Consider the following 72,089-nt stretch of genomic DNA (forward strand, 5'->3'; position numbering starts at 1 on the left):
AAACCAAACGAAACGAAACGGAGCGATTGTAATTGCTATCGATGTATAAACAAATTTCGGCCGTTCTTGTTGTTGCTGAATTTATACGTTTTCTTATTTGTTTATGATATTTACGCTGAGTGCCTTTTCACAGGTGACGATGCAACGCAGGCGCTTATCTCCATTTTTTCCGACTGATATAAAATAACAAATATTGAAATTCCTAGAAATGCAGCGACGATTTCCCGTAGAAAATCAAGAATCGATACGAATACACATTACATGCACTAGAACACGTCAAAAGTCAAAGTCGAAGTGCATTTCTATACTGGTTACAAGCGGAAATGCCAGCGGAAAGTCGCAGTTCAGCTTGGCACTTGAGTCAGCCATTTTATTCGAGGCTCCCCAAGATTTTTGCATTCTCCTCTTTTTTTGTGCCGCCCTTAGCCCCCAACCCCCAGGTCTCCAATCCTCAGTCGTTGGCAGGCCAATCAATCAAGTTTTTTTTGTCCCATCGCCTTTTGCATGCACCGCCAAGATTCAAGATGGAGTTCAGGCAGATGGAGTTCTCCATCCACGGGATCCCGCCATCCATCGCAGAAAACATAAATATGCAAGCCTCTCGCGGTGCCAGAAAAAACGATCCTAACTTCCAGAGGTGCACGCACACACACCAGTGGTCAAATTTACATTGCAGGTGCTGCACAGCCTGGAATTAAAAACCCGTGTTAAATACCCTTTAAAAATATTGTTAAGAAGCAGAAAGTCACACTAAAAGGGGAAACAATATTAGCCAAACGCTTGCCCACTTAGTTCAAACGGAATTCATGTCCGATTGCTTAAAGCCAACTAACTAAATATTAATAAGTTAATAGAGTTAATAAGTTACAGGGGTGCGATATTAAATTAATCATCGTTTAACTATGATTTTGTATACATGTGTTTCATGACTAGATTATTTCTTTATAAATATTTTGGGTTTCTTAACGAACCAAAGGTTCTTTTTAAGTGATATTGGTTTTGTCAAGCGATTAAATTCTAATTTCCAATGCAGTTTAATGACATTCACTGTGTAGCTAATGTGCCCTTGTATCTGGTAACTGGCAACTCTTGTTGCCAAAGTCACAATGACAAACTGCTCTCTGGGCGCAGTCAGCCAGCGGTCCAAGTCCATCCTTGGGTCCGCTGCTCCCATGCTCATCCAGCGACAAGAAGTGGAGACGGAGATGCATCCACATCCACATCCAGCGAGCGATGGACAGCAGTTGGTTCCTGTATCTGGTATCTGCATTCTGCTCGGCTTGCCACTTTTTGCCCGACTGGGGACTGGTCGCATCTTAATTTATGCGTTTCGAGCGTTCGATATGCAATTTTACCTCTGCTTCTGCGATGGCTTCTAATGGCGCGTATCTGGTGGTTTGTCGTCGTTCGGATTCCAGTTTGGTCCTTGGTCGCTTGTTTGCCGCTCACTGACTGTTGTTTATCTTGTAATGTGTGTTGAACTTAATGAAAGACAAATAATTACATAAATTGCATTTAAAATGCAATAATTATCATATTATGCGCAGGCTGATAAGCGACGACAACATGGGAACATGAAAATTAATTAATATTGATTCTCAGATAATGGTTTACTTTATACTAACTTCCTTCGCTGCAATAAATATGGTTTCTTTGCATAACTTTTTTGCCATTTTCCCATGGAATAAATTTCGCATAAAAATAACTATGACTGACCATAAAAAATGGGCAAAATGATTTGCATTTTGTGCCAATATTCCCAAGGGGGTGGACAATTCCTTGACAAATTTCGTCATCATCGAGAAACTTTCACGCAAAATGCATACGGAATGCGACCGATCGGGGATGACAATGTCCATCAAGCTAACGCGATTTGGATTCGGATTGAAAGTAACCCTGGCAGGGCGCCCTATCAAAGCAGGGCATAAAAAAGGGTGGTGCAAGCTGGTACCAAAAAAAATAGAATAAAACAAAATCCACGACAATCATTGAATCCGTATTACAGTCATTATCGATGCGTTCTTGTGGTCGTCGTGCGGTTGCTTTCTCCTTTGGCCGGCGTTGGGTTTCATTTTTTATCTGCTTTTTATCAGAGGGTGGAGTCGCATCATTTACCAACTAATTTCAGTTTAGTTGCGCAAACGAGCGCGACGCGTGTCCTGCGGCAATTTTCAGCCTGCTAGGCGTGCTCCTTTTCCCCGGCCCCCTCGATTTTTAACCATATCCCTGGCAGTCCGGTGAGAACTGTCGTCCTCGCCGGCATTTCATCCATCGTTTAGCGTATTAATTGTCACAAAGTATCGCATGGCCAGGACCTGCTGGTGAAAATATAAAAATACTGGCTAAGGGTCGCCAGGGGTGTGGTTTTCTTCCGTTCTCTACCTTTGATTGCACCGTTTATCGCATTCCAATTTATTTGTATTCGAATCGTATTTGCTTCGCTCATCATATTGAATTTCAATTTCAGATCTCCCACTCCTCCAGCGGAGAGGAGAACTCGTTTATTCCATTTGCTTTTTAGTTAATTTGCTAAGTAAATATGTGGGTACGAATGCATAGGTTGTGTAACTCGTCGTAGGTGCTATGTGTCATCATATGGGTGTGTTTGGTATTGATGATTGAGTGACGTGGGCAACTAAAGGACCGCCAGCTTACACAGTTTATTGACCGCTGAAAGGGAAAATAATTATAAAAAAACGATGGGTTCTATTTAAGTTGATAAAAACGACCATAAAAACAAAAAATGTTTGCTTAAGTTCAGCAAAACCTTTAAAATCTATAAGATTAGTTAAAACTTGCCTTAGAGCGAAGTTTGCTAAATTATTGCCTCTATCAAACATACTCCTAACAAATTACAAACTCAATAATTATTTGAAACTCTCGCTAATGAACATCTCATTACGAAACTTTCGAGGCATGCATATTCAAATTAGAAAGAATAGGTGAGACTTGCAAATAGAGCTACTTACTTTCAATTGTGTGTAATTGAATGTGGTTCATATTCAAATGAAAAGAAGAAAGTCAACCAGTTGTGAATCTCGTTAGACACAGACAGTTGACTTCGACGTCTACCAAAACCAACAAAAAAATGTACATTTCAGCATGACAGTCAAATAATAATTTCCCTCCTCTTTTATCATACGTGCAATTAATCAAACAGAAATTTGTTTATTCAAAAGCAGACATTCAAATGCCGAAACTCGTAGTTCAATTGGCCATTTAATAGTGCATAATAGGAATCGTTCGGGGAGTAAGGGAAATGATTTGCATTTTTGGGAATAAATAAAGGAGGAACAAGTTCCTTGGGGGATTGGTGCAAAAAAAGAGGATACAACTGTGAAATGGAAATGCGGAATCATTCATGAAAATGCAGTTGAAATGAAACTATTTCTCCACTTTGAAACGTTTTTAGTCTACACCCAGTATCCTTCAGCAAGCGTGAATTATTCACAATATTTTGTCGGTTCCTGTAAAACAATTTCCACAAATTTTCACAGCACTTTGCGTGACTCTAAGTAACGGAAATATCCGCTAACTATCGCGGGAAAATCGAAAAGGAACAAATTTCCCATTACGACCACCCTCTTTGACCGCGACAGCTGACGGCTTTTGGTTTCGATTCATTGGAACAATATGAATAATTGGGCATAGCCAATAAGACTAGTAGTTACTGGAACACCCGGAATTGATTGACAGCTGTGTGTGCTGGCTGTTGTCATTTCAAACGTCAACACGTCTCCGTAATGACCACCAAAACCCCGTTGAACTCGGTGGCCAACGGACAACGGACAGAACTTGGCCGGCAAATTAATTTCCATCGAGTGGAAATATGTTTATGAATTATTACTCAATTGCCGTGGGTTCTACACCTGATCGATTACGTCTGTTGTCATCGGTTAGGGGACTTGCATTACTGCCGCGGGGTGTTCCGTTCAAAAAACAATAAATATTATGACATATTGCATGTTTTGTGTATAATTTCTGTGGTCAGCAGGCGAGGCCATGAGAGGACCGTTGAATGATTAACCCATATCTACGGCTTGCAGATCCTAAGTTCAGCCAAAAAAGCTAAAAAAAAGTATACACTATAACGTCTTTATGTCATTCAGTTTTTTGAAAGGTTTCTCAAAATTGTATAAATATTTTACTACGACACTCTATCACATAAAAATGTAAAATTTTATTTCATAATATTTTATTATTAATACTCTTAGTATTTTCCATCTCGACCCTCCTCGTTCGTAATGGGTTAATCATAACCATTTTTCCAGTTCTTAGCCAGGGATTAGCCAAATGCCAATTGGTAATTCGTAAACCAGTTCGGGGCGCCACTTTATCCAATTGAAATGCCAAACGACTGCCACGCCCCCCGGCATCCAGTCGGCCCTCCCTTTCCCCAACCGCCCCCCTTGGGCCCCCTTCACCCCCCAGGGCGCCCTCCTCTGTCTTATTCGCATTACGAAATTAATTCTTTGCATATTGGCATGGCATTGTATAAATTAAATTTGCTTACACTGTCCACGCCCCTTGCATGTTGTTTAGCATATGCCACGCCCCCAATTGGGGCTTGCAGCACTTCGCATCCTTTTCGGTCGCTTAATTATAGCTTATCACATTTCCATAGCCGCGGATCGAGCTCGTTTTTCATCTTTGTCATTCTGCGGCTGTGTAATTGTGGGTCTTCGGTATTTTCACAGTCGCATAAATCAAATCGGGGAGTTAACAGCCTTTGACTCTTCCCCTCAGCCCCCTCAGCCCCCACACTCCTCTTCGCCTCCTTGCGACCTTGGGTTTTAGTATAATAAAATCGCAAGTTTGGCATTCGGTATACCGTTAGGCGCTGTAGGCCACAAAAACTAATTGCAAAACAAAAGCATTCGCCAAAAATACCACCACAAAGTAAAGCCCCCGAAAAAAAGGGGGAAACTTTCGAAAGGCGCACAAAAAATGTCGCAGACATAGGGGAATGCCGCGTTTTTTCCGCCCCTCCCTCATTGTTTGCTATTTAAATGTTGATGGCATTGTGAACACCAACAACGCTCGGTCTTCAAAGCGGTGCCGAAAGTCCTTTCCGATGGCCAGAGGGGCGGGGGCATCGAGATCCGGTGCGGAATACAGTAGCCATAGAATACGGCCAGCATTAGCATCGATCTGCCTTTGATGTATCTTTGTATCTTTGTATCTGCTCTTGGCATTTCGTCATCGGCGAAGGCTCGCAAGCTGCTAGCGGTAGTTTTCAGGGTGGCCAGGTTAACAATTAAAACTTAAATAGAAAAACATGTTTGGCAGCACGTAAAGTATTTAAAAACATTTTCATAAATAATTTTTAATATAATAATTAAAATATTTGAAGTATTATATTTTTGAATATGAAGAGGATATTTATTATAAATCTTTAAAATTCTTTTATTTGATTGTAGTTTTACAAATACTTATTGCGATGGTAAACCCACATATATTTTACGCTTAAAAATGCTCATTTTTTATCAGACTAATTGCCATAAAAAATACTCATAGTTTTCTAAATGTAGAAACAATTTTATTCAATACCATTTATATATAATTGTCAAGCTTACTTTAAATTTACTGATTGACTTGGCAACTCTGGTCGGCGTTTTTGTTTGCCCCAGCAGACAGAATGTTGGCGATTTAAATTTTTTGGCCGCGGCAAGAAGCGGCTGCAACTGCAAAGGCAAAAGGCCAAAAGCAAAGCCAAACAACAATCGGCAACAATCAACTACCAATTCAGTCTATAACCCGAAAAGCGAAAGCCAAAAGCCGAAAATATTTATGCATTTTGATGCGGCAAAATGAATGATTTGACTTTGACGAAAAGATGTCAATGCCATGAAGCGAAGTCGCAAAAAGACGCCGAAAGACAAAAGCTGCTCGGCACATTCACAGAAGGAATGCATTGGGGACAAGGACTGGCTGCTTTTGGTGGATATTAGTGCAAAACGCTTGGATCCTGCCGACAATTTAAATGCGCGCATGGGGCAGGAGGAGCGGCAGAACCTGATCCGGTCCACTGTCCACGGTCCACAGTGGCAACAATAATCAGAACATGGCCTCAACTCAACTCAGCTCAGCTCAACTCAGTCCAGTCAAGCAGCGCTCCTTTGCTTTTGCTTGGCTTTGTGGCAAATGTCGTTGATGCCGCTTGATGAAAGCGTCAGAAATTGATGGATGTGAATGCTGTGAGAGGGGTTCTGGCCAGGGACTTTGGCTCCCAGCCGCAACGCAAATCTTTTGGGCTACTGTTGGGAGACCCGGAGACCCGGAGCTCTTGTCCCTGGCCCCATCCATCGGCTTGGGGCCTTTGAAGTCGCTCGTTGCGGTAGCAATTTGTGCTTTAATTTGAGTTTAAAAACTATGCACAGCTCGAGCTCCAGCTCCATTGTTCAAGCGTAGCGAAAATTGACTGACGAACCTGCCTCGTCTATGCGGAGATGACATTTGGGCCCTTAAAAAAGTCAACAAATTAGTAGCTCTCCTCTAATAGACAAACGATAAAAGGCCTCTTAAGCAGGAATTTCCTAAGATTTGTTGTTTAAACTGCACCTATAATTTAAATATCAATGGCATGTGCGTTTCACTTTCCATCTGCATGTCCAGTTGACAAGGAATACCAAACAAAAACACCATAAAAATGCCGAACACAAGGCAGAGACATTTAAATTTGTTGTAATAAATTGTGCGATGTACAGGCGGCCATCGAAAATAACAACCGCGACCACAAAGCGTAACCGACCATCATCGCAATCCGAAGTGCGACAGGGAACGGGAGACATTGCGGGAGAAATGATTGCAGTTCATAAGGCCGACTGCCTCCTGAATATATGCGTGTAATGGCTTCCTTAAGGCCCAAACCAAAGCCAACCATTCAAAAGGGGGAAACTGGGGGGCAGTGGGGTCCGATCTGCAGCACATGATCAAAAATCATACGGCCGACAGTGGAAGTCAAGAAAGGCAAGAGCCGCTCGCCGATGGCCAACATCATGAAGATGATGATGAGGTTGTCAACGTGGCCATGCCGAGGATCGGTCACCAGCAAAATTAACAACGGGCAGTGTCAAGGATGGAGTTTTGATTTGTTCCTGATCAGAAATGGTACTTGGAATAAGCGGATCTAATAATTAGTATTATTATTAGAATAAGGTTAATCCTGATGTGCATACTGAAGCGGTAATTTTAAATAATTTCTGTTTATATTGGGTGTATTTTTATCTTTAAGGAGAAGGTTTTACGTATGTTTCTGCAAAGCATCACAATTGTGGTCTCATAATTTATAAGTAAATTACCAAATATTTATAAATATACTTTCCATAAATGCTAGTAATTACTTGTAGCTCTGCAATTCTTTCTTTTCTTTAATTGTTTTTATTGAAAGGTGCAGAAAGTGGCAAAGAGTCTAAGTCGCCAGCCTAACACTTCTGAGAACGTCTCAGGTGTAAAAAGAGTTACCTTTATTTGGCAGTGGCTAACACCAATTAGAAAGAAGCAACTTAATCCAACGCCTTACTGCCGCGAATTCCAGCTGCCATAATAATTTCCCAGAAGCCAACTACACCCTTCAAACCATCTTCGAGTTATAGTATAGGGTAGATATAAGTGGGAAGACCTGAGCTGCCTCGCAAATTGTTTTGTCACTCGAAGAAGTTAGCTTTTTCTTAGACTATCATTAAGATGATGAAATGCTTTGGCTTACACTTAGGCATAGCCAAGTAGGACCACAAGTTGTGGCGATAAAGGCGGCCGGAGGCAGAGGTGCCTGAGACAAACAAAGTAATCCAATAATTTTTAATTAAAACTCAACACTCGGGGCAAACAATTTTTTCCAGATAAACTGTCATTATGCGCCGTCAATTAATTTTTGCCCCTCCCCCTCCCTGCGTTTAATGATCATCATCAAAACGGGCGGGGCGGAGTGGCAGGAACAACAAGAACAATAAGAACAAGTTGACGACGACACTAAATGAATATTGATAAATGGGGCGGTGCTCCAGAAAAATGGGCGTCGGTGTGTGAAGTCAAAAAAAAAAAACTGAAAAAGAAGGAACGAGATACGTACAAGTTGGCAAGTGGAAAGCAATTGCGAGTTAGACAACTTCACTTGCCGTTGCAACGCGTTGGCTTAAAGGCTTAGTTTGACAATTAATAATTTACTAAGCCATGGAAAAGTATATTTACAGGGGCTTTTCCCTAAAAAGTTCTCAGCGAAGATCAATTAGAGATGTCGCAAAAAGAGATGTTTTGGTATTTATAATTTCAATTAGCATTCTTTGAGCTTTTTTATTATTATTAATATTTATGCAAAATATATCAATTGTAAGGAAGCTATGAAAACAGCAACTTTATCTAATTTTTGAATATTATTCCACAACAAAATAAATTTAAATGTTTGAAAGTTATTAATGATATCAATATTTATATAGTGACAAATTATAATGACAGGAAGATGGGATTTAACTCTATCCATTTCTAAATAATTATTTCACAACAAAATAAAATTGAAAAAAAAATCTAAATGTTTGTTTAGCTTAAACCATTATTAATAAGTAGACAGTGATAAATTATAATGACAGGAGGATAGGATTTAGTATGCATATACTAACGTAGAATTTAGGGGCACTGATCCCATTTCCAAAGCGATCTTCACTCTCCGCACCACATGGTCGCACTCCAGATACCCCGAATTAAAACCTTTCAACACGCGCCAAATGTCATAATAAATTTTAGGGATAGGGATACCTATAGTACCATATCACCGGGAGAAATACGTAATCGAGGGGCCAGAAACACCCTCGCAAGCGGTTCCCTCCCTCGCTCCTCCGCTGCCTTGTGGATCCCTTGCGGGAATGACAAAGCACTTTCCATGGATGTTACACAATAAACAATAAAGGCAATCGCGATAAGGATCGGACCGAGTCAAGGTTAATGCCACGCCACTCGAGAAATTAAGGTCAGCCTAAACGGAGCGTTTAGCCGGGATCGCCATGCAGGGGGATACAGGGATACAGGGAGTGGGAGGACGAGTAGGTAGGCAACAAAGGACTTTCGGGTAGGGTTATTATGATATAGCAATGGTATAGGGGCTGGGAAGCGTGCCAAAAGTGCGTTGGTCAAACAGGATGCATTGTGTCCGCGAAATGGGGGATGATCGGAGCGGAGCGGCGGAGGAGGGGGGGAAAGATGACCACAGAGTGCGGATGATCGGGTCCAGACATGGAGTGTTGCTTGGACGCCTACACAAAGTTCGGCAGTTGGTTTAGAGCGGAATTTTTCCACAGAATGCGAGACAAAAAGGCATCATAAATCACTGGGAGAGATAGATACAAACTGCCATCAGTAGTATTTGCACCTGGAAGCGTTTTGTGGGTGACCCACACACTGCAGGGCAGGTCATAGTTCATCCGTTAGAACGGACACTCCTGCAGTTCAACTAAATTACTCAACAAACTCCGTTTCGATGGCTGCTGTTCTTTGATTTGCTCGCTCTTCTTGCACGCTTCATTTGACAATGGCTTTTTGTCTCGCGCTGAATGAAACAATTTCGAAAAACTGTAAATAGACTTGATGACTTTATTTAATTTTTATTGCATTCAGCCAGCGCATTTCGAACGCTCTTTTGTTCAATTTTGGAGTATTGTCCACCGAGGATGGTAAAACAAAATCTTTCGATTTTGAACGATTTTGGTAGCTGCTCGAACGCCTGCAATTTTCAAGGGCTAAAATTAATGGGGATATGGGCTATTACATTCATCTGATGTTTCATTGTGAGGTTGTAGACATTTTCAATGGCGGTCAACTCAAAGGGGCTGCCACAATAAAAAAAAGTTAGTTTTAAATAGTGGACCATAAAAGTGTAAAATCAACCATAAAATTCTTCAATGTAGCATAAACGTGTCATTAAAAAGATATTGTAATTTTATTTAAATTTAAATGAAATTTTTAACCTTTTTTAAATATTTAGTTGTAAAGGAAATACAGAAACAGAAGATTCCCAAGATAATTAATACTTCCTCACAGCTGGAAAATGTATAAGCGCTTCGAACGCCGGCAGTACTGGACAATTAAAAACGCAAATTTTTTGCCATCGTCTTAATTTAAATAAATTAAATTTTATGACACTTGCTGCTGCAAGTGCAGTTGCAGCTTTAATTGGCTTCATGTCGGCCGACACGAGATGAGAACGATCCCCTCGCCGCCTCCTAAGTAAGTACTCAAGTGGGTTTCCCTATGAGAATCGGTTGACAGGCAAAACACCCACAAATGGCGATTTGCATGGAGGCAGCGGTACAAGAAAACACAATTATCATCGGGTTTAATGTGCATTTAATGAGAAATAAAAATGCTGCGCGTCGGGATTGCGTGCTGGATCGCTTTCTGCGCTCTTCATCATGGCAAGATTGTAGATAGTGGATTTTATACTGATTTTATGTCTTTGCATGGCCGGTGTCTATGGCTAGTGTACGCGATTCTGGGTAGCAAATGATATTTACTAATTAGTTATATGTATTATAATTCTCCTCCACCAGCCCACTGACCATGGCCAAACGCTCCTTTCTTTGGGTGTCTCACTTGATTATCGCAATCATAAAATGTATATTTGTTCGCTTTGATGTTGTTTTCTATTAACGCGATCCGTTGGGCCTCAGGGGATTGGCTTTTACATTGTTATTTAATAAGACTTTGATAGTTCTTGGCATAATGCACCGACTCGATTTGTAGCTGCACAGTGGTGCGAAATATGGGGTTTGTGGGTTAAGTCGTAGATTCAAATTCAACACTTAATAGAAAATATTTGAAATTCAAGTTGATCTAAATAAATTCTCTAATCTTTTCCTACCAAATAATATTTATTTATAGTCTGCTTTCTAAGAGCTGTACAAGAACCAACATAACTTACACATTTGTGATCTAAAGATTAGAGTTAATAGCATTCTAAGGTACTTTTCACCCACGGTTCACTTATAAGGAATTACCTCAAAGTGGCATGAAGACCCCGACTGCATTATATCTGTGCAACCTGTAATGAAGTAGGTGTTGTGGCCACATGGTACTCTTCTCCTCCAGCCAATATTAACATACCCAGCCAAGAGAGTCGAATGGGGGATTCAGGTTCCGTGGGTATTCACAATCTGGGCATCAGAGACATTCTATGGCCACGAGCTCTAATGAGAGTCGAGCCCTAAATTAAATTCAAAAATAATATGGACCGTCCTGGGTTGTGGGCCCCGCCCCCTTACCGCCTTTCCGCCCTCCCGCCCACTTGACCGCCCACTCCGATGCAGTTGCATGATCGCATGCAAAGTGCCGGGAAGTTAAGCATTTGCCCCCGGAAAAGAAGGAAGGGGACGGCGCCACTTTTGCGCTTCGCGAGCCACAGACACTTCGTTATAAAACAATTTCATTTGCGAAAGGAACAAACAAAGAAAATACATTAAAACAAAAAAAAACAGACAAACTGAGACCGAATTGCGCAAAAAGGCGAGCAAAGTATTTACAAAACTAATTTTTAATTAATGACCAGCAGGAACGGGAAGTGGTTAACTTGCATGCTCGACCTTTTCATACGAGTATAATTTACAAATTGGCTCCCTTTTGCATTGGCCGAATGCTAATAAGGCTTCTTTGTTTCGCTTTTTTCTGTCGAAGGCAAATTGCAATTGCAATTGCATAATTCGCTATTGGAGAACACCTGCTGGTGGTTATTGGGCTCTGGGCACTCGACATTCGATTGTGGTCAGCACTCGCATTCATTAAATACACGCAAATGTTATAATTCGAAGTTCTTTGTATGATTTTAAGGTTCCATACTTAGTTAGCTCATTAAACGAGGGTGGGAAGCAATATAAATGGGACTATGAATCACACTTTAATTAAATGAAGAAATTGAAATGGTCTTTATATTCCATAATATATATTCTTAATGCTTAAATGTTTATTATAATCAAATGAAAATACCGTATGAGTCAAGAAATCGTGTAGGAAATAGATGGAGTATTTAGAAACTGAGGATAAAAATATAACAGTAACTTGGTACTTAGTAAAGTCAAATGAATTACCTTTCTTGTGGAGCTTGTAGTAAAAGTAGTTAATAAATAAACTACAACTGAGTTTTGTCTCCCGTAGATTTCTGCATATGAATGAATCATATTAATTTTAAAACTCGTTCAATAATAGCATTCCCCTGCAACCCACAAACATTCCCAGTATTGAACCAGAGGCCTTCTTCGAAGAGGCTAGATGTCTAACTAAAAGTATGTGGTAGTGGCAAGTTGCACAATGCATATTCATGGGCTACGTGCCTCCGCCTCCCGCTTTTCACCATTTTCCGGGCTGGAAATGCCAACTGTGTGCTGAACTGATAAATTAAGCAATTCCAACTAAAATGCAATGCATTGCAAATTTTTTTCCTTCTTTTTTTTGAGCTGCAGCTCGCGACTAGAAAGTTGAAGGCAAAAAAAAATAGTCAGATGAAATTTATGCCTCATTCAGGTTAGTTTTGATGTCTTTGATGCCACTGCATGACAAGAAAACAGTAACGCAAAGGGGTAAGCAGGTGTTAGGATCGTCGTATCGGTGATTTAAATGGAGGAAAGCGGTGTGATTCTAAGTCGACCCATCACCCCAAAGCTATAATTCCACACCATCTTGAGTACGTAATTAAATGTGCTTTAATTTGTATAATTCAGTTGATTTAAGCATGTAGAACTTAAGGCGCAGACGTGGGTGCTGCTGAATGAATATTCAAAATTTTCGCGCAGCTTAGAAAGTTGCCTGGGAAATGCCAATTGGGGGTCTCGAACTCGCGCTCAGTTTTGAGAAGCCCTCGAGGGGCTCCAAAGATTTATCGCAATCCATCTACAATGTTAGCTGTGCGCGTTAATGGGGTTTACGAGCTCTAATTTTCTTATATGCAAATGCTTCCTCCGAAAGCCATTTCAGTTTGAAGGAAATGGAGGGCTGGATGGCGGAATTCCTGTGAAATCGTCGTCGCTTGTCTCGTAATTACCCGCAATTTTCCATGAATTTATTAAAATTAAGGGCAGGGCAGACAAAAGCCTGGCTTAAGTGCAAATGCCCAGGGCTAACATCTCGTACATATCGTACATCCCAACCCCATCCCACCCCATTCGAGGCCCAGCACCAAAGAGCGGAGACCGGAGACCAACGCTACCCATTCCGTTTGATTCCATCTGACTACAAACAAACAGACCATAAATAGTATAAATTTCCACATGACACGCGATGATTATGCGCTTTCCATGCAAACAAGTGACTGCGGAAAAGGGGCGGTGGAAATATACCAGGGAGGTCGATGGGAGGGCATCTGCATCTGCTTTCGACATCATTTGCGTATATGTCGAGCTTCTGGCCTGCTAATGAGTACAGTTGTTCCTGGCACGTGAAGAAAACCGCTTCAGACCAGCGAAGAATGCCAGTAGAAAACAATTTAGTTGTATGTTTCTTCTGAGCTTTACTATTTCTTTCTTTGAAGGTTTTTAATAAAATATTCTTAAGTCTGGTTGTATGTTCCCTTTCCTACAAAATACATTTAAATATATAGTAGGGATTTTATTTAAAATAGTCATATCTTGTATAATGGTGTCTAGTACTAGTAGTAATACATACTATTTACCAAAATTAGTTCATTATTTGTTTTCCCAGAGAATATCGCTATTTCCCCCAAGATCCCTTAATGACTTTTGGCCCAGTATACTTAGCGAATTTCGCCTGTACTTTCCACTTGCCAACTCACCGAGATAGTAAACCATTTTTAATTGCTCAAAGCTGGAGCGACAATGACAGCAAACGCCGTTCGTCCGCCTTCACCAAATCGCAGTGAATTCATTTTGTTGAGTCGGCTTCCCATTGATAGTGTGGGTACTTGAAGTGACCCGGGTTCGCCCACCCCTCGCCCACGGAAGGGGACAGGGAAGCCTCGTTTCATGCGGCTCATCTGCATGTCATATATCTTGATATCTTGGTCATGAGATCGAATCGGTCCAGTTGCCGTACTGCGGGTGTCTGGTTCTTATTAGCTCTGCACGCGCATTCGCATTCCCCCAGTCGAATTCCGTGAATTAATTTCAGTTTTGCATGTTGTTATTTATTAAAATTTCAGATCGCCTCAGACATTTGCGATTCTTCGTGATGCCCTTTCAAATGCGCCGCTGTGCTAATTTCTGAAATTCATTCCTTCCCTGGTGATTGATATCTTTCAGATACTTGCCGCATATTTATGCAAGCAAAGGAATAACAATTCTGCTTGAAATTGAACCGAAACTTGGATGAAATGAAAAATGTTCGTTGATATTTTGTTTGATAATTAATTTTATTTCATTGTGATTTTGTCTTTTTTCATTTTTGTTATACATTTAAAAATTCTAGTATTTCATGTTTTACAATTGTAAATATTTTCGTGTTTCATAAATTCAATCAGTTTTTACACATAAATACGATAGGTTTAAATTAAATGTTTTTCTTGTTAGTTTACTTGCCCATAACATACAAAGTACAGTTAGTTTATGTTTATAATGTTTTTCTTTGTTTTCTTTTTCATGTATTAAAATTAAAATCATTCAAATTGATTATCACAGTATTCACGCGAAAAATAAATATGCTTACAATATAATCTACGGGTTTTACGTGGAAAGTGCTATACTTTCTAATTATTCGCTAGGAATTCATTATTTTGACTTCGAAAATTGTGCAAAGACTGTACTTAAATATTAGTAATACACAAACGCCACAAAGCATCATAAAAAAGCCGAATTTATTTGCTTATCAAGGCAAATAAATACCAATTCCTTATGAACCACAAAATATTGTTGATCAAGCAAACTTGAATGCCGAATGAGTGGCTGTTCACTTGAGCAGCAGTATTTTGGATAACCTTTATAGTAGAATTACATTAAAATAAATACCATTAATAGTTAACATAAGCAAGCCCCATTTTGTGTAGGAGCCGATACCTATCCGTAGTACAGAATTCAGAATTATGCTAGTATTTGATGTGTTTGCGACTTTGAACCTGCAAGATAATGAGCAGAGAAGGAGATAACGTTAGTTGAGATAATCATTTGCACATATCTAATCTTAAAAATAAATTAAGAATTAAGACATTAACAACTTGGCAAAAAAAGAAAATATTGAAGGACTAAAGCGGAATTTTGGAAACAATTACGTTATAACTAAAATTTATTTAAAGTAAAACCGACTATTAAACATGAATACTTTATATAATAAAATGAATATTTCTTTTATAAGTTTATGTTTAAGAGGAGTACACACCTGCTGTTGCTAAGCTTCCTTCGATTTCTCCCGCACATTGCACTGTCTTTGTCCCTAATTGTGACCTCCCTGCAGTCCCTTAACGATCCTTGATCCCTTAGTGCATCATGTAGGAGGACTCGTCGTCATCGGCACCCGTGGGACTGTCCAGGGAGGGATTGATGCGCTTCTCCTTCTGCCGGCGGTTGCAGAACCACACGCGCACCACCTCCTTCTCCATGCCCAGGCGGTCGGCCAGCTGGGTGATCTCCTCCGAGGTGGGCTTCTGGTTGGCCAGGAAGGCCTTCTCCAGGGCGCCGCGAATGGTGGTCTCGATGGAGGTGCGCTTCTTGCGACGGCGTCCAATGATCTCCGGCGTGCTGACGGTGGCCTGCAGGGCCGCAGGATCGAAGACACCGCCGGTGGCCTGGATGGTGCGATCGGCATCGTCCAACCACTTCTGGAGCAGCGGCTTCAGCTTGCACATGTTCTTGAAGCTCAGATTGAGGGCCTCGAAGCGCGAAATGGTTGTCTGCGAGAAGTCATTGCCATACAGCTTGCCCATGGCCAGACCCACATCGCCCTGGGTGAAGCCCAGCTTGATTCTGCGCTGCTTGAAGGTCTTGGCGAACTGCTCCAGCTCCTCCAGGTCGGTGGTTTCCTCGGGCGATGGCTCGCCCGCTGCCCGAGCAGCTGCCGCACTGGCCACCGTCTTGGGCTGCGGCGTGGTGGTGCCCTGGCTCATCTGGCTCATCTGGGTGCCACTGGTGGGCGTGCTGGGCGTCAGCATTCCACTCAGCTTCAAGCTGGCCGCCGAGCTGGGCGGAGTGATTTGCAGTGGGTGATGGTGGTGGTGGTGGTGCATCTGGTGGGGTGAGCTGGCCGGACTGCGAATGGCGATGGGACTGCGGATCGAGTGCGGTGTGGAGCTGCGCGGCTGCTGCGTCATCTTGTGGTTCAGCTGCAGTGGCTCCTCCGCCTGGCGCTGCTGCTGCTTCTGCAGGGCCTGCAATTGCTGGGTGGCCTGGCTCAGGGCCTGCAGTTGGCTCTGCATTAGGAACTGGGCCGCCGCCACCTGAGTGGTCAGTGCCGGGTCGTCCTGCGCCAAGCCCAGGGAGCCACTCCTCAGCAGCTCCATGTAGCTGTTGAACTGCTGCGTCAACGCCACTTGCCGCTGCTGCAACAGCTGCTGGAACTGGGCAAAGTCCTGTGGCGACAGCGATCCAGTCAGCAGTGGATTATTCATGCCCAAGCCAGCGGCTGCGAGCTGAGCCTGTGGCGAGGACATGCCCGGCAGCGCCAGCAACGGCGAGATGCCACTGCCCATTGTGGATGCCACTGCGGCGGCTGCTGCAGCCGCTGCTGCCATGGAATTGGGCGTGGTGGCTCCACCAGCCGAGGGCGCCAGAACCGGAGAGATCATGGGCGGCACTGGCGAGGGCACTGAAATCACCGGCACCGGCGATGCTGTGGCCGATTTCACCGAATTCGACGGAGACTGAGTGCTGTGGCGACTATTGTCGCTGGTTAAGTTCAATGCCCCACCGTTTTCGTCCTCGTAATCCTCCTCCTGTTTGTACTGGTGGTGGTTCAGGTGGTTCAAGTGGTGCGGATTGTGGTGGTGGTGCGCCGGGTGGGGCTGCAGCGACAGCAGCTGGCGTTTGGCCTGCTGGTGGCTCAAGGAGAGCGCAGGACTCAGAGGAGATCGGCAGCGATCGCTCGAGGTGCCCACACTCGAGTTGTTGTCATCGCAATCGGAAGCTGCAAGTAGAGAATGATTTGGGGGTTAGGACAATGAAAACTAACAATTTCAAATGGTACCAAAATGCTAAGAAAGATACGAAAGTTTCCACAACTTTATTAACTGCTTCACCAACTCTACAGCTCTGAAGATCTCTCCCGTGAAAGCACACAACTCTTTTCCAATCAGGCCAGGAAAAAGGGGGCGTAACCAACTGGCCAAGCCCCATGGAGAATGTATTTTTCCCATCCACTGATGCCATGCAAAATGAGTCACCCTGTGGGGACCTCGAGCCCCTGACCGTTTTACCCATTCGAATGTCCTTTTGCATAAATTTAGCATAGGCCACACAAGCGTTTTGTATAATTTTCGTTCAATTTCATAGTCCGTTGGTTTTCGGTTTCGAGTGAAAGCCTTTCACGTGACCAACCACCCACCCACCGCATTGGCTTTATTATGCGAAAATTTCTTCGACTCTTTCGCTCACCCCCATCGAGACCATCGAAACCATCGAAAACATCGAGACCATCGGTCCATAGTTTACATAGTTCCACCTTGACATCAAATGGAATTCTCATGTTTTCTTTTCATTTTGGCTGACGCTTTTAGCCGCTTTTAAGTGGCATTTTAGCATTTCAAATGCCTGGCCAGGCGATTTGTATAAATTTGCTATTTGTATGCATTTTATTTATACAGCAAGGCGATGCGGAATGGAGTGGAGGAGGGTTTCGGCTCGGCCCAATTGATTTGCAATAATATTTAAATACCCGACGAGAGTTTATTTTTGAGCTAAAACTGCTAGAACTAGAAGACCAGACTTCCTCCCCCACAAAGGGGCAATCAAAGGAGCTAAACCCTTTGAAGTGGTCCCTGGTCTGGGCTCCAGAAATTCGCATTCCCATACCGCATCCCAATGCCCCAGCCAACCAATTTCCACATCCTGTCCACTGCAGGCAATTTTTGCATATGTTTGCCTGGGCTACTTTATCGCTTCTGCTCGCCTCCTGATGCCCGATTCCTCTGATTCCAGTCCCCTATACCCGAATCCCCGATCCCTGATGCTACGTGAATTTGATGACTTATTCGCCCAAGTGGGCGACCCACCGACCCGACCACATGGTCATCCTTTTTACATATGCGACCGAACCCTGGCCAGGAACGACTTCTTTCTCTCCTCCTTGGACGGGCTACGTGCGTCCATTTGGTATTCAGATGATGTGCAAATTCGATTTGTATGTGTTGTGTGAATAGCTATCGCCATGGGCGGAGGTGTGTGTCTTTATCTTTGTAAAAGGGGTTCTGGGATATTTAAAATAATTGAGGTTTTCAATGTTGAATTCTATTCGGTCTCAGTGCTATGACTATTTAAGTCTTATCTCAGTTCTTGCAAGCCTTTCTGAAGGTGAAATGAAAACTTAAATGAAGTGGAGAGACTAAAAGCATTTCAAACCCCTATAAGGAAACCCTTTTCAGCACGCCTCTGCTCCATTTAGCACAACCAATAATAAAAAGCCAAATGGTCAGTTTGACTGCACATTGAGCTACCCCAAGAGCGCTCCCACATACGGCCGGCATAACGGAATAATTTTTGCATAAAATATATGTAAATATATATGTTCATGTTCGTGAAAGAAATCACAGCAACTGTGTCCAGTCCCACACACACACACACACACACAGACACACGACCAGACAGCCTCCCTCACACATATTCGAATTCAAATCAAGCGAAATGCTGTCAATAATGTGGTCAAAAAGGGGGGAAAAAAATGTATATCGAAAGGGAGGGAGCCAGAAAAGGTTGAAGTTGGTTTTTTGTTCGGCCCGTGACTAACGAAGTCCATGAAATTTGAAAAGTGTGAATTGCAAATTGAACGCAGCCTTCTGCGAGCAACGAGTTATGAATAATAATCGAAGGTTTTTATGAATCCATCAAATATTTATAGTACACCCAAAGAGCACCGCACTCGACAATGGTTTTCCCAGCTCCCCGAACGAGTTATTAGGGCAACTCGAACAATTAGGGGCAATTGACAGGCCCAATTGTCACCTCAGCAACTACTTAAGGAGCTGTTAAGTCGAAACACCCATTTAATAAGACATCAAAATCAACTTAAAGACGCCCCTCTCCATTCGCTGGCCCAAATCCCAATCACAGTCGCAGGGGCTGTGACAAAAGTTTTGACAGGCCATTGTGTGAGGGGCGACCCTCCCTAGCGAAACAGCCCAAGCAACCCTAAAACCAAACCATACATCCATATACCCTATACATCTAGTGCATAGCGCGTGGCTGTCGCAGGCAAGGGTTGAATAGTCTGATATTCCCTCCGGTTTATTGTCTTTTGTGTCGAACGTCGAACCGAAAACATGCGAGTGATTTAGTGAAACCGAGATGCCTGATGCCGCTTGCCCCAAAAAGCAGATGTTCCAGAACTGGAATAAATACTCGTATACTCGTATAGTGGTATAGTGGCATATACACCCATGTCTATCTGTATGAAGTGGACAAATCTCGTAAATCGTTTTCGGACAACAGCTGATGCTCTAAAATGGGGAAATGAGGAAAATAGGAAAATAGAAAAGTACACTTACCATTCGATTGAAGTGGTGACGGCGAACGCGACAGACGACTGATATCTGAAAATAAAAGGGAAAACACAAATTTGAGACTAGCCAAATTGAGACCACTTAAAGCTAAAAGTAAAATAACACACGTCGCAAACATAAAATTTTCGACGAAGCAAATGCTCCAAGTTTACGATACACAAAATCGATGCCGATATACATTCTAAGCCCGAACTGACCAAATGGCCAGTCCAGACATCGACACCGTTGCCTATAAAAGGATATTTTTATGGACCTCGTCGAGGGGCAGCCGAGCTGGAGTTCAAGGAACACCTGGTTCGTGTACGATTTGAATTTCTGAAGTTGCCATCGAACACGGACACGGATACGGATACGGACATGGGCAGCATTTGTGCTGCATTTTTATTTCGGGAGCAATTGAATTTTGTTTGGACTCGATGGCTAATTTACGAGTGCAGCGTGCTGACCCCTCTGAAATGCACTGGAAATAGAGTGCTCTTTATGTTTGGGTGTTGTGTGACACTGGGGATAAGGGTATTTCAAGGTTTCTAACAGCAAAGTGTGTCTGTAGTGATATAAGGTTACTGAAAAATATTCTTGCATTTTGATGATGTAAATCACTCTTTGTAACTCCATATATGTGCCCATTCTAACCGCAGATCTATGAATGTACCTAAGACCCTATTCCCCGTGAATCAGTTTATCTGCGCTGGATTTCTTTGCTTGTGCCACCACAATCTTCCCTCACGTCTGGCACACTTCTGTCGCCCTTTTGGCCACGCCTTTGAGCCGCTAATTAAGCGGCACAACTGCTGCCCGTTCAAGTGGTGCGGCATATGTGAGGATCCAGCGCATATAGTACGAGTATATGTATATCGGCTGGAGTTAGGTAGATGAACATTTTACAAAAACCCGGCGTTAAAGTGCCACATACTCGTAAATTATGTAACTCGGCGGAGGTGGAGGTGGAGAGTTCGGGAAATTCAACACCCTCGCGCGTGTCCAGCACGAGTGAAATGAGCAGCAGCAGCAGCATTTGAAACGTTTTCCAGAATTTTACAGTTTTTGGCAGAGAAATTGGCGAAAACCACAGGCGGCCACCCCCAAAAATGAGGCGGCCGACTCATGAGGAAATAAAATACAATTTTTGAGAATCGCCCAGCGGGGGTGGCGGTTTATGATGATGTTCGAGGGGGGGGTTGAGGGTAGGGGATTGTGTGGCGCACACAATTAGTCAATGACCTCGACAGTTGGCTGGCTGGGGGTGGCTAAAACCAATACACAGCCAGGCGAGCCACCAACAACCGACTTTCTATATATGAATGCTATATGGTCATCACGTGCGCAGACCGAGACTGACTATCGATTGAATCGTCGTCGTTGTTGGCGGCGGCGGAAGCTGCGTGTCTTGAACTCTTGACCCCTCCATCTCCGACTGGACTGGGCAGGGCTGAGCTGAGCAGCCCGAAAAGTAGCCGAAAAAATAACATAAATAAATAAAATAAAACATAATAGAGTGAAGGGAAAGCAAACATAATGTGCGTGCTCCTTGGCCTTTGTCTCTGCCTGTATATTCGTAGCAAAACAAAACGGGCAAAATCGCGCAGAGAGAAAGCTTCGGTGCGGCGAAATGAAAGCTTGATTAAAGGATTCGAGAGAGTGCGAAAACTACAAAGGAGCAGTGTCCTTTGGAATCATTTAAACATTATTCGCACTTCTTTTAGGAATTATAGTTAATAGGCATTCTGCTCAATTAACATGCAAGCAGTTTAAGTCTAACAATATTATAATAAATGCAAATTAAATATGCAACTAGCCTTTCCTAAGTTGTTAAGGCCATGTAATTACAAATTGTGGTTTTGAGCTCTTTGAAAAGTCAACAAACCCTGTTGACTGTTTGCTTATCACTTGGCCGGCATTACAAAATCATATTAACCGCATTTTCTATCAATTTCCGTTCGCGAATTGAAAATCTTAATCGACTCTTCATTTGTTTCCTATGAGTTCCAAGAATTACCCATAAAAAGCGCTCACACGCCCTCTTTCTTGATCGGCTTTTATGGCGGCGATAGGTGATAACGCAAAATAGTAAACCGAACAAAAAACGGGAAAAGATTGCATGAGCTCATGGACAATGACTAAAAATAATGTTATTATTCAAGTTGGACATTGTCGTCAATTGCCGCCGACCGTAATCGGGCAAATATATTAATTTAAAACTGATTGGCGGACCAGCGCTCAAAACTGATTGGCGAACTGGTATTTTCTATGGGCTTTTCGATTAATTTATTAAAATCAGCAAGGGATGACGATACTTGTTTACTATACGTGCTGGACTTGATCGAATCTTTCTTCGGGTATTCTGCAGGTGTGCAAAACGTTGGCTCGATTTCGGTTCTCGGCCGATAAGCGGAGGTAAGCGGCGATGAGCAAATCGTATTGTACAAGGTAAAGTCTTATACGAATATCATGAGACATATATTAGCCATCGTTGGTTCTTCAGATTACGCTAGTCATTTGCGTCACGTGAGCCACACAAGTACTCCTGTACGAGGTGTTTAGCGTAAAAAAATCCCCAAAATTATCAACTAGCGCCAATCTCATTAGCATGCTCCAATGTCGTTTGCTTATCTGGCTACTGGCAAAGTAGCAGTTACTCACTTTTCATTGGGGAAATTTTACATAATCAATCATGACCCATTGAAAAGCCCGTACCACTTGGTACACCTCAAGTATGGCTCATCGGAATTATTACGCATATTGCGACGATTTTCTTCTTTGCCACATTTGTCATCGAAATGCGCTCGTTTATTGCCCCGCATTCGCCGCTGCGCTTCGAAAACGATAATTGATAAGGCAACAAATTAAAAGTATTGTTTACAACGGCCAAGCGGTTCCATTGAGTGCCCATCGCCATCGGCACCAGTATCGCCAACAGTATCGTGGTGGTGCACCTATTTACATGGTCATATTTGTGGGCTGGTTGTGCAAGAAATGCGTCTTTAATAAATATTTTTATGGTCCGGCATTTGTAATACCCATTTGCTGGTCTATAAGTTATTTAGTTTGCTGGTTGATTAGTTTGTACATAGTGGTAGTTCTCGCCTGGCACCGCCAGTCTTGAGTGTTCTTGAGACCCGTCTTTAAGTGGGGCGCTGGGAGTTAATATTTATGGCGGAGACACCTGTGCCGGTGTTTATTTTCAATAAGCAGATTGCAGTTTTCTTTGTTCTGGCTATTGGAGTATAGCAGTGAGTCTTGGGTTTTTAGTGTGATAGGTGCAGAGCACCTGACTGACTCAACCATGGTAATTTTCACGGGGTCTGACTTAGCAATTTAGCGGTGAACGAGAATAGCGAACAAATACTTAGGAAAATTCAGATTGGATCTATATATAATAATATAAGATGTTTTGCTTTGCGAAGCTATTTGCAGGATTCTCGGTAAAGATGGTTCTTATAGGTGATGAAAAGTAAACTACTGATTGGTGCACTTAATGAGCTTAAAAAGTACTTCAATCTTATAAATCATGTATATAACAACTTGAAAACTTTTAAAGTATAATATTCATGTTATCAAAAACTTTAAAACTAACCAAATGGTTGAGAGGATAATATAAAGTAGTGTTGACTTGGCTAAAACAAAGAGGAATCTTTTTGTTGTTAAAAAACTTACTATAATTGTGTAATTATTAATAAAGAACTAAATATTTTAAAGCTTCATTCCCAGATTACCAAACAAAAACTTAAAAAACCTATGTAGAAGTAATACCAAAAAGCACTTTTAATGGAACAGCTAAAGTTCCAAATTTTAAATTGTGCTGGCAAATCATTTGGGTATTGTTATGATTATAAGCTCAAGTTTATAATGAGATTTAAACGGGTTCAGAAGGCGTTAACTTACATCGATTCTGCATCATGTGAACGGCGGCCTCGCGGGCACTGGTCGGTGTGGATTTGAGCAAATCGCGCTTCAAGGAATTGTTATTATCCTCGGGACTAGCGGTGTGCCAACGTAGCTCCGACATAACCATTTTCACAACTCAATGGTGCAAATGCAAAGTGTTTACGAGTATAGGCGATATGTTCAATGTTTCTTAAGCACTGTGAATTCACTTGAGCACTGTTGTTTCTGTTCTGATTGTTTCTTATTCGTTTCTTGGGCTTGTTAGTATATTGTATATTGTATATTGTATCTTGTAGATTGTGGATTTATTCTGATTTCTTGGAAGCGCCGCTTTCGTGTGGACGCGTTCGTGTCTCGTGTGAAACTGACAACAGAGAAGCGGTCGCAGCGGCAGGATAGCTCTCAGCGAACTAACGGATAATCGCTCTAGGCCTGAATGTTTGCGTTCCGACGATGATGATATGATGATGATGACTGCCTCTGTCTGCTCTCTCTTTCTCGCTCTGTGGCCGCTCTGGCTCTGGTTCTTCCTCTCCCGCTCGCTCTCTTTGCCGGCGTTTGGGATTTTGAGTTTGAAAACTGTTGTGCTGTGTTGTGTTTGTTGCACCCCTAAAAAAGCCTTAAGGGTTGATTTTCCCTTTTTTTAGCACGCACACACAGAAACTCACACACACAAACACACGTGTGAGGGGGTAAAAAACCGACTGGGGAAATGGTGGCGTATACGTGATAAAAAACGCGAGCTAGCGCTCCACACGTTTAACTGGTTCCACTTTTGCGCGTCGACTGCAGTTGAATTGGAACTTGGGGCAGAAAAGGCAGTGAAGGCAGAACCGCTGGCAGAAGAGCGAGAGAGAGCTTTGGAGCTCTCTCTCTCCCTATCTCTCTCTCTGTCTTTGGCTTGGTCTTGGTCTTGCTGCCGTTAGAAATGCGTTCCACACCCACACGGACACACATTCTCGCATTCACAATCCAATTGGAGTGGAGAGGAGAAGTTCTTGCGCTCGCTCTCGCTCTCCGGGCTGCGAGTGAATTGTAAACTAACACACACATTTTATGCGCTTTAAAATTTAGCGTGCTAGTGTGTGAGTGTGTGAGTGGGGGGCTACCTCGTTTGTGGTTCGCTCGTGGGCTCCATTGTTGTCCGTGTATGGGTGTGTGTGTGAGATGCGTGCGCTTGTTTGAGGCGTGGCTTAAAATTTAAATTTGGCTTTCAAATGGCAATGGATTTTTTATACGGCCCCGCTCTTCGGAGCCGTATGTGTGTATGCATATTATTTTATGATTGGCGAGTCAAAAATGCTGTCCGTATGTGTGTGTGTGTGTGTGCTTTTGAGCTATGTAAAAATATTTTAAAGCTGCGTCGACGTCGACTGCAGCAGCATACCCCCACCACCCTATATTTTTGCAGCACTGTCGTCTTCTGATTTCGCTCTTTGTTCTGCCTCCCGTTTACTCCTCGCCTTCGCAATTTTATTTGCCATTCATGTATGCACACATGTGCGGAGCGCCCCTACTCCCGAAAAAAGAAAGCCCCCCTCCACCCATTCCTCCTCTCCTGGACTTGCCACCCACTCGGCAGAGTTTTCTTTCCTTTTCTTGCTTTGCTTTCCCGGTCTTTCTTTCTTTCTTTCGATTTTTTTCCGATTTTGTATTATTTTATGATTTGTTTTGGTTTAGCACATATTTCGATAGGAAACGACATTTATGGTGGGAAATATTTCTGAATAAATATCAAAAGAATAATGCATATAAATGCCATTTTAAAGTAAAATTGATAAGATTGAAATTTTTTAGCGCAAGTAGAAAACTGCAGTCGTATTTCTGAACTGTATTTCTAAAACATATTTTTAACTGAAGTACATACATATGTACATACATTATCACTGCAGAGGCTTAAATAAATTTATACATCAGGTATTGACAAACAAACTTTGGTTTGAATTAATAGCTGTAAAACCCTCAAAAAGTTGTTAGCTTATATGCATCGTCATATTCAACAGTTATATGGATTTAATATTACGTTATTATAAACATAAATTCGTTATGTTTTTATATTCCCAGTAAATCAACATATTCAATTGATTTTAAGTTCTGTGATCTGGTCAAATTCAAACGCAGAGGTCAACTTCTTTGAATTTCATTTTTATGCATATTGAAAACTAAATTTTTTTATGTTCCCGAGAACAGCGAAGACAAACGAATTATAATGAAAAAGTCAAATTTTCACGGCGAGAGTAACAAAATCTTTCCCATATAAAAAACTAGCCCAACTACCTGGACCATGCACAATGTACGCACATATTTTTTATGCGTACATCGCTTTGTTATGGAAAAAATCATAAAAAATTGTTACAAAGTCATAAAAAGTCGAAGATAACAAACAGGTAAGAAGAAAATAAATGTGTAGGATGAGAAGAGGACACGAAATCAGTGGAATCAGTGACCTGGTCCTGGCAAGCGTTTAACGCTTTCATCAATGACAGCCACCTAGGTAACCGGCACAGTTTAGTTTTCCTCGGCTCTGAAGGATTTCGCGCTCCTGGCCATCTTTTTACGACGCAAACTGGCTCGATTTCCACGTAAATCATAAAAAACATTCGATACGTTCGAGCTCCCAGGTTGCCGAGTCGTTCGAGTCAGTCGGGCAGTAGGAAAATCGGTTCGTTGGCCAGCATCCTGGCTCTACATGTTAATTAGCCCAGGAGGCACTGGACCACTTTGACTTTGACTACTGGTCATCCGCTCTCTCACGTTCGCGAAGAGCTGTTAAAAAAGGATTTCTGGAATGCCCTGTAGTTTGTTTTTGAGTGTTTTAGGCAGCATGGGCCCATTTCATATACATATACAAATCATATACATATAGTCTATTGGTTTCAAAATAAATCAATATTATTATAATGGTCATAAATCTCGCCAAATCTAAACATACTTTTGGAAATTATAGTAAACATACAAATACTAACAAAATTTAAGATTTAATTACGGTTTCTAAAATACATACATTAAAATAAAATTTTAATTTAAACTACTGCCGTTTTATGATATTTCTTGTCAATTAAAATTTTCATTTAAATTACAACCTTTCATGATATTTTATGTCAGCCCCTCAACTGACATATCTCTAGGGTATCATATAGCCCATCCGTTTATTTACAGCTCCTTTTGACTTACTGACCGTTTGACTTTTTTATTTGCGTGAACTCTCGCTGCAGCAATGTGGCCTACTGTGCGTGTCCATAAAAAATATCAAAACTATTTGTCGGCCCGCCCGCTATCTGTGTATCTTGCTATCTCGTTCGCGCTGCACTCCCCCACCCTTTCGCACTCACCTCTCGCTGCGGAGCGTCCTTGCGGACTATCGTAAAAGGAATACGTTGCCGAGAATTACTTAAGTCAATGTAGGCAAAGATCATAAAAAAGGCAAAAAGTCCAGAAGAGTTGAGACTGGCAAACAACATTTTTATTGGGGCAGCCGGAAAATATTAAAAAAACGAAAAAGGAAAGGAGAGGAAAGGAAAGGGAATTTCGTACCCATTTGGAGGGTACTTGGTAAATTGTTTGAGAAAATAATGAAAAGTGAAATGTCTAATGAAGTCGTAAAGTTTTTTCGACCAGCAAACACGTTGGCATGTGTTTGTTTTTTAGTGAGATCTCCCTTCTTTGGGGCTTGTTCTTGTGGGTTTCCTGATTTTTAGATTCTAGTGCATTGATTAATGGGAAAAGGAAACTGAATTTGGGGTAAAGGGAAAAATTTTCTAGAGCACTAAAACATTTTATAGTTTTGGTATATATCTTATAAGATGGAGATTAAATTAAATTGGTATCCAACATTTATTATTAAAAAGGAAATGAGTTCGTACTCCCAAAATACACGACTCTCATGGCTTCCTTAATTTAAAATGTATTTTCACAAACGTTTGTGCAAATATATTTAAAGTTCAACTGCCCTTGTGGATTATATTTTTGCACCCTTTCAGCGAATATACATTTTAATGGAAATCTCACCCCAGTTCAGCGGGAGAGTGTGCGTTAATTAAATTTGTCCCTCGTTCTAATCAGCAGCTTAGCATCTCCCAAAATCCGCTCACAATTTGCTTGAAATTATAGGAAATTTGAACTGAAAATAACTTGGGGTTGCTCTAAAGAGGGTAGCTGCTGTGGAAATGAGGAGGGAAAAGGAAAAGCTGCTGCGTTCCGTTCTTGGCGCAAAAATATTCATGATACTTAGCATCGCAATCCCCTAAGGTTTTTTACATATCTCCGATGGCAACTTCAATTCAGACTTTGCCATTGTTTTGGGTAACATGATGAAGCACCGAATCATCGATGTCGAGGATGACATTCAATGACATTCTTTGATTCTTATTTATGTCCTCCCAGAAAATCTCGGTCTGTTATTTATTTTTTTTGGTAGAAAAGAACAGAAATCAATTGCGTTGTCTGCCTACCTCGATAAGAAACTATTCCTTAAAAAACACACGATAGAACAGAGGGCTAAACAATGGAAATGGTAAGGAACACGCTACGGTACTTTGCTGGCATTTGACACCCCAGCAGTAAGGACATACATTGGCAGGACCCTCAGGTAGACCCTCAGGAGTACGGAGTCCTGAGATGTATATGCATATGCGAGGCGTTTACCTACCCCCAAAAGTGTACTTTTTTCCGCTTTTTTATGCAATTTTTAGCATGAAAATTTGGGTTTCCTTCTGTTTACTTAGGGGTAGTTAGGAAACTTTCTTTGCGCTTCACTTTTTCGGGAGTTTTATAGCGAGTTTCCTTAATTGCGTTCTTTCTTCCTTTTCCTTACTTTTTTGAGTATACCCAGATCTCGGATTGTGGTTGTTAACGGTTTTGATTTATTTTGCGCTGTTTTCTCGAAAAAACACAAATCGAGGTATTCTTTGTGAATTTTTTCTTGGGTCCCACATTGCGGAAGTTTCCCACGAGTTTTAAGGTAAAAAATGAATATCTTTTTGCATGCCTTCATCTCTGATTTTCTGATTTGGGCAGAGGACAGTTGCCTAATAAAGTATTTGTTTAGGGTAATGGCAGTTACAAAAGGAGGATTGAAATATTTGGGTATTTGAAATGCGGGGCTCAACGTCATTTGCATGGAAGATACATTATTGATTTTGTTGGATTTCTTAAAGGTAATTACGCGACATTTAGCTGATAGTAATAATTTATAAAGCGATTTTCTTAAGCTGAAGGGGCTACTAAAATGTAACATCACCCCTATCGCTACTCTCTGTAATTCTTGAAAACCTTCTTAACTTCAATTTCCATCGCAATAGTTCTTAGCTACTCACCATTTGGGTCCTGCAATTTCAGACACTGCTCTAAATCTCGCACATCCTTGCTGGCATTGTTCAAGTGGCCATAGAGCGCAACTGCTCCAGTCAGTTCCAGGACCTTATCCTTTACCTCCGCCTGCTCCTGCTCCTCCCGCTCCTGCAGCTCGTCCTGCTCCTCCACTTTCAAATGCAGAGGCGACGGAGCATTGTCGTTGGCAATCTGAGCTGGATGCAGCCGTTCGGCTCCTTTATCCTTTGGCTGCTCAACATATTCATCACACGATTGCAACTTCAATTCGAGCGTTAGCTTCTTGTCCCGCATCCTCCTCCTCGTTTCCTCGTCCTGCTCCGCAAGGGACGACGGCGGCGGCGAGGGGGTGTGGCAGGACACCAGAGTCAAGGAGGCGGGCGAGGACGAAAGTAAGGAGCTGCTGTGATTTGCGCTGACATCGCGCATATTTGTGTCAACAGCAGTCAAAGTTCCATCTTTGTTCTCCTCGCAACTCGTTAGGACAGCTTCATTCGGCGGCGAGGCCAGTTGTTGTCTTGGCTCGAACTTAAAGTTGCCAACTGCAAAGAGGAACAGTGGAGGATGGTTACATGGGTATTGAATAGACTTGCCAAGAATTTACTTCGCTAAGCAAGTAGGTTTTACCAAAAACCCATATTTTGGACACCGTGTATATACTCGTATGTTTACTATTATATTTAAATGGCTTAATCCAGGAATTAAGGTCCATAACTAATTGTTCAATAATGTAAAGTCCCTTGAAACTCAACTGTTTTTTATCTACTGAGTCATTCCACTAACAAACACCATTTTGTTGGCTTATATATTCAAATCACTGGCGAAGAACCAATCACAGGCACAAATCGCTATCTATGAAAGGGTTGACTCCGGCATTTACATAAGCCCATCGTTATGGAATCACAGCAACCCTTTTTTTATGACGCAACCCCAGTGGCATTTGAATAAGCTCCTCTCTCTGGTGGGCCATAAAAAAGGGGTTGATTTACATAAAAAACGGGCGGGCAGACTTCATTTTAATATTTGCCCCAGAGGGTTGATGGGCCAATACGCACACTCCTGAAGTTATGCTGATAACGTCATATTTCCCTGGCTTTTGGAGTGGAGAGAGCGGGGTGTGGGGGAAAGCCGGAGGGGGGACTCTTAAAAAAGCAACCAACCGGGCACATTTCATTGGCTGAATGACCTGAGCTCCGCATGTGGGCCAAAAAAAATTCGGGGAAATATGAAAAATATTTTCATCGCAAGGCGTTGAAATGTCTCCGGGTAACTGATGCTTGAAATAACGGCAGGACATAGCCACCATGTGTCCTTTGAGTCCTGTTCTGTGTTCAGGAATGCCACTAAAAAATCAATCACATGGATGGGTTTCAAGTGTGAAAGTTCTTGGAGGGGGGTTGCGTTTTAAAGGGGAAAGCCTAAGTGTGCAGGAATGTGTGATACCTTTAACAGGGGAAGTTACCCGTAGGAAACTGAATTTCATTTAAGAATATACAAGGGATTTATAGAGAATGTATAAAGATCTTAGAATATCATTAAGCTCTTAATCATTAGACTGTGAAGTACTACAGTTTTTCTTTTAGGAATATCAGTACAGTGCACAATGTCATCTGATACGCTTTAATCTTAAATTTAGCAATCTTTTTAAACGAGGCTCACCACAAAGATAAATCTTAAGCAACCCACAACAGTGATGCTAGTGCATGTCGCCATCCCCTTTCATTTCCAGGAATTCACTGCCATCCAGTTTTTTATCGCAAAGTATTTAGGAACGATGTGTATTCGAGGATTTCAATTTCTCGCTTCGGCAAACAAATCTCTGCCTGTTGCGCAACCTGAATATCTTAGCAAAAGGTAAACTTCTGAGGACAAGCCGACAGGGATTTAATAAGGATAACTGCGACTGCAAACGAATTGCAGCATTAAGCGGAAGAAGACAAAGACGCTGAAATTATTAGATTTTTTACCGTTTGACAGCGCATTTCAATTGCACAATTACGAGGAAGTGGCAGCACCGAGAAAAGGATCCTCCTACGGTCATAAATTTCTGTCAGCCAGCCAGGGATTTTAATTGAGGAGCTATCGCCGCAGAGACCTGCCCAAGATCAATCCATCCATGCATCCATCTCTCTTACTCCACCACCGCACAGCCAGGTGTAACTCGGGAATCAAAGGAGGTGTTGCTGGGGTCCAGAAGGATTCCCGATGCCGCTGCCAAACAGGAGCAGACGTGGGAACTGCACATTGCGCAAAGGACAATGCGTCGAGCTCAGCTAACCAAGTGCAATTTGGCTTTTGTCCCATGGCAACTGCAACACACCCGCTGCGTATTTCGGCACACAAAGTGTAACTGTAACACTGGCCGGGAAAATGATGAGGAACCCGGCTGCAGACAATGGCAAATCTGGAGAATCGGGAGAATCGGGAAATGATGATCACCTACAACCTACACCATTGTGATCACTTGGCTACGCACCAGAAATAGGCGAAACAAAACGGCGCACAATGCCCAAAGTGATTATTGTTGCGACTTTTGCTCTTTTGTGTACGCGAAACGTGAATTTATTGCCGCTTCTTTTGCGACTTTTTATACGGTATCGTACCTCACCTTAGTATTATAATATCGGGAGGGATATTTGAGACAGCTCAGTGGGTAACCTGCTTACCATCTTCTGTACCCCTTCCAAAGCAAAACGTTTTCAAATTTCTAGTATCAACGTTCTTACCATCTCCATGTACTATTTCCACAGCTAAACTCTTTCAAATTTCAAGTATCAACGTTTTCACTGTTTTAAGGACCTTTTAAGTGTGTGATTATTTCTGTTTTTCTCACAGATCTAAGAAGGCAACTGAGTTAAGTGTCAAAGATTTGTTAAGTCAACACTAAAAAGGATTTCTGGTAGCTCTCAATTCTGTTCTTATTTTTAACTAAAAAATAGAAAGCACTATTCCGCAGCAGCACGATGTTAGATAAGATGGAAATGAGTCTGGACGACATCATCAAGTTGAACAGTGGTTTTAAAACCAAAGTTCGTCATGCTCCAAAAGGAAAAGTTCGAAAAAGTACAGCACAAGGCGGATTCAAAGGTATTCGAAGGTCTCGCAACGCAACTGGATTCATACAGAAGAGCAAGTTCAAACAGGGAAAAACTTTGAAGGAACCAAAAAGACCCACTTTTCTCATGGTTTGCAATTTGGACTACGGAGTGGACGACAACGACATCATGGAGCTCTTCAACGAAAGCGGGCTGGTGCAGCAAGGGTTGGTCCACTACGATCGCGAGGGCAACTCGTTGGGCACCGCTCAATTGATGTGTAAATATCGCGCCGATGCCATGAAGATCATCAGGCAGTTCCACGGAGTCTTCTTGGACGGACGCCGCTTGAAACTGCATCTCATACAAAAAACACGCGATTTCAAGCGCCCGGATGGTGAATCTCGTGGATCCTTGCAGTCTCGTCCTTTCAGGCATCAATACTACCAGCCTCGTCCTTCCAGGCCTGGTGCCTTCAAGTCACTGTCATTCGCGCCTCGTCCTCTTGAGCGCGATTGCATCCAAGTGGATTCTTCGTCCTGCGGAAGCCTCGTATCAGATCCCATTTATAGGCCCAAATCGAATGGAGGGACCTTGCGAAAGTCTGGATTGCCGAACCGCATTCGCAATTCAACTCCACATAAAAATGCATACACAAATAATAATTTTAACCAGTAATACCACATTATGGATCTTGGTTTACGAGGTTTACATGAATCTTTATGAATTTGTTTGAAATAACAAACCATATTAAATAAAGCTTAATACGGATTTAATTTTATTTATTTATTTTTGATAAGTTCAAAGCATTTTAAGAAATTAAATAGAATTACTGACAAGCAATCGAATTGCTCTTTAAAATGTGACTAATTAAACGGATTTTCTCATCTATGAGAAAGACTAAAATGTTACTTTTAATAAATTTAAATACTTTTTGGTATGTTCTAGTTTATGATCTCTGTTTTGTCATATGCTTCACGTTTCTCTTTTGTTTTTCGATCCCGCCCAATGCATGTAAGCACGTAAGCAAAGTACACTGGCAGCAATTCCTGGGTGCTTCGCTCTCATTTAAATAACGGCGCGCTCTGGTTAATGCGCCTTTGGCACGCAACGCAGCGCCTATCTTTTTTTGCATACACTGAGCACAATTAGCGCTTATAATTCGCGGTGCGTTCGTACCTCCTGCCCTTCTTCCCTCCCTCCATCCTCCTGGCTTTTGACGCCCCCGCTTTTTACACGTCTTTCTACACTTCGCTGCTTGTTTGCATAAATTTCGTGCCAGGCACCTGTGGCCCCCTCTCATCTCCCTCTCACTCGCACTCTCACTCTCCGTCTCTTTCTCCCTGCCACACTTTGCATGTGCAGCCGCTCGAGACGCGCCAGTCTTGCCTCTCTTTCGCGCACTCGGTCTTCTGCGCTTTAGCTTTTTTGCGCTTTTGCGTTTTGTAATTGCAGTTATTTGGCCCAAGACGCGCATTATAAAAGCAAACATCAGTGGGCCGCAAAAAATAAATGCTCCTAAATTGCGTAAATTCATACTAAATGCATATATTTAATTTAATTTGTATTTGTATTGCATTTAAATTTTCCAAAGGTGCGCTGCAAATGAAGTGAAAATGTGTTGCAAGTCCGTAATTGCAGAGGATTTTTCAATTGCTGTCGGTTTAAATTATAGGCTAAGGTTGATTAATATGTTTGAAATTTGAAATCACTCAGATTCGAGTCTAATTGAAATTTAATTGATTTTTCTTTTAATGTATATTATTATTTAAAGCTTGTGGAAAATCAATTTGAAGAGGTGCCAGTGTAAAAAAGTAAATGTATTTAATTTTCAATCGTGCAGCTTCAGCGTTTATCCATTAAAAACTGTACGAAAATAAAATAATATTTCAAAAATAATAAAATACACGTTTTCACCCATTCCCACGCTGCCACTAAACCCGCAATATTTTCGCATTATTTTAATGGGTTTTTCTCTATTTTATTTCTATTTTTCGCAATTTAAAATCAATGTTTCCCAAGAAAACACTCCATTTTATGCTGGCGGCAATAAAATCCTTTCAGTTGAGAATTCACAAAAATACGTTACGAAATTGTGCAGAATATATGGCAGAAATACTTTCAAGAGGTTAAATGTCACTTAAGCGGATTCGATTTTCATTTTTTTCGCACCCTGAAATTTTTCAGGCAATTACTTGCTGTTTTTTACCAAAATTTTGAGCGCGCAAAGTATAGTAAATGGGAAATGAAAATCCCAATGGCAGCTGCTCATGGCGCAATAAAGGGGTGGAATGAAGGGGGCTGGCACAAAATGTGGGCATGGCTCTAAAATCAAAAAACAAAAAAATCAAAAACTATATACACATGCAGTTTCAACCCTATTTTGCATGAACGTGAATGATAAGCAAAAAAAAAACAAAGTTATGAAACTGCCGAGGGCCAATAAAAAAGTGTTTGGAATAATGGAAAGTGGAATGGGCAGGAGGCATAGAGGCCATGTATCGGCGGAGATATCATTGTGCTCATCACGAAAACGAATAAATGAAAATCGAAATCAGCGCGTGCGGGGCGAAAGGATGCGCCTTTCGCCCGAGTCCTTTGCCCAAGCGTGCTGCGCATGCGCGCCTTGTTTGTTATTGTGCCCGTTGTGTAACCCAATCCTGCGATTCCTGCAAGGGTTACATCACGAGGACGAGGACCTAGGACCCCGCTTTAAAATTGTTTCGAGTGAGTCGAGTCGAGTCGAGCTGGTATTTGCTGAAAACCGAGAATGTTTTGTCGTCGCAGCTAAATGTGGCGGAACTTGCAGCTTCCAATGGCAAGGGCATCGCATTTATCATCATTAAAGGCGGTTCAGTTCGGCACACGCATATCGCCGTCGATCGCATATCCTGCGCCGAGATCCTTTCACTTTTGGGCCAAAGGATTGCGGCCACTGCGGGTCGCAGCTGCTGTCGCTCTATTTGTTTGGAAATTACATTTGACATGCAAACATTTTCACATCTTTCCCCCTGTGTTTGCTTGGTGGAGTCCTGCATGTCCTGCGAAAGGATTTCGTTGTTGGTGACATTCAATTCAAATTCGAGCTGTCGCCGCTGACTTCCTCTTGTAATTCGATACAGCAGTGAAAGTAATTTGCGACAAATTTCACAAATTTCCACATTTTCCATTGCCACACACACAAAAGTGAAAGCCATGCAAATGCCTCAACAGATGTTTTTCAACTTGGAAAATGATTTTCGTCTGGCTCTGCGCCGACAAAAAATTTGTTGGCTGAAAATGTTAACAAGCGAAATTAATGAGCCCTGCAACATGAACAGCAAAATTTATTTTACGTTTCCATTTTCCTGCAATTCTTTCTTTTCAGAGCAAAAACTTTATTCATTTATATGCCTAGGTTAGATAGCGTTAAGTGAATAATTATGGGCTTGTCGAGAGGGGAGTGGCTGCGATTTAAGCCAACGGAAATTATGATTCACAACGTTGGCAATAATAGTCCATAAATTAAATGAACAAAAGTGACCTCCCCCTTACAAATTGAAAAAGCTTCTGTTTTGAGAATGCTAAGTACCTACTTTACTGCTTTGAAGAATACTTTTAATAAAAACAAATTTTTAAATGATTAGAATGGCAATATTACTGTTCCTTAATATTGTGTATAAGTATCTATCTGAGCATTCATTCATTAAATTACTTAACTATACTCACGGATCATATGAACCTGTTTGCATGAAATTGCACTTTCCTGCCTATGAATAAGTCCACAGAACAATGCCCTTGAAAGATGTCCCATTTAGGAACCCGCACAAACACTTTCCCATGCAAATTTCCCTTAAGGTGATTTTGCATAAGATTGTGCTGGAAAACAACCCTAAGAAGTCTGGGAACATGTCGTGGGATCCATGGGATGAGGCAATCTCACCTGCGAGTGCATAGAAAATTGCACAGCCAGGTAGTTGGGATGCAAGGACGACTTTCACTGGATTGCCTTCCACTTGAACGGATATTGCTGTAAGGAGTACGAAGGCCGAAAGGATCCGAAACTCATTTCGCATTATCCTATTGATGGGCACTCATTATTATTTATTATTTCTCCTCTTTGAATATGCAGCAAGGTGCGTTCTGGGACGTGGGAATGTAAACAAGTCGCCTGTCTTGGGGGAGTTTTCCTCTGATTTTGTATTAGTTTATTTTGATCTTTTTTTTGCAAAAGATTTTCCTTCAATAGTGTGCTCCCGGCACTTGCTGTGCCATCCATAAATTAAACGAAATTTAATTGTATTTCGGGGCAGAATAAAGATGCAGGAAGGGTACCCTTCCTCCAAGATGATTCCCATCTTTTTGATGTTTCTGGTTCCCATTTTCTCCAACCCGAGCGGATATTGAGCGAATGATTTTATTCGATTGTCTGGGGCAGTCGGTCAATGCTGCAATTGGGAAATGGGGAACACGGAAGTGCACATGTACATAAATCAAATGATGGGCTATGAAAGGGAAATGCAGGTGTCCTGGCCGCCATAGAAATGGCTAATATACTGCGCTCGGAAATCGGCAAATTGATCGTCAATGGATGTCAAAATAAATCAAGCTACCAATAACGCTGGGGATTGCCATTCCTATTTTCTTTGGACTAACTTTAAGAGTTGGTAACTTAAACTTAGAGCATTCAACTGTCTAAAACTCAGCTGGCTGTCTTTGTACGCGCAATATGCACAAACATTTTGCCCCACATTAGTCATGGTAATTGCCAGCAATAATTGCAATAACAATTAGTACAATTATTGCAATTTACTTGGCTCGTATATTTGTATGTATGTATGTGAGTGTGCCTTGGTGTACACGAGTTGCTGTAATTTTCAATTTGCAAACACCAAACTCATTATTTTTGCGCACTTTTTAAAATCGAAATAAAGCGGCAAACTATTTGAATTTCATTACAATCCCCTCGCTTCAGGCCATCTAAATAAATTTCAAATATTTCCATTTCGCTTTGTTAGTTGCTTTGGTTTTTCGCACTTTTTTTCCCCCGCTAAACACGCAATATTTTCTGCCACAAATTTCCATATCTTTATGCAAAAAAAAAGAAACTCGTTGCACTTCATAAATTTTTTAACTGGCTGTGGCAGCAGAACTCCCTAATTAGCTTTACAGTTTTACTGGGGATGCGTGCCACAGTCAAGCCGACTTCAACAAAAAAAAAAAAAAACAAGACAATAAGGCAAAAGGCAAAAACAAAGCGAAAAATCATTGAAAAATGCTTTCAACTTTACCGCTGCTGAAATGTGGCAGCTGAAGATCAAAGCCAAGGATCAGAAATCTCGGCTCTGTTCTTGTCTTGTTATGATGATTTCTTTGGCTGTCTCAGTTAGCCAATCCATCCGCCGTCCATCCAGCCAATCCATCCAACCAATCCATTCATAATAATGCGAAAATCGGCCACAAAAGTTAAGAAAATCAAAAGCGGCAGCGCAAAAAACTCCAGAGGGGGGAAAAGGCAAAAAATTTGCTCGGCTTGAAACAAAAGCCGCTAAACAAGTCCGTTTTGAGGCCCCTTGCACCACTTGCTGATCTGCTGACAGCGTTAAACGAGCTACAATAAAAAAGATTTCTTAACTCTTAGTTGACATTCACTTGGACAGGCCGAGTTCTTGGGCTAATCCCAGGCTGTCTCTAAGCTTTGATTAAAAACAAATTGACATTGAAATCGTTTGAAAAAGTACAGAAACGTCACTGGAGGGTAAACTTGAAAGTTCATCACTGCTGTCGACTTCACCTGGAAAACTATTTTACTTACTACATAAAAACTTCAAATCAAAATGCAGTTAGGTCATGTGATCCCCATTCGATCCCCATTTTAATTACCAGCCTCAAACTTACTATCACTACTGGTCAAGATTTGCAATTAATACGCGCCTGCACTACAGTTATCCCGCATGATGGAGAAAATTATTTTTAAATGGCAGCAGCAATCGAAACATGAAATGTACGCAAATAAGCCACAGTTGTAATTTTTCAATTGAATGAACAGCGCCGCGCCAGCAACAAGTGCATTTTCGCTGTAGAACGCACGCATATTCGCAGTCAGGGTTAAATTACCAACGAGTTGTTGGCGGGGGCGGCAGTGGGGGGAGTGGGTAATTAGCATGCACTGCGATTAACATATAATTAATTGTGGGTAGAGTACGAAAAAAGTGCTACAACAACGGCAACAAATTATATTTCCCTGCAAATTGCTACAAAAACAAGCGAGCTTGCAGCCAGAACAGCAACAAATAATTATCAGCGACGGCATCTAAGCGGCGATCGCATGCAAAACACATTCCCCGGGTGCAAAATATCGCAGAAAACACGAAAAGAGCGACAAAGGTGGGTAAATATTATGGACTGACTAAATACCCTTAACTGGCCATTAAAGATTCAGACCACTTATTATTATGAATTACTTTGGTGCCTTAAATAAATGTTTAATTATATTTAATTTATTAAATCATTCCTTTTCCAATCCAACTGCATCAGATAGCCGGTGATACCCTACCGAAAACGCAGTGTGTTTCAGATAGCAACAGGTGCAATGCATTGCGCACTAATTAGTTGCACAACAGACCGAAAAAACAACAAAAGATACGCAAATATTTGTTGCTCTTTCTGCTGCCTTCATAACTGAACCAAACTGAACCGCGCTTTGTAATTGAGACTTGGTCTTGGAAAAAGAGCGGCGATGTCGATTCAGCATATGTATGTCTGCAGGCGCATAACAGTTTGTCTCGGCAAAAGTTCAATTAACGCATGTTCATAGAGGTATAATGCCAGATAAAGTAGGCATAAAGTGAGCAGGGGGGACAGTGGGAGACAAAGCACTTAAGTGCTCAAACAGGCCAGAACGTCTGCTAATCGAAAGACTGAAACAACGAACGTGGATTCGTGAGCGCGGAAGAGCGCGGGGCAAGAAGGAGCAGAGGGGGGTAATCATAGCTGGAGCAAGCAATTGGCTCTGCAGCACTGTGGCATATGCAAATTTCCCTATAAATCAGCAGAAATCTATCTATTCAGTGCCATATATTTCTACTTCTCCAGCTGTGAACGCGAAATGGAGTTCTCAACTGCAATCGGGCCAAAAGCGTTCAATTAGCTGACCCCAGGGGGTGCCACCAGACACCAGTGGGCTGAAATACACTGTAAAAGCATTTTTATATACTTATATATATATTTATATATATATATTTAATAATGGTTCCCATTATAATCAATTAAATTTGAAATGTTGTTACTTAAACTTTACCATATATATATTTCAAAAAACATTTCTTAAAAATTATAAGGCAACGGTTTTAGTTTTTGCTAATTATTTAAGCTATATGCTACTTTGTAGTTTAATTACTGTGCATTTGCATATCTATAATATCGCCTGTTGTTTTCCTTGTCTTTTCCATTCTATATCGAGCTGCAACTTGCATTTATTTTGTCTTCATTGCATCTTAAAGGTGGCACCCCTTCGTCCTACTTCGACTAGGGGCCGCACTTCGTCTGGGGTAATTAGCAAATGTTTAATTATAGTTCACAATTCGCTAGTTGCTCCTTCCTTGCAGCCGCGGCTCGGGGTTCTTTTGGCTTAACTAATTGCTCTTGGTGACTCGACTTGACTTGCTGGGCAACTGAGTGAGTTGTAGTCGCTGCTGCCAGGAAACTGACACAATTGCCTGTCAATTGTAATTAGTTTTGCTTTTTGAACATTGCATGGCGGTGGATGAGAAGAGGTGAAGTCTGAATTCAAGTGCAGTTATCCAGAAGTTGGGCTTTGGGTTGGAGGTTTTCCGATGAAAATATTGTCTAAGTATTTTTCAGATATATGAAAGCTATGTCCTAAAGATAAAGATTTTTAATAAAAAGTTTGTTGTTTGTTTGGCATTGCTAAAAAGCCATCTAGCGTCGAGTAGACGCATCACATTTAGGGGTGAGTTCTCCTCCAATTGGATGTACATAAATTGAAGATTCTTCTGATTAGAATTGCTAGGGGTGCAAATAAGGCCTTCTTGCTAATAATAATACCCAAATCAGCTTGAAATACATTCACAACCACATCTACTGACAAATTGAAGGGCAATGACCGCAAATATAAAGACTGCATGAAAAATGAACAACAACGCGACCTAGAACTTGCATCTAAATATAAATAAAGCTGTAAAGACCGAACAAAAAATGCTTATTGAACACAAAAAACGATATAGTTAAATACCGTTTAGCAGAGAGCAAACACCTACGGAAAGTTTCTATTATCCGAAAGCCAAAACAACCAATTCTTCTATTCAAGACTATTTTTAACTTGTTTGACTTCTCCACGGAGCTTGTCTGCCGCTTGTCTACGGTTGCAATTGAGGTGCAAAGGAAAAAACGCGAAACAGTTAATAACTTTTTATAGCCGCAACAAAAGCGGGTGTCGTGAATTGGACAAGTTTTGCCGACGCGTCGACCAGGCCAGCACAATGATTCACCGGCCAAGCTGGCGGAGTCCACAATGAAGCGATCTCGTGACAGACAATTGCCGACAGTTGCAGCGACATCTAGCGGCGGCGGCTGCCAAAGTGTTAAATAACAATTACGACTTTATAAAGTCGTTGGTGTCATTGCAAATGTTTATGATGCCGGTTCAGAGATCACACAAGGAGCCCAGCTGCCAGGGAAGCTAATTAGTTGAGCAGACAGGCGGGGGCAATGTGGCATAGTATATATGCACATATATGTACATATATATAGAAAATACCGAAAAGGGAAGGAATCCAAGGGTTTACCAAAACTAATTTCAGATATGCATCGGGCGATGTTTCGAGTTGCTGCCACGGCTGCTGCAGCACGCCCTCCATCTCCATCTCCATTGTGGCCAAGAGGTCGCTTCTGTTGGACCAAAAGATCCCGGCCCAAAAGAGCTGAGTGGCCGTGGCCTGAACCTGCCCGGCTCTTTCGGCTTGAATTAAAACCAATCACAGCAACATGCAAAAAGAATCTGCAGCAACATGTTGCTCGTGTGCATGTACAGACAGCAGCGGTCAATCAAATAGCACCCAGGGTAGTAAAGGGTTATGGGAAATGTATGGATAATCAGCAACAAATGTTACAATATCTTTTGGAGAATTTATTGTTTGTAATTTTATAAAATAGGGATCAAAAGTATTTCAAAAAGCTAATGTAGCAACTACTACTAAAATGTGGCAAAATTATTAATAATTCAGCTGTCAAAGTTTAGATGTCTAAATTTAATATATTTCGTTAGCATTTCTGAACCCAAAAATTAGCGGAAAAGCAATGAAATATGTAGAAATATTAATAAAATCATAAAAAAAGGAAAAGAATATATTCATTATTCATAATTCACGGTTGCTATTATCTTGAATGCACCTGTTGCTATATAGAGAGTGGATCTCTTTTGGCTCAGCGTAAAAGTTATATACAAAAGTAATATTCGTCATAATCATAATGATAGGCTTTCAGAGATGCAGCAGCAGCAGCCGCCATGGCAGTTGATTATGATGATGACTCGCGTCCTTTTTTCTCGCAGCCACAGCAGCAACAACTCACAAAGTAGCCGCAGTAAGCAGGGGGTGTGGCGGGGATCCAAGGGGATCAAAGGGGGGTCCAAGGGGATGCAAAGGGGGAGGCACTGCGGCAATTCCAAGTCGTCAGTCTTACGTACGACGTCCGCACGATCCATGCAAATTAAATGAAACGTACGAAAGGCGCAAGCAGCAAAAAGTTCCCATGACTTTGGCAATGGATGATCGGTTCAGGTTCGCTCGGAAGGGTGGGGAAGGGGGAGGGGAAGGGGGGTCTGTGGCAACTTGCAGAGCGGGATGCAGTCGGGCACAGGTCCAACCTGCGGCCTCGTTGCACATCGTACGCTCCTTTAGCTGCACCTCATTTTCCCATTCATTCCATTCAATTCCCATGCGTGGTTGCCCAGCAACAAGAAAAATGGCTTTTCGCGCAATATGATCGATATTTATGTCGAAAAAATAGCAGTATAAGTTATTACAAAAAAACATAAGAAACGTTTTTCATATAAAGATTTCAAAAACCTTAAGTTAAAAATTAAGGTTTAAGTAATTTAATGGTGAAATTAAAATTGAAAGCGATCTTTAAATGACGACCAAAAGATTCGAGCTACTTTTCGAGATTAATAATATTATTAAGCTCTGAATCACCAAACATTTAATTGAAGCATGTACACTTTTGCTTCATTGATTTCTCGTTAGAGATTTTTGGAAACCGATTATTGGTTGATTTTTCTAAGAATTAATAAAGTGCTAGCGATAATTTGGTCTAGGTTTTTGGGATGATAAGGTTTTTGGAATTAACAATTCATGGAAATATGCTCGCGAAGAAATAATAAAAATTATTATTAACTTATTGAGGACACAGCAAATGTACGCCCTTAGTAGCCGCACTTTGGACCATTGATTGATTAATTTTCAGGTTGGAAAGCAGCTCAACTGGCGCTCCCTGGCCATACAAAGTGTGGCCAAAACACTTGACCGAAACGAAAGCGAAAACAGCGCCGAGGACGACTGACTCGAACGTCAACTTGAAAATGTGTTGAAAAGTAATAAAAATGTTGGCACAATTTTATAACCGCAAGAGCGGCAGATGAGCACAACTTTTGCATCGGGGTGAAGAAAAGACTGGCGTTAAACTGGAGCCCATAAAAGTCGGCGTCATGGGGAGAATGAATAGTAGACTGAAGACTGTAGACTGAAGACGGAAGACTCCTCTTCGGCGCCTGCTAAACCCCAAAGACTAAAGACTCTGAAGGTCAGGCATGAGCGATTTGAAAGGACTTTGCCGCCAGCGGAGTGTTTGGCTCCCTGAAGATGAGATTTCCTGAATTATGAATTCAAAATTAATACCGGGAACTGTCTAAGCAATCGCTACCGAAGACCCAGCTCCTTGTGGCGACCATTAATCTTACCGTATCGGGCAAATTGTTTTGTATTTCGCTCTGCCAACGCAGGTAGGTCCTGTTTAGGACTCGATTCTTTGGGGTTCCTTCTCTCTCTTCTCTTCTGGCCCAGATCGAAACTCAATTTGCGGGCTAACTGTAAAAGAGGTTGCCGTCTAACGCCCCCCGGCCCAAAAGGAACTTGGTTAATTGTGTTCCCAGGAAACTCCGACCAGGCCACAAAGCTAATTTGCCTACGAAATGTTGTCGGGATCTTTGGGTAAAGTCAATTAATTTTTGGCACAGCGAGGAACAGTGGTTCGGGGTTGATGAAACGTGTACTTATTTGCCTGGGGTGTGGCTTTTCAAAAATAATATTTATAATTAGTTTTCAATCGCGAGAATAAAATAGAGTTCAACAAAACAAGAAAAAAATAACAAATATCGTTTACTTCCCTATTAAAATTGAATGGGAATTAAAGTCCCTTTTTCGTCATAACATGTTTGATCATAATTTCATAATTCCCATAGATCGGTGTAAGCTAAATGTAAATGGCCTCAATTATAATGCCCCAACCACTGTTGCAGCGGCAACAATTTGACCCAAAACTCTTTCACCCTTTTCTCGCCAGGCTCGGGGATAATTTGAGCACATTTTCAGAGAAGAACATATCCGCTGACCCGCGGGATCCGCGGATCTGACTCCCTTTAATGGGTCTGCAATTTTCATATGACAAGCCAGGCGAGATTCGCGAGCAATTTAAATCCGCAGATCCTCGGAGACCCGAAGACTTTAAATTATGATTAAGTATGATCATCTGGTACTCTCACATGGCCCCAATGCCTTATACATATGCTGAGCAATAATAAAAAGCGGAAATGCTAATGATAGGGTTTCGCAGTTCGAACATTGAGTGAGCAGGGAGCTCCCCAGTCCTCCCTCAAAACATATCCTTTCTGGCCAAAACCAAAACCAAGAGCAAAACCGAAAAGCTCACGTTCCACACTCGAAAATGAAACAAATTTATAGTTCTTATTCCTTTGTCCCTGGCTCTTTGAAATTATTATTTATGCATATAATTTGACCAGCTGCCCTTTTTTAGTTTTTTTGTCTGCGGCTTTTCTGCGGAAAGAGTCGTCGATGGATTTTTATGAGCAGCCGTCCCCCGCTGAACGCCGGAACGTAGGCAAATTTCCACACGGCCACAAAAGCGAAATAAAATATCACGTCTCAACTTTATTATGGCTAATTGGAGGTGAAGTCTGCGGCGGTGCAAATTAAATCGCCGACTGCGAGGCCCACGAGGCGTATGAGTTACGATGCGCTCAGTTCGCTGGAAATTCAGCGGCTTGCGTTCTGAAGAAGGCGCCAGGATGCAGGCTTCTCCGACTTCTCCAGCTGCATTGCTCAATTCAAACAGAACGTAGCACAAATTTACCATTTTTTATGGTAAACACATTGAGGAGTAACTTCGTTCTGCTCTTTTCGGTTGGGTTGGGTTTGGTTCGGTTTGGTTTGGTTAATTCGCACACTGGCCATTGGCCATTGGCCAGCAATCAAACTAAGTTAACTGCCCGAACGTGCCTGAAGAGCTTTCGATTCGACTCGAATGGCATAGAATGCAGTTTTATTGAAATTTTTAAATGCCATGCAAAGAGGCTAAATTCGTGCTTGCAGTTTTCCCAACAGAGGTTTTTTGCATAGGAAAAACCATTTTATAGCATATTTAATATGAGCATCTGCTCAGCCTATAATTCCATTCATTTAAAACAGAGATTAACTGTATTTAATAATTACGTAGTAAGTAACAACTTCTTAGGAAGTTACATGGTTAGCCATGCACTTAAAGTCTTCGGCGAAGATTAGCAATTGAAGATCTTGCTAAGCCGACTTAACCCACATTTACCATAATTATTTATTTTATTACCCACCCATTGACATAAACATACGTATGGCCAAAAGCAAAAGGCTCCCACACACATAAATTTCGGTGCAGAAAATTATTATCTGCACCCATCGAAACATATTTGCTTAAGTTCAGCCCAAAAAGACGCTACCCAAAAACGAAAAACACAAAATTCGAAGTAAGGCCAAAGACAAAAGAGGCTTTCCCACAAAACAAATTCCCATGGCCCAATGGCTAAGCATGCATAATTTTAATTTATTTGTAGCAGCAGCAACAACAACACAGACAACTGGCCAACTAATAAAAGTAAAAAGCAAAACCTGAGCAGTCAAAAGTGAAGCAAAAGCAGCAAAAGCCAGGCAAAACACTGAAGCTGGGGCCAAGGAATATTTATGGAAATACCTTCGGGGCGGAGCTCCCGAATTGCGAAAACGTTGATCAAATTTTGCCAGATAAGCGACGACGACGACGAAGACGAGCGTGGATGATGATGGTGATGGTTATGCTTATGGTTGTGGTCCAAAGCACAGAGCTTGGGGATGTGAGCGTGACCGAAGCATATTGGAATTGAGCCAGGCTTAAGCAGGTGCAGCAGTCAATCGAATGAAATTAGGAAACGGCGATGGGGTAATGGAAATCTGAACGAAAGCCTAATGCTTTTTAAAGTGTTTTTACACATTTTTAAATACCTTTGGATCCATGAAATGGTATAGATACTTAGAATAAGTTGCGCAAATGAGTCATTTGATCTCTATTCACTTAAAATAGGTTGAGCGCATGGTCACACTGTGCTTCACATAGTTCTTGGGCACACTACCATATGCATTAATAAGAAACTTGGTCACATTTTGAAAGGATGCTTTGCTCAGCTCCTTTTTTTTCGAGAATCCTCAACTAATTTCCTCCATAGTCCGTGACTCACGCACACATATCGAACCCATCAAGCTCATATGCATGTCGAGGTCTCCGAGTCATCAGCCAAAGGAGTAGGAGGAGTGGAGTGGAGTGGGCAGGGGGATTGGGAATGGGGGATTGGGGATGGGCTGGAGGAGGCTGTGGCTGTGGCTGCGGCTGCGGCTGCCTTACAACGTCATCAGTTTTCGAAGGCGTTGCCAAAGAGCAACCGCTGCGGCGACTGTGGGAACTGATATTGCATGCTGCACACATACAACTCACCGCGAGTGTGGTACGTAGTAGTGACTCCCCTCCAAAAGCGATATCGTGCCTCTGAAATCTGCATTCGAGCCTCGGACGAAGCCGCAACTCGTTTGCATTTCTTATTTCTTTCAGCCCTCGTCAGATTGGCTGGCGTAATCTGTTTTAACTTGAAACTCGAACTCGAACTCGAAACTCCAACCTGCGATGGTTGTGGATGTGGTTGTGGATGTGCAGGCCCTCTGCGCTTTTGACGGTAGTCGTGCTTTGGTTATAAAAATTGAAGCCGCCATTAAATTCTGACAGTTGTCAGCTCTCGCGGTTTTGGTTTCGGGTTCGGTTTCTGTTGCTGTTTCTGTTTCGTTCGAGCAGTCAAGTTAAGTAGTTAGAGAAGCACTCCGGATCCACTAGAACTGCTGGTCCTAATGGCTGCTGTACTTGGCCAAATGGCTGATGATCGCCGTGGCCGGGGATTTGGTTATATGGCAATGATGGCCAAGAAGCCACAGAACGTTTCTCCCAGCAATTTGCAACTCCAACTACTCCAACCGCCTAACTGGGCATTTAGCCGGTAATAGTTTTGCAGCCTAATGGTCTAATGGCCTAATGGGATAACGAATTGAACTTTAATGCCCCAGCCAGCTTATCGAAATTGTCTACTTCGCTGGTGAAGAGCTTTCTGAATGCGGAATCAGCCATAAATTACATTTGATTGATGATTCTGATAGGCGGTCGCCGGGTCTATTTTAATAAAATTAATAAATCATCAGTTCAGTTCACAGGGTGATCGCTTATAGCCATTTTGATAGTATCAGTTTAAAATTATTCATACTCGTAGAGTCTAAACTTATCAATTTAAATACATACTTCACTAATCTTAGGTATACATGCGACTTAGGGAGTAATGGCGCTTAAGTAATAAACTAAGTGCAAACACCTGTCGCAAAATTAATTTGCTTCTGATAATGAAATTCAAATTATTATAAATTATATAGACAAGGTAAGTAAAATGCTCAGTAATTAAGAGTAAAACTTTTAAGTTTATCAAAGAGGTGGTTTTAAGCAAAACGTTAACAATTATTCAATAAATATGTATATTGGCTTTCCTTAAAAAGTTATCCCAAACAAGGTAAGTTGAGTGAAACTCAGATCGCTTCTTCCAAATGAATATTTTGAATAATCCCAGCTTTTTAGCGTTACATGATCCACGGCTGCAGCTTCTTTTGTGAGCTTTTCAGGTAGCAATCAGAGCTATCAGTCAACTGCCTGCAGCCTGATGAGTTCAAATTGCTACTGCACTCGCCCCGGACACGAACTCATCTCCATTTATCACTTTCAATAATCATCAAAAGCCATCAAAGGCCGTTGAATGAAACCGAAAAAAAGGCGTCAGGGGCCTCCGAAAGATCCACACAATAGCTGACAGACTGCAATCAAGGTGATGCGAACAAAAGACGCTGGCTGCCAGAAGAATTCCCGGCCGATGGGGTTATTAAAAAAGAATTTGCATAAAAGACAAACCGGGGCACGAGTTCTCCAACTCTCCAAAGCACAAACCACAAGGATTAAGCAATAAATAACTGAGAACGGCAAACGAAGTGGTTAATTTTCTATGAAATTATATTCAAATTAGTTTGATGTTGCCGTCTCCGCTCGGCAAAAGGCTCCAAACTGTTGTACAAATGGCATAATTATGGGATAGACACAAAGCACTTTGAGATCACTTCACTTCGAGACTTTGAGGGCACTTGAAATTATGCTAAAATGCCAAACGGGGAGGAGGTGTGACCAAGATGGGATGCTGGCACTGCTGCCACAGCTACGACGGCCTTTCCACAGAGGCTTGACTGTGGCTCAGCTCATCAATTATCCACGTGCTTACAGGGGCTGGCAATTTGTTAGATGTCTAGGCGGTGGGCTGGCCCAGAGGGGGCGGAGGGGGGGCTCGTTTTTGACACCTCTGACGTGATTATAACACTTTTATGGCCAGTTATTAATGATTTTCATATTCAATACAACCGGGCAGATCAGGAAAAGATGTCTACGCATACGGATATGGCTCATATGAACGATGCACCTCAATAAAATAATAAATAAACACTTTTAAATGAAACTAAAGTTACTATTCCTCTTAGACAATTGTTTGCTTTGCCTGCTCATAAAAAGCTGATGTTAATAAATTCCTAGACTGATTCCTTAATTAATGGGAGCACATTACCCTAAAGGCTTTTTGCTGTTTTACATAATTCGAGTTAAAAACATAATTTAATTGCCCGACATGCGATTTCGCTTCCTGGGCTGTGAGGCCATGTAAATTTCCGCAGACCGAGGCATTTATCAGGCGAGCAGATATTCAAAACTTGACCATCGCAGAATATTATTCATTCCGGTGTGCTCCCAAACACGTCAACTGCTGGTGGTGGCCTAAACCAACAAAAATATTCCTATATCTACGAATATTGCGTGCAGACAACAGACGATTTTGTGCAGAGCAAACTGAAAAGACACAAAACTGAATAAAAACAGAAAAAACTGAAAAAAGGGAAACAGAAGTCGACGATTGGCTGATGAGAGGGCGCTGCGATGATGTTAATGTTGCGCCTGATGATGATGTTTAAGAGGTATTGGGCTTGGGTTTGGGTTTTGGCCAGGTCTCAGGGATCTTGGGATCTTGGGATCTGCGGAGGTGGAAGGTGCGGAAGTGCAGTGCAGCAAACGTGTCTGCTGATGAGGCTAATGATATGAAAATGAGTTCGGCCAAAGATGACACGAAAGTGTGAGCGAGCAGCCATGCCATACAGCATATAGCATAATCATTTCATTTTATGAATGAAATAAAGGCCGCATAATAAATCAAAAGACACACACGTTGCCAAAACGGAGTTGAGAGGTGGATCGAAACGAAGCAGACTCAAAACGAAGCGTGATTGGGACAGGAAATGGAAATGAGCTTGCATTCTGGAAACAGCGAGGGTTAACCGAAGGATATGCTCAAGAAACAATAGAAGATCAGTGGGAAGAAGATAATATGGTGATTTACAACAATCTAATATAAATCATTCATATACTTTAGTAATTACCCTAGTAAAGCACCTTGCGAAGAAATATAAATTCATCTAGTTTATTACTATTGATTATAGCATTAAGCTTTTTTAATTGCTTTTCTCATATCCTTATGCTTTTACTTGTAGAAACTTCTCAGCCTCCCCTCGCTTGCTGCTGCAGCTGCCAAAATAATCATAAAACATCAAACTTACCGCCTGCATTTTGCATGTGCTCGCCGATGTTGCTGTCGTCATCATCATTATCATCATCATCATCATCGATGTCGTCGATTGTTGCTGCCGCTTGTGTTGCTGTTGGCGCCTGCAACGTTGTCGCTGCTGCAGGACTTGTTGCTGCAGTTGCTGCTCCTGATGCAGTTGTCGCTGGTGTCGGTGCTGCTGTTGCCGTTGCCATTGTTGCCTCGGGCAGGGCATCATTTTGCTGTAATGCGACTAATGAGGCGGCAAAATTGACGTGTTGCTGCGGCGTGAAGCTGAAGACCGATGTTGCTGCCACTGATTGAGTTGTTGGCTCGCTTTTAATTGTTGCTGCTGGCTGTTGTTGCTGCTGCTGCTGTTGTTGCCAGTACTCGGCGGCAATCAAGTGCTGCAGGCTGTGCGTAGGCAAATGCTGGCCAAACAGATTGCTCAGATGTTGCAGCGGCGAACTGCTGGCCACATGTTGCTGCAGGAGCTGTTGCTGCAACAGTAACTGCTGCTGCTGCTGCAGATGATGATGTTGCTGCTGCTGGTGATGCTGCTGCTGCTGCGACTGCTGATGATGGTGATGATGACGATGGCTGTGATGCGGATGATGATACAGCAGTGTGGATGCTGAAACGCCTTCGGTGGCCTCGCCATTGATTTTGTATTTCGATGTTGTTGTCGGCGTTGACATTGTTAGTGCTTCCGCTGCGAACAGCTGTCGCTGGTTGTTGCTGCTGCGCCTGTTGTTGCTGCTGCAATTGTTGCTGCCCCGATTTGTATTGCAATGGCTTTTGTATTCAAGTAACATGCCGTTGTTGCTAGCAACACGCTGCTGCCGTTGCTGAAGTTGCTGCTGATAGTAGTTTGCTAGCAACAATGGCATAATCAGTGTTTACGGCTAACTGTGCCAACAGCAGCAACAGCACAGAGCACATAGGTAATCACTCTCCGCAGCAGATAGCAGTTGAAAACGGTTCTCGAAAAACAGCTCAGGAACCTTGATTAGAGCCGATAGCCGCAAGTTGGTCAAGTGGACGAAGGCTGGTCTGTAATTAGCCAAAGAAGATTAATTAGCCATAAAGGGTGTGACGCGGGGGTGTGGGCGGACATGGGAGTGTCGTAAATAATACCAAAGCAATTGTCATGGTAATAAATAAATTTACAAAAATATAATTCGAGCCAAAAGGAAATTCTAGGCGAGCCAAAAGCCCCAACAATTAGAAATTCAAAGAGCTCAAATCGCATTTTCAGCTTAGAAGACGAGCAGCGAAGAAAACTCATTTATGCAAACTCATCACTCCGCACGCAAAGTATGATGGACATGTGAACCTGTTTATCTGCAGGTTGAAAGCCCTTCTTCTTTTCTTCTCCTTGCTTTTTTTTTCTTTTTTGTCATTTTAATTAGTTCAATTTTTGGTTTATGTGCCTTTCCTAAATCTGTCCATTGCCTTGGAATTTCACTCGGCGACAAGCCATTAACATGACGAGGCCGAAAATTAAAATTTATAAACGCCAACTCATTCTTACTCTTGCTTAGCTTATCAGCCCACTACAGATGGGAGGGCATGAAGAAGGTGGCCTAAACAGTTGACAAAATCTGTCAACGGTAGTGGCAATCGAACTGAATATTCATGATCGCCAGCCGCAGAAAAAAGCTAAGTACTCTGCACTGAACAGGAAAGAAAGAATTATTTATTTAATTGCCAAACTATTGTTTAAGGTTGTATTTAAGTGGGTATTGATATTCGTCTGCTTGGTAAAATGAAAGCCTCAGTTTCTTTACATTCAAATTTAAGCTTATGGATTCATATTGAAATATCACTTTTGATAAACCAAAATCATTTAAGGAAGCAAGTAAATCTAAGTATCCAATTTTTTTAAATATTGTATGAATGACACACAATTTTCTGTCAGTGCAGCAGTTGATATTTACAAGCTCCCCAACGCATTTGGCGTATTAAATTCCCCAACCACAACAGAGATACCCGTACAGACTTCGATCTCGGCATCGTAATTACAAGTCATCTACCCGATGTTTTTGACCATTTAAGCCACAAAAGCAGAAGCAGACCAAGTTGAATAGACGGAACAGTAGCCATGTTGGCGGCGGGGGCAATCGCATAGAAATAAAATAATAATCAGACAATAAGCATCGACAGATACAAATTTTCATTCATACACTGGGCCTAAACACGCATAATTGCTAATGCCATTTAAATGTGCGTACAGAAGCCACACTTTGTTAGCCCAAGTCATGTTCTATTATTAAAGTCGAAGGGTTTTCTCAGTTCCCAATCCCGATCTAGATCCGAGTGCAGCGGAAATGTGGAAAGTGACGCGGCCGATTTCTCTGCTCCCCATTGTTAAATATTTAACAACATTTAACCCTATAAGCGTATTACGAAACTTATTCTGTGTCAAATGGGAACGAACTGTTTGTCTAGACGGTGTACAGTTTAAGCGGGGGAAACCTCATTCCAAGCCAGATGTACATAGGTAATTTAATTTCATAAAATATAAGTGTTAAAAATATAGAGTAACTATATCGCATTGATCAGACACTCGACTTCTTATACTGCGATTCCTTCAAGCAAAACAAATAAACAACTTTAAACTTTCACAATAATATTTACTTTAATAATGTGTATAAATAAGACAACCGTAACTGCTAAAAATATTAGATGTAGTCAGAGCTCACTTTAATTGCAATCATGTCATAGCCGTAGATACTTTGAATCGTAAATTCGTAGCAAATATTTCGGTGACACACGATCCATAGTTGTATGTAGATAGTGATAAGCTGCGTGGAACAGGTCTACATATGGGCATGAAAATGACCTTTACCCAAGTGCGACAATGCCGTGGCACTCATTATGGGTGGGTCTGCACCACCTCTTCTGAAATATGTACATTTCGCGCGAATATTTATTTATTTTTGCTTGCCTAGCTAATCAATTTCAGCGGAGGGCTTAGCAAAGTCAGAAATATGTGGATAAGTTCGTACAAAAATTGACAATTAATAGAAGCGTATTTTTAACTCGTGGACTTAAAATGCTAATAGAAGTTTAGTGGCAAGTCCATGTGTATTAGGTGCATTTACAAAATTAATTACATTTAATGCGCAACCAAATAGAAGAGGTCCCCCATCGATTTCTGTCACCCCTCGCATATCGAAGGGGGTCTGAATATTCCCCATTTATGAATAATGGGCCGCCATTCGTAAAGTGCCAAAGGTAGATTTCCCGCGGCTCAAGTTGGCTTAGCTGTGCTCCACAAAAAAACAAAATAGCCACCGAATATTCAACACTAAATGAAACAATTTGTGACTTAGCAACTAAGACAAATTAACCCCATTGCAGCTCAATATTAATTAGCAACACTTTACCGATTGCCCTGTCGCCGGAGCCCCAAATTCCTAATTCTAAACAAATTATTTGTCTTTCTATCTAGACATCATCATTTCCCCAAGTTGGCACCTGTTTTTGACTCATTTCCATTTCGCGGTATCGACGGCTTCTATCTTGATAACCGTCTGTGTTTGTTAACTAGCCAAGTCTTACTGTAATTGACTAATGAATGGCATTCATTGTTCCTGCTTTTTTAACTTGTGACAAATTTATTTATTATTACTTCGCTTTTTTGTTCTTGTGTCACGCTCAATTGTTATTGCCTTCGATTATTGGCAGACGGGTCCTCAAGAACAGACTGCGATCTAATGGCTATCACGTGGTAATAACTGATCGCCTTATACAAGAAGTCTCAAGTGCGGAACTGAAAAAGGTCAATAAAAGGGGGAAGCACAGTATTATAGTAAAGTCAAGATCTATACAACGGGAAGTGTTTCTGGGAATTGCGATATTTGGCTTATACTGAATGTAGATAAGAATACTGATGCAGTTATAAAATACAAATATTAGTTAGCTGTTTGACTTTGTAAGTATGTGCTAGTATATTGTCTTTTAAAGATAATGGAGATTATATTAAATAGATGGCAACTCAGCTGATAAAAATGAATAATATTATAAAGAAGATGCAAGTATCTGCTTGCAAGTATCTTGCTAATGAACCAAGTATCAGGTACGTAGCCCTTAACTGAAAGCAAATGGCCACTTGAGGCCAGTTCTATCGCACCGGACCTTACCTAACGCAAAACCATCGAAACGAAGAATGGAAAACCGGTGCAAACCGATTTCCTTCATTGCGAAATGTGAAACGTGTTAAGCGAAACGAGCCCCCCAATGAACTTTGCTCGGACTAAACATCAGCCCATATTTCGAGATTCTAGTTTCTATTGTTTACCCCCGGTGAAAGAATTACGAGTTCCAAGAATTGTGGCACACACTTCAGAGCAGCAAACTCAAGTGAGGAGTGAAGTGACCTGAAGTGGGGGACGCAATAAACGAAATCAGGTGAATTTAATCACGAGCATTCAACTTATTTGTTAATTTTGCAAATTATATTTTATTGGCTTGCTCCTATCGAACTTTCGCAGATGGAGAAGATGGTAGTGGGGGGTGGGAAGTATCCTTTTGACGAATTTGGCTTATCAACCGCAAAGAAATCAATAATTCTTATCAACCATCCGCTGACTCTTTTGGTCGCCGAGTCTCAAGTGATTCATATTTAAATGATATACGGAAATGATTAGCTTGATAAGATTTTAACTTGCTGATATCTAGCTTCATTTTGTAATGCACTTTCTTAGTTATTCAAAAAGGCTGACTATAAAGCTATTTTCGGAATGGATGTCAGGAATATTATATGCCAGTTCAAATTCTAATCAATATTTAATAGCATGTAATTGAAATTTCAAAAGAAAGTAACTCTTGAGAGGTAAAGAAAATACATTTGTAGAGCATTTAACTGTCACCTTGTGTCAACTTTTGCCATCAAATCGATACCCATTCAATTGATTAGTTTTTCGGGGCTTGGCCAAAGTTTCATTGTTGAACACGTCGTCGATGATATGCAAAGTGCAGGGGTATGAAGTGCCTCGCATGGCACTGGTTCTTGGCTGACTGTATCTCACCTGGAGGTGTCTTATCAGGCCAGAGCAAACAAATTGAACTCATTTTTCTTTTTAAACAACAGCTTCGACGCAATTGTCGACACGGGTCTACACATAGATATAGATACTCCAATAAGACCCGACTCGTCTTGGTCTTCTTGGCCCGGTCGGGCTTAATCAGTTCAGTTCGGCTGGAGGAGCTCCGAATATGGTAAATGGGAAAACGCAGTCGAGATAATGCTACGTTAAGAACGAGAAGGAGCAGGTTCCATGCTTCCATTCCATTTTTATCTAATTAGGCTAAGCAGCCAACGCCACAAACGCTGCACAAATATTTATTATTGTACTGTAAAAATAATCAATCACTCGATCGTTACAGCAAATGGTAATGGTATCTGTACGGCTGTATCTGGTATATACGCCACCCAGATAACGGCATTTGAATAAGAAAAATAAAACAAGAATGAGTGTCCAACCAAAAGAATATGCAGCTCCAACTTGTCCCGAGGCACTTGAACTCAAAACTGCGGCACACCACAAGTGTTATGCTAATAAAACATATCGAGACGATCGCCTTATCAATAAGGCAACATAATATACGTGGTGTATTGATATAGATATACACATTAAACAAATCGAACTGTGGGGTGGTACGATATTTAAAGTGTAAATCGATCGGTTCTTCTTACACTTTGTTTGCCGTATTTATTTATTTCAATTTCAATATTTTTTTTCTCGCCTCACGGTTCACCTCAGCGATATTGCGAAAGATACTGGAGCTACAGGTATCCCACTTCAACTTGTGTAGAGTAAACTTTGATGCAGGTTCTGTTTACCTCCGGTCTGAAACTCAAGGCGCCTTACTTAAAAATGGTTTAAACAGCCCCCCTCTTAAATGGTATACATTTCCCTTCAATCATTTTCATTAACCTTGTACCTCTTGAATCTTAAATGGTGGAAAGCCCTAGATTGTCAAACACTATTTACTGCTGCGGGTGGGGAAAAGCCCCTATAAAACGCTAAGGAACATAAATTCAAGAATGTTTCATTTATTAAAGCTTGTTCAAGATTGCAGATTAGGATTGTGAAATTCTACACGGCTTTGATTAAGTGAATGAATCATGATTAGGGTCCAGGTGGCCTGGAGAACTGTTATCAAAAAAAAGTTCGGATGTCACTTGTAAACTTGATTAATTTTTTTCGATCTTATGGAAAAAAGTACGGAATTTTTGCAATATAAAATGCTCAAAACTTAAAACTTGATTAAATATCATCATTTCTTAAATTTAAATGTCAATATTTTGTTTCATAAATTCATTTGTGAGGAAGGTAGATAAATAAAAACTTTTATGTAATCTTATGCGTTTTAGAAATTTTTATAAGTTCCTTGAGGAAACCATTTTAGTTTTCAAACATGTAAAATTGTATTTTTAAAGGAACTTATACTTTGAATTTATTTTCTGCACAGTTTAATCAAACTAAACAGTATAAACAATTTAAATGCAACTACTTTTCAAATATAACATCTTGTACACAAATAATTCATAAATAAAATACTGTAAACTTTCGATTATATCCACCTTGTTATAAATGTATTTTTAAATTTGTATTATATTTTTCATAACTTAATGTGATACTCAATAAATTTACCTCTGTTGCTAAGTTTTTCAGACAACTTTTCAATCATTAGATATTAAATTCATTTCGTTCAAGTGAATAAGTAATAAGTTATCCTTTTATTTATCTACACAATTGTGGGCACACTTTAAAACTATAAGCGTATAGTTTTTCAATAAACTATGATGTTTCCAAAAGCGGAATTTGCGTCTCATTCGCAACACGTTTCGATTCGCACAAATGCCGCCGTCAAAACGCAAAAAACTGCGGCACAAAAGAGATCGGAAAAATCGCGACGCGAGAGCGATGAGAATGGGGACTTTTATTAGAGGGGTGTCTTCAGAACGAAGCGAATCGTTCGGGATCGTATTGTATCGGCAGAATAGCGCATGGGATATCGCGGAGGACACAATGTGCTGCCAAAGTCCGGGGAGCGCGCGCACTTGAGCTACAACCACTGAACGCTAAACTCAACTGAGGCGAGCTCGCCGAAAGTATCTTAAAGATGCGCAACGGATCGGCAACTTTAACGGCAGCGGGCTGCAACAAGTTTTTCGCGAAATCCATATAAACAAAAGGCAAATAAACAAACGGCAGTGCACTCAAACAATTGCAATGTGAAGTGTCTCTGTGTTCGCTTTTGCTCCAAGTGTATGTGACTTTAGGCGCTTGTATCTGCTGCAGGTACTCGCACACACAGATACACACCTGTCTGCAACATTGCAATTCTGGGAGAGGGATAAGAGAGAGAGCATAAGCTCTCTCAAGCTATGATGAGTTATGTTTAAACACTAATTCATTTTCGCATATAAAAAAAAAACAATTAAGTTTCCTTTGAGAGCAAAAATTACCTTGTTTCTCAATTCTCTCGCTCTCTCTTCGCGCTCCACAATGGTGCGCGGGGGGTGGCGATGTTGGTCGGTGCTTGGAGCGCACCACTACCACTGCAAAAAGCTGCGATCGCTCTCTTAGGTTCCACAAAAAGCTGGCCCATTGGCGAAAAAGAGACAACTAATCGCGCTCGCTAATTTGGAACGCACACTTTTGCATTATTCAAATCTGGTTGCTCGCCATCCCTCTCGCACCCGCATGCTCCCTCGCCTTATTTAAATTTATGATTATCGCCCCCTTGTGTGTGTGCCTACTTAATCCAATTGGAGGTGGAGCCGCGTTGCTCTGTCCAATTGGGAGATACGCTCGCATAGACTCTCATTCCGCCTGCATATAGCGCCTCGTTAACTGTCACTTTGACGCAAGTGGGGGGCTTTATCTTTATTTTGGGGCCTGGATTTATCCAATTGGATTTTTGTTTTGCAAACTGGTTTCGCCAACGCCTCTTATTGGCAGCGCTATTTTTAGGTTCGCTTCGGCTATTAACTAAGTACAAACTGATTAGAGAATCGCTCTTATTGGGAATTTGTGGTAAAAGCTTTTAAATAAGGGGGTCTTAGTATTTATTTCTTTTGATTTCCGGTTAGGTTATTTCAGTACAGTACTATTATATTATTATTCTTCAATCTATCAATTAATTAAATATGATTTGGATTTATGTAGTGCTCTAACCCTTTGTTATAATTTCTATAAATTAACACTCGATAATAGATAAAAAGGCAAAATTTTATTTGTATTGCTACTATCTTACTTACTTTTTGTTAACAATACCTTCAAATATTATTGAAAATAACTCAAATTATTATTTTAACGTGATGAAAAACGGCTTTTTATTAAAATTACATACTGCCTCATAATTTATCTATTAATCTCTGATACAAAATTCTGTTTCTATGGCGTATACTTTATTTTATCTGGATAAACTCAACAATGTAAATTAATCATCAGTAATTCAACAGAAATCTTTCCCAGCTAAACGATGATCCATTGAATGGCGAAGAGCATTCAGGTTGGACCTGCCCCGCGGAGTTTCCATTGAAGGGCATTGTTTTGGAGGGCGCCGCTGCCTCACAAATCGCATATCGCAAACGCACGATCTGCTGACACAATTCCGCCAGCAATTAAGTTGATTCACCTCCGCGGGCTTGGATATTTTACCTGTTGCTCAATTTGCCGGCGTTTAAGAAAGCTGTCAACAGCGATCGGGCATCGGGAGTTGGGAATCGGCGGCAGTCGACGACCTGGGTGCATAATTCCGGGCAACTGGAGCTGATCTTGGCCAATTGTTTACCATATGCAGTCCGGCCAGGCATTCCAAACTGTCCGCTCGAGCTTATTAGCCTGTCGTTTGCATTTCTGCGGTATTTCCACTTTGTTCAAGGCGCCGGCCTCCCAAGTGAACGGTCCCCAATTTGAATGCAAATTCCACGCATTGCGCGCTTTTGGTCATTCAAATGTTGCCGCTTCACTGTGGCCGCGAAGTTATAGATTTAATGCCGCGGTAGCTTGGATACCCTATCCGTAAGGGATACTCAGCTGCAAAGATAAAATATATAATTACTAAGAAAATATGCATTTTTATGTGTAACAATATGAATAATTGTAAAACTTTTGCTTTCTCTCGAAATAAGTGGATAATATATTCTTTAGGTATTGGTTTAAAAATTCAATTTATTCTCTTTACTTTTCTGAATAAAAAATGTAATTTATATCGAACAAAAAAAATGAAAGCTTAAAAAGAAAATTCTAATATTTATTTGTGTTCGTAACTTAATCTTATATTAATGCCTAAATAAATAAATATAAAGTAAATAAAACCCAAATAATGAATATTAGTAAGAAGAACTCTACCCATTTTTATAGTTAATACATTTATACATATCTATAAAAATCTCAACACTCCTGCTTTAACTTTTTAACGTTGCCCTATACTCAGCGCTAAGTTTCCCCATAACTTGGTATAAACTTCTTCAAAATGTAACAAAATGTGAAAAATCCTAATTCCTCTAATCATGAAATTCCTGCCTAATAAGCTTCTATTACAATACGATGATATACGGCCATTACAAAATGATGGGCAGTCCTTCGGCTGATGGTCTCTCATCATGGTTGGATTGGGTTCTGGAACTTGAGTCGATGCTTAAATTAGCATTTAAATGTTACTCCAGCCGAGGCATTTCATCACAATGTTACATTCACATTACTCAGTCAGCATAAAATTGCAAACACATATTATTGACACATCATTATCAATCAAAGTTATGCTCAGTTGAAAGTCCGCAATGCTTCCGCAAAACAAAAAGAAGAAAAACCCCGAGGAACAGAACAGTGTTTCTACTCTCCGCGCAGATTACAGCTAAGTTTTATGACCATGATTTATGGCAGAATTCTTCCTAGGCGGCCGTTCTGGTTTGATGGTCCAGGCCAGGCCCAGTGCACCATGAAGCATCCCAATCCAAATGCGAATGCGAATACGTATACTTCGTATTCGTATTCGTATATGACTCCGAGAAAGACACACTACACACTCGCTGACACGCACAGTCTAGATGCGAGTACGTATCTAGATATCTGGCAGATACACCGCCGAGCACGAGCACTCTAGCATGCTTTATGGTCTAATCCCGATGGTTAGTTTTGTTCAGCATAAACTGCTCGATTTCATGTGATAGAATGTAGCAGCAAATCAAATTGTTAGCCGCCTCATTCTGCGATTTTACATCCATATTTATTTGCAATAATTTGGTGGCTTTATGGCATTCCCTCATTTTGCGCTGTTCGCCAAATGCGTTTGTCTTGTTTAATCTGATTATAATTGGTAAAACAGCGGCATAAAATATTCCAAATGATTGTTATGCCAAAGATAATGGCGATTTTGCGATTTCGCGATTTTGATAACGGCCTGCCCTTATAATAAATAAAACAGAATGCTACTGTTTAAGTGCGAAAAACATCAAAGGAAAATATTTGGGATAAGCTGGAAGGGTATGTCGATTTGTAGGAGCGCTCTGTAATTTTCTAGCATAGTGTATTCAATCGGCATTATATTAAACATTTTCTTCATCCTCGCATATTTTTGTCTGATCTACTAGTATCTTAAGTTAATATGTTAATAGACCTAAAGTTTTTACTTACACCCTGAATAGCGTGACAATGTAATTCGATTTTAATTGGAGTCAGGTACTTAGGCCACCCGGTACTTTTAGCTACTAAACTTTAAAACATGACCCAAGATATTCCCCTACACACTTGAATCAATAAGAAGGAGTTTTCCCTAGTGTAGAACTAGAATCTACTACCAATTTTTCACTTCACACTTGCAGCACGCCATGCCGACCACATTTTTCTCTTTAACGCATTTAAGCCGCAGTGGTTAACCCCAAAACTTTGCATTTATATTAAAAAAAAAAAAGGGGAGCGCGAGGAATCAGGGAAAAACAATTAAATGTGATATGAAAGGGGTTGTCTGTAACCGAGTCGTTGACAAATTGTGCGATTATGCTAAGGCCGGCCAAGAAACAGAAAGTTTTATAACTTTAATTGTCGCGTTACAACACCCGCAGCAGCAGCAAACGCGAAACGCAAAGTGCAGACAACAAAAGGCGATGTAATTATATATCCACTATATAACTATATATATCCACTTCAGCTCTGCGCTGACACGCGGAATTCTTCTGGAGCATTACAAATGAGCCATTGGCGTGCCGTTCCCTTGATTATTTTAATTTTTTATTAGCGCTTCTTCTGCGGCTTAATTGTTTTTAAGCAAATCGCACCTTAGGGCACAGATGTCTGGCTTTAATATTATATTTGCTTTTAGTGCAGACATATAAAAGTTTATGGTGCATAAATAAATGAATTTATAAAAATATAAACATATTGTATTGGGCGTTTTAAAATGTAAGCTTATGGAGTGCTGTAAATAAATGCATCAAACACAAGCACGGTCTGTTATTAATTTTCTTAAAAATGTTTATTAAGAAAGTTAATGCAAGTTTATCTACTTAGCATAGTTCCACCCTAAAACACGCCTCCTTGAACAGTAAAAATAAATTCAAGCATTACAAGTGGTTTTTTTTCTTTGTCTGCATTAAATTATAGGTCTGGAAATTGATCGAGATTTCCATCTGTAAAACACTTTTTGTGTTTTCAATTGCGTTTCAGCTCAATAGTTAATTATTTTACGGAAGATTTCCAACAGTTTAACGGCTTTGTTGTAACTCTTGGCGCCAACGGCAATTGCCTGATTTGAAATCTACTTTAAAAGTTGGTAAATTAGAGTTTACAGTTCGACTTGGGTTATTATAAATGCACTTCCTAATTGAATTGCATTTGCTTGAAATAATTGATGAGGTAATGAAGGTGAGGCTGCCATCGAGATTATAGATATGACAAGTGGGAAATAAGCCATTAGGCATTACAATATATAGAATCTGATATGGACAACATAAGAATTGTAATTCCATTTGGGTTCTTGTGTTTGATTTTGTTAACCCCTTTTAATTGGTACAAGCATTTTGAAGCACTAGTAACTTTGAAGTGTAAACTAGAAACGTTTATATTAAGGTTCTAAAATGAAATGAAAGCTTAACGATGAAATAAAATAATTAGCAAAGAAGTTTGTATGCAAAATCCCTGAAGAATGTTTAGTGCTTTCCCATATTTTAAAGTCTATCACAATATCATTTTTATATACTTCCTAACAGAAACGTTTATATTAAGGTTCTAAAATGAAATGAAAGCTTAACGATGAAATAAAATAATTAGCAAAGAAGTTTGTATGCAAAATCCCTGAAGAATGTTTAGTGCTTTCCCATATTTTAAAGTCTATCACAATATCATTTTTATATACTTCCTAACAAACCAATAGTCATATAAGCCGTTTAAACTAAAGAGCAGCAAATGCAGAGGAAAATGCAGCATTTAAGAGACGCAAAAATGCTGTATAACAAGCGCCAAGTTTGCCACACAAATCAAAGCCGATTTGCCGTTTGCCGTTTGTGTACCACTTTGGACATATATGGAAAAATTAGTGGGATGTTTTCGAATTGTCCAGTATCCACAGTGTCCAGTATCCAGTGTCCAGTATCCACGGTATCCAGCATCCAGAGAGCGATGATGACGATGGAATCGTGGGCCCAGGAGTGTGTGTTTCGACCAAGGTGTCGTCGTCATTAGCGGTTGTAGTCGGTGATGGTGGAAAAGCGAGAGATATATATATATATTTGATAATGGTGTTTGATTTTTGATTGTGAAATTTAAAGCACTCACAGGCGAGGCGGTACGATTGTGCGGTGTCCCCATGGATTCGAGTGGCAACACATAGCCTCACGCCAATAAACGCGCAATTATAATAAAAATAATCACAGGGGGCGACTGACGACCGACGACTGCTGATCCTCTGCATTTGGTCATAGTAGCTGCTGGCCGGGCCAAAACCGTTGAGCTGGCCAACATCCAACATCCAGCATCCCAGTTCCAGAGTTCCAGAGGCGTTTGATCATTGCGATCATTGGACGTGGAGGACGTCCATCGTTCCCGACGACCGGATTATCGCCTTTTCGAACAGCTTTTTCCTCCGCTGTTCCCATTCTCTATACTATCTCATTGCGACGACAATTGGCGAGTAATTGCTGCTGCATAATAATTCGCCACCATCCATCGTTGGCCTGGTCAAGTTTTTGCGCCTCTTTGCTGGCGATTTTTTCTGCCTTTTTGCCATCTCCACTTAATCCGTTTTTGGTTGAGTGAGTTTCCTGAATTTATATAGTAGATATAAATATGATATTCTCAGATATACATTCATTTGTTCCTAATTTAATAAGGAGAATTAATTAATGTGGTATGAATTAAATTAACGAAGCAATTAGACACAAATTCCATTACAAGGTGATGCAGCTCTGAAAAATGCCTTTAACGGCATGGCCAACTAAAAAGTGGCAAAATAATTCATTATAAAAATGTTGCGAAAAATTACCATTGCCAATAAGGTTGTGTTGACTTTTGCGAGGCGAGAAGGCTGTGCATATATAAATTATACTTTTGGGGTGGAGCAAGTTTGCTTCTCATATGCCAATTTATGATTTTCTGATGGGAATGTCACCATTTTTCATGGTGGCGTACTCGATAGTGACATATAAATATTTTTAGATTTAATAATTCAGATAAAAATTCCAAAAAAAACTCAAATAAATGCACACACAAGCAAAAACAAGCATTTATTAAATTGTTTTTATTGATACTCCCAGTTGGTTTTGGGTTTCATTGGACTGGCTACTGAAATTCGTTTTAAAATTATATAGGCTCAACTATTATTTTAATCTAGTGTTTCAGGATTTCAATCTTTAGAGGAACAAATTAAAAACAGTAAGTCTCGTACAATAATTAACCTACTTATCCCCTACTTAGTTGCTGGCTCCTTCTCATAAGACCTCTCTTTTTCATAAGATTTTTGCCTAATCAATCATTAAGTGTCTATTAGTGCTTATCTACGGCTAACAAGCCATCAAAAGCAGTGGAAAAAAGGCATTTTCCACGGTCATCAAATCAATATTCAAAAAGCCTCCACTACCAAATTGGCAACAATCTGTCAGATGCATTTCATAAAGCTCAAACGGCGGCGAGAAAAACCCCAGCTCCGTGCTGTAAGAGGAGTGGAAAAAAGTCGAAAATTGCTTTATGAACACGTTTCAATTGCGTTTTGCCAGCCAGCTCGCCAGGCATGTTCGATGTCATGTACTCCATGGCTGTAGTCTAGGGAGAGAGACACTTCTCCGGGCCTGATGAAATCGATCATTTTCCCACGATCGGATCGACTGGATCGGATCGGCTAAGATCGGCTCGCCTGTCAGCGGCCCAAGTCTCAATGACTAACTCTAACTGCACAACAAGTGGCCACTGGCCAAGTGGCAACTTGGCCAGGTACAAAAAACCGGGGGGAAAAAAAACCTGACCAATAGCAGGCATTACTTGATTTGTATGTGCTGCTATGTAAATGCTATAAAAGGATTTTGATTACGGCCAAATGCCGGCCCCGCCAGCCGGACGACATGGACCCAAGGTGTCTGAATTCTATTGGGATGGGATGCGATTCAGAGAAGCTCTTTCTTCCCAGAGGCGGAAGCATGACTAGGCGCCTTTTCAGGTCTTGGGCATTCATTGATCGATATCAGGAAACTACGATTCGAACATTTAAATCATGCCTTCACTCAACCTTTTCTTTATGGGCTCTTTATACAAAGGGATCTGCACTAGTTACTATTAAAGGAAATACCATTTTTGGCCTATTTTCTATAAAATTGAAATGTAAAGTTTAGATAATTTGAATGAAGATACAATCGATGGTTAATATACATATTTAAGCCAGTAGCATTGCTTAAAAACTTATATTTTTCAGATCTCCAGGCAGTTTGAAAACCTTTGTCTTCCATTTAACAATGAAGTCCCCTTTCCCTATCACAAATCATGAATAAACACTTTTCCTTATTCTAATTAGCAGGTGGTTGCCCTTTCCCCCATCAACACCTTCCTACCAGTTTCCACTGGTCTTACGCACTCGCCATGACTGGTAAAAAAAAAAGAGTATTTGAGCCGCTTAATTGGGGCGGACAGTCAGCTCGATCCGCTCAGTTCTTTGACATGTTTTCTATTTGTCTAATTTGTCAAGTTTTGACTGGAATGTTTTCAGTTAGGAAAACGGAAATGATCCGACAAAAAACTTGTGGCTTCGAGACATTACAATTTTTGGAGTTTGGAATTAACTCGAAAGCGTGGCCAGGTTTTTGGGTTAGGCAGAAACCGAAAAAATACATATTTAAATTGATCCCATTGGGCTCGTGTTCAAACAATGCTTATTTTGTGTCTTGATTGCGGCAAGCGTGCTTCGGTGTTTATTTATTTGGTCGTGGATTCGTGGTAGGGCATACATGCAGAAGTTTATCTTTGGCTTTTGGAACTCACAAATCGAATCGTATGGTAACCTAATGAGCTTAATGTTTGAGTCTCTTCATCTTGAAGGCATTTTAAATTTAGCAATAGGTGCGCGTCTCACATCAATGTACTTACGATTTAGCTCTGTTTGGGATAAATATAATGAGAACCTGTCATTTTAGCAGCAATGGCTACTTTCCTTAGAACACAGATTTCCAAAAATATTACAAATTCCATTGGAAAATTCGCCACATTCAGATACAAATTGATTCTGTGCCTCACTTCATTGTTTTTTTACAGAGCAGTACCTAAAATATAAATGCTATTAGGCAGTTCGCGATTTGAAATAGTCTCTTACCTTAGCAAACTCTTTGGAGTATTATGAAGACACATATTATTGATTTTTAAAACTTTGTCTTTGCCTAGCTTCATTTAAAGGTCCTTACCTCTTCAGAGTCTGAAACAAACTGAATGTTGGAAGTAAAAAAAAAACTTCGAACCACCCTTTCTATAAAAAATGAACATCCATTCAACCCTTTAAATGGCCTCTCACTTCCAGTCCCTGATTTTGCATAGAACCTGTGGTCTTGGCTTTTTTAGAACCATTCCAACCCCTTCGATAAGGAGTTGGAACCAGTTCCGCACGCCAGATGGCGCTGCTGAGCTACTTTTGTGGGATTTCCACTGCGCTGAAAGTTTCATTAATGGCACAAAGACTTGTGAATAATTTATATAATTAATACCCCGCTACGTTGACCACGCACAGCTGGCATTTAGTCGCAACTTAAGGAGCGATCTCCACTCAGCTGCTGTTTAATAAAATATTTTAAATAATTCCGTAATCTAAATGCAGTCGTCGTCAGAGCAGCAAAACAAGCCCAGGAACGTTGGCGACGCTTTCCTCATCCACATCGCATTTAACATTTAACAGGATGCTGTTCTCAGCTGGCACTGAGAAAGAAATTCTAAATACCAACCAGTCACAGCCAGCATCCAGCACAAATCACAAATTGTCACGTTAATAGTGGCAGCCATCCCCATTCCCATTGCCATTCCCATCCCCGTCCACATCCCCCCTTAAGCATCCCCATCCCGACCTGGATCCCCATTCCCGAACCCACCTCCATCCTACCGCCGCCTCATTTGAGCTCGTCTTGCATTTCGCATCCGTATAAATGCAATGTAAATTTTTTTGTGTTCTGCGCGCCATTGCATATGTCCACTGACGGAGTGGATGGCCAAAGCTGAGGTTTACCAAGAGCAAAATTGGGGATGGACACGTGAGTTTAACACTTTAATTCTATATCTGTTTAATATTTTTATACAATTTTCGGTTAATTTTAAAGCTAAGTTAGTTGAATTAAACAATGCAAGCTAATTGGTCAGTTTATTTTCCATTAAATTCAGTTAAAGAACAAGTAAAACTAAGCTTGCTTAAACATACTTTAAAACTATTTATAAGATTTGGATTTATCATGGGAAGATGTTTTAAAGTTTAGTTGTAATTTTTAGAAAACAAAGACTGTAGTTGATCTTCTCTTCTCCATGGCAAGTGATCCTACTTCGTGCCCCAAGAATCGCACTCGACACGCTGCCATCTCGAAAGTCACAGCCCGATGGAGTGCCATTGGCAGGCACTCTTCTGCGTCTCTCAGCACGTTTCGCCTTGATAATTTATGAGACGCCTTATTAACATCAGTCAGCATCGGCAGAAGTGCAGATTCAGGCTTCGAGGCTGGTCTTCGTACTCGTCATCGTCTTCGTCTTCGGCCTGGTCTGCGGCATCCAACTGGCTTTCTCGGAAAGGAATCTCCGCTTTTTGCCTCTGTCTCTCGTCGGCTGCCACATTTTCACCCATTTTAATGTAATTTCTGCTGTTTAATTTGTAAATTATTTTAATGCAACCTTTGTCATAATTTATTGTCTGCTTCGCAGGCCGCGGCATCCGAGTATCTGAGTATCCGGTAGATACACACACATACCCGTATGTATGTATGTATATTACCCCTTTGGCGGACTATGCGAGCATGCAAATCAGCTGGCCAAAATCCTCGGCGTATCTCATTCTATGCAAATCCGCGTGTCCCCGTCGATTCAAGTCCATTGAGATGAGAGATGAGATGGGAGCTGCGGTACGAGGTGGCTCGTTAGGTGGTCAGCCGCTGGGATTTGCATAAGTATGTTGACTTTCAATTAAATGCCAAAGCTCGATCAGTTGTTAAAGGCATTCCGAATGTTAATTCTCAAGTGCATTTGATCGTAATGCTCAGCTCGCCAGGCAAAACTCGGACTTTGACAAGTTAACGACGAAGCTTAGATACCCTTTAAAATAATTATCTTTATTGTGTTCAATATAAATTATTGGTATATTTTCCAAAGAGGTAAGTATATGTATTATTATCATATATTATTGTTTGTAACATTAAAGATTCCCCATGGTTCTTTTCAAATCGAAAAATGGTTTTAAGTATGAATTAATCTTGTAGCTATAAGAACCAATGTTCTGTGCAGTAGTTTGAAAACAACATTCACATTTATAAGGCACAATCAATCGGTTCAATGACAAGCAGAGCAAATATGTAAGTTTCGATTCGAATCGCATCGAGTCAATTGAGGGCAGCAAAATGTTTGCATAAATTTCAAAAGGAAACCTGACCGTAATTGTGCCCGAACAATTATCAATTGTGCATAAACACAACTCGAACGCATAATGGGGCGAACAGAGTAAAATGCTTTAAAAGGATTTCAGGCGGCGACAATTAGTTGGATGAGTTTTCATAAGTGCATTCGAAATTAGCCACTCCAAAAAGGACCATGACGAATCCCTGATAAATTGGCACTCTACCAGCGGCAAGTTCAAGTCCATCGCCTTCTTGCTCAAATTACAGTATTTAAAAATCCTTAATAAGCGCAAAATCAGCATTGGAATATGCCACAAGCCGACCCACTTCAGATGATGCACTCGACTGGGGCGTGTCGGTGATCTTGAAAAGCGCCGACACCTCAACACATCATCATCTCCAGCATCATCAACATCATCATCTCATCTCGGGCGTCTCATTGAAAGCCCGAACAGTAGCCGTCAGATGCCAACATTCTTTTCGCCAGCGTCTGAGCCAATATTTAAATTAATTGAGGCCTGTGACTCACGCTGAATTGAAAGGCGAAGAGTCCGCGGCGGAAAATTTACATTCATTGGAAATGGAAATTGGCATTGCGAAAATCGTAAGAACAATGCGCACTTTTGTAAGCTACTTTGTAAACGTAAGTGATGTGAAACATTTCGCAATGAATGAATAGCAATTGTGAATAATACTCAGGCGGAAATACTCATAGCCATACACAAAGCAAAATAGTACCTGATATATTGTTAGCAGGATCAAAATTCTCTGTTTACACGGGTGCATCACTTATTATAGATTATTTCTTTCCGTGTATGTAAAAGTTCACTACATCAACAATTGGTCATTGCTCAATATCGACGTGTGCTCGATTTTAGCCAGCATTCCATTTAACTTAGTTCATGGTAATAGGCCCCAATCAGCGGACTATTAACTGACTAACTAGCCTCGTGATTTCTAAATAATTATGCAAATTTTCGATTTGCAATTGCAATTATTGCCACGTTAATAAGCAGAAGTCTAAGCCAAGGCAGCAGCACCAGATCGACAAAAAAAAACAACTTGGCAAATTATTCAATCGAAAAATTGTTTTCCAACAGCTGCAAGATCGAACTCAAATCTGACACATGGCGAAAAGAGAGAGATAGCTAGCCTGAGTGAGAGAGAGAGGTGAGTTGGCGACAAGGCGACATGGCCGTTGAAGTGTTGTTGGCCTGGGGCCTCAAGTTGGCAGCTGTCAGTCCGTTTGACGTTTTTGACCAAATCGTGTAAAAACCGTTGAAAACGACAAACGACACGTCGCCGGCAGCTGAAGTCGCTGAAGTCGCCAACAGATGCGAGCTTTTCAATCCAAACTTTTTGAGATGGCTGCGTGAGGTGGGTTAATATTCATGCAAATCAATGATATTCAAAAGTTCTTATATGTGGATATATTCATAATCTCTGTAAGTATTTGTAAATAATAAGATAAATTACAATACTTATTTTATATACTTATTGTGGATATCTATAAATACTTATTATAATCAATAAATATATTTTAAATATAATTTTGAAACCAATTTTACAGTAAGTATTGTACAGAGATAGAATAAATTTACAAACATTTTAAATAATTTTACAGTAAATATTATACAGAGTTGGAATACATTTACAATAACCTTATGCCAAGTCAAGTTTAATATGTTTAGAAAAATATATTTCAGAACTACCGATTTTTGCAGATCTCCCATCGCCAGCTTCTTCCCCATTTTCATGCGATATTTTCAGGCTGATCTTTTAGCGTTTACACCTTTTCACCATATTTTTCAGTCAGCCACTGAGGACTTTTCGTCTTGGCCCCGTGAACCGATTAATTGTTGGCAGTGCGCAAGCGCGCGCCTCTCCTCAAAAGTTTGTTTCGTCAGTTTGGAAAATGTAAATTGTGCTCGGTGGCATTTTTCCTTTTCGAAGTTGCTGCTTGCCCCAATGCATTGGCACGGCTGCCCCTCGAGTTGCTTTTAATGAGGTAAAACTATTTGCATTTTGATTGACAGCGCTGGAGATTGCTGCAATTGGACATGCGCACGGATGCATATTTGGCAAATGTGATAATGAGGCAGGCAAAAAAAAAAACAAGAAGAATTCCGCCAAACAAAAGGTAGAAATACTTTTGTTAGTCTCACAAATTGTATTTTGATTTTGAAAGGTGTGGTATTTTTTAATGCATTACAAGTCGTTGTGCTGGCAGTGCGGTTTCCAAAAAAGGAGTTACACTGGAAATCTGAGGGTTAAAGTATTCTTGCCACAGGGTCACACTCAGATTGTTCTAAAAATGTCTTATTCACAAAAAAGGGGTATGTACTAAGTGGAAAAAAAGGGGTTACGATTCCGCACTCCGCTCATTTTTTATCAAAGGGTTGGCTATCCATTCCAATGCCACCCCAAAAATCAACGTTCACCATTCCAACGAGTGGTGCACCTCCCGTTTTTTATTAATGTCGCGCACGTTTCAGTGCGCATATTCAAATTTTGTGAGTTTCCTTTAAATTGGAAGCCTTTCCAGTGCCACAAATTTGTATAAAAGGCGAAATGACGACCAGACTTTGCAGTCAATCGCATTTGGAAGGCGCTCGCGAACGGATCATAAACCTGGAATACCCTTGGATTACACCTTATATTGGATAAAAAATTTTTTATAAATATTTGTGTTATTTGAAACGTATTTTATATTTTGTAAAATTTTTATAAATTTATCAGGAATTTTTTATTTACTTTATTTAGTCCTTAAACACTCTAAATCTTACCGACAAGTGCATTTCTTTTCCGTTTGTTTTATTGTATATATTAATATATTTATATTTTAATAGCTGTTATTAGCTGTTTAATTATTTATTTTATTACACTTTTCAGTGCGGCTTGGATAAATTTTCTGCTCCTGATTTCAGCGAATATCATTGCATCAATAGCAGCCCAATTTCCTCTCGGAGATCTTTATCACTTCTAATTTGCTGTAATTAGCAATGAAAACATCGCAAACAGATGTATACTTAATTTAGTTTTGAGTTTCTGCCTCGTTGAAGGCCTTAAGCAAATACAAATACCCAACCAAGCGCCTGGCAGTCGAAAATCGAGTTGGTAACAATTTGCGTGCCAAATTGTGAACAGAAGAGCCAGCCGCCTCGAAGAGGCAGAGACTGTTTATGCATTTTGTGCAGCGAGTGCAACAAATTTAATTGTACCGATAGACATGCATTGGCAGTAAAAACCAAAACTAATAATACTGGCGCAAAAAAGATGGTAAAAACCTTTGCTAAGTGGCAATAAAAATGCACAGCACCAAAATTTCAACCCAACGACCATGCAATGATATCATTTCGAATCCGCAACGCCCTGCGTGTTGTTAATTATGCTCATTAATTTTCGCTGCTGTCGCTTGCCGGCAACAACAACAATACCATACAACAATACCATACAACAATACCAACAACAACAATAGTTCTTTTAACAACAACAAGGAAATACAGACGTTAACTGGCTGAAAGAGGCAATGCAAAAGATACTCGGATACGCAAAACTGCACCCAAACAAACATCTTTCATTTCGCCTCATAATTTATTTCATATTTCTTTTATTTCATTTTCTATTTTATTATATTTTCGCTACAAAGCGATTTGTAGCCCACCAAACATAACTCACGGTGTGCAACCATCAACTTAAATAAATTTTGAAAAATAACTAAAATACATTACACTTAAAATTTTGGTATAATTTTTCCATTTCTTATTACTTTTGTGCAAACTTTGTTGCGCCTTGGGTGTTTTGTATTGGCTGATTTATGAGCCACAATCATAAATGCCATTTGTAATCCTAATTTTAATTGGGGCTGCCATTTAGCGGTTTTGCAGCAGAGAAATTTGGATTAAATATTGTAAGAAAATAGTAATTCAATTTGGACGACGCGCAAAAAGAAAAAACCTCATATAATGTAAATAAATCGAATGAAATTCAATTTGTCTGGAGAAATAAATAAATCAGCAATTTAAACAAAAAACATTTTAGTACTGCTTTATTGCAATGGTAAAAAGACAGTTCCATTAGAAAAATGAGGAATGAAAGTAAGCCGCTATGCAATAAAGGTGCCTAATATATTAAAGGTCCATATGAATTCCCATGCAGTACCAGAACAATTGCCCATTTAACCACAGTTAATCATTTAGATAAACATAAATAATTAGCATATACATGAACGAAAAATTAAACTCAAATATAAATATATAAAAATTAAAAAAGAGAGACCCCCACTCCGCCCTGCATTCAAACTAAATAGCAAACGTCATGCAAGCCAGCTGAATTCATACGAATATAAGTATATAAATTGTCTATGCATAGATAAACTGTGAAGGGAGTACACGCCGAATAAGCCAGCGGAAAACCAGATCAGGTCAGCACCCATCAGAACCCGTCATTATACCGCCCAAGATGGCCTATCTGCCAACCCGTCCATATATGATGAGCACTATATAGAATCCTAGTACCCGAGTAAGACATAAAATTATGCTAACTATGAAAATTGACGGCTGGCGCTGATGGAATGGAAATTGATAATGACTTGTCGACGACGAAGGTGGTTCTTAGTCAGGGGAAGCGGCGATTAGCATTTAATTCTAATGCCACTTTGACATGCAAATGATAAACTCACGTCAGATGGGTTTTTTGCTCGAGTTATTTATATGTTAAGCCGGCGAACACATTTCAAATTTGCACTCCACACCGAAGATCACGCCCCAAAAAGCTCACTGATGCGCAGTTTAATGGGAATCAGGCATGCAAATCCACCCAAGTCTAATCCAAGAGCTTATGAGCTCAACTAATAAACACATTAAAACGTAATTTGTTTTTAATACATTTTACAACAACGAGATATTC

The 72,089-nt window shown here is 40.8% G+C and overlaps 2 protein-coding genes across 3 annotated transcripts; one reads left to right on the plus strand and one right to left on the minus strand.

Annotated features, from left to right (window-relative positions):
* Nucleotides 1-14,515: 14,515 nt before the first annotated feature.
* On the minus strand, nucleotides 14,516-55,881 carry LOC122612685 (protein nubbin). 2 transcript variants are annotated; one of them, XM_043786457.1, is made up of 6 exons: nucleotides 55,774-55,881; nucleotides 49,122-50,161; nucleotides 28,828-29,382; nucleotides 19,613-19,657; nucleotides 15,301-17,040; nucleotides 14,516-15,040 (listed from the first exon to the last, which is right to left on the minus strand). In XM_043786457.1, the coding sequence occupies exons 2-5, from the start codon at nucleotides 49,996-49,998 to the stop codon at nucleotides 15,398-15,400; spliced, it is 3,120 nt and encodes a 1,039-aa protein (XP_043642392.1). In that variant the 5' UTR covers nucleotides 49,999-50,161; nucleotides 55,774-55,881; the 3' UTR covers nucleotides 14,516-15,040; nucleotides 15,301-15,397. The 2 variants fall into 2 exon arrangements, with proteins under 2 accessions (XP_043642392.1, XP_043642400.1); XM_043786465.1 differs by lacking the exons at nucleotides 28,828-29,382; nucleotides 49,122-50,161; nucleotides 55,774-55,881 and adding an exon at nucleotides 23,510-24,264.
* Nucleotides 31,687-32,639, plus strand: LOC122612696 (aly/REF export factor 2-like). The gene is made up of 2 exons (XM_043786476.1): nucleotides 31,687-31,739; nucleotides 31,797-32,639. The coding sequence occupies exon 2, from the start codon at nucleotides 31,804-31,806 to the stop codon at nucleotides 32,551-32,553; it is 750 nt and encodes a 249-aa protein (XP_043642411.1). The 5' UTR covers nucleotides 31,687-31,739; nucleotides 31,797-31,803; the 3' UTR covers nucleotides 32,554-32,639.
* Nucleotides 55,882-72,089: the final 16,208 nt, after the last annotated feature.

This window comes from Drosophila teissieri, chromosome 2L (genome assembly GCF_016746235.2).
Source record: "Drosophila teissieri strain GT53w chromosome 2L, Prin_Dtei_1.1, whole genome shotgun sequence".
Taxonomy (NCBI): domain Eukaryota; kingdom Metazoa; phylum Arthropoda; class Insecta; order Diptera; family Drosophilidae; genus Drosophila; species Drosophila teissieri.

What these genes read in the sequence shown, in the direction of transcription:
- LOC122612696 (XM_043786476.1), top strand. Translation starts at nt 31,804, where the DNA reads ATGTTAGATAAGATGGAAATGAGTCTGGACGACATCATCAAGTTGAAC.
- LOC122612685 (XM_043786457.1), bottom strand. Translation starts at nt 49,998, where the DNA reads ATGCCATTGTTGCTAGCAAACTACTATCAGCAGCAACTTCAGCAACGG. An exon ending in GAAATTGCAGGACCCAAATG is followed by an intron (nt 19,658 to 28,827) that starts GTGAGTAGCTAA and finishes TTTTATTTTCAG; the next exon opens with ATATCAGTCGTCTGTCGCGT. An exon ending in GTCACCACTTCAATCGAATG is followed by an intron (nt 17,041 to 19,612) that starts GTAAGTGTACTT and finishes CTCTACTTGCAG; the next exon opens with CTTCCGATTGCGATGACAAC.